The sequence below is a fragment of the Miniopterus schreibersii genome, assembly GCF_964146895.1.
Source record: "Miniopterus schreibersii genome assembly, chromosome: X".
Lineage (NCBI taxonomy): Eukaryota > Metazoa > Chordata > Mammalia > Chiroptera > Miniopteridae > Miniopterus > Miniopterus schreibersii.
The window spans coordinates 93,383,599-93,455,687 of NC_138104.1; the positions used below are offsets into that span (position 1 = coordinate 93,383,599).

Consider the following 72,089-nt stretch of genomic DNA (forward strand, 5'->3'; position numbering starts at 1 on the left):
GGGGACGGGGTGGAGCGGGTCATTGGGGAGAAAAAGGGACATCTGTAATATTTTAAACAAAAATAAAATTAAGAAAAAAGAAAAAAAGACTAGATGAGCCCTGGCCAGTGTTGCTCAGTGGTTAGAGCGTGTGGGTTGCGGGCTTGATCCCAGCCCAGGTGGGGGCATGTGCGGGAAGCAACCAATCAATGTGTGTCTCTAACATCAATGTGTCTCTGTGTGTGTCTCTCTCCCTCTCCCCCTCCCTCCCTTCCACTCCCTCTAAAAAAAAAAAAAAAAAATCAATGGAAAAAATATCCTCAAGTGAGGATTAACAACAACAAAAAGACTAAATGAGCTCTCCTCGCTCCTACCCATTGCTCCTGAAATGTGTCTGCTCTAACTCACAGGGACGCTAACATGCTGCCTGGGATGTGGGCTGGGGGTGGGGTTGAAGTAGCCTCTTTGTCACCCCCACCGCCACCCCGGGTCCCCGGAAACACCTGTGGCACCCGAAGCTCAGGCTGCAGCCTGGCCCCGTACCTGGGGAGCCTTGTGTGCACCAGGCGCATTCGAGCACAGCCATCCTGTTGGCCAGCACCCACCGCCCCTGCGCCCCCAGCCCCCAGAGGACCCGGGACTGTGAGGGGTCTTAACACAAATCCACACGCCACACACTCTCCCCCAGGGCCTCGGCTGCGTCCACCGGCAGGGCCTCAGAGGGATCCAGGCTTTTTTTAAACATATTTTAAATGTGTTTTCTTACTTCCGACACAGCTGACATTCTTTAACCTGTAAGCAGCCAACTCCACGGCAGCAGTTCTGTGGCTCCTTCTCTTAAAATCAATTAAACTCCTTAACATCTGAGTAGTCAATTGTGCTCATCACCATTCCATCTGCATCTCAAAAGAACTTGCCAAAGCCGATGAGCCGACTAAAGTGACCTCCTACACAGTCCCGGGAGGTGGGACGAAGTGTCGGGCCAGACGCAAACTGGCCTGTTGGGGGGTTCCGGGCGCAGGAAGGAGAGAGCGGTTCCTAAGGCGCCCACGGCTCCAGGGGAGTCCTGGGCCCAGAGCTTTCATCCTCAGTTTTATTGTGCTTTTCTACCTTGTCATTTCTTTTTCTTTTTCTTTTTAATTTTATTTTTGTTTAAAATATTACAGATGTCCCTTTTTCTCCCCAATGACCCCTTCCACCCCTTCCCACCCCCCTCCCCAGTCCCTCTCCCCACCGTTGTCCGTGTCCTTGGGTTGTGCATGTACGCATATCAATTCTTTTCTACCTTTTCATTTCTTTGTGCTATCCCTACACCTTCAGCAAATCTGCGTTAAATATTACGAGTTTGTGTTTGGGGAATTAAAGGAAGGGTTTGCGTCCACCGCTGGGAGCAAAGCTGTAGAGCGAAGCCCACCGCCCACCAAGCTCTGCAGGCCCAGGCCGGCCGAGGTGACAGCCCTGCCCAGGCCGGGGCTGTGCGCATTCGGTACAGAAGCCTTCAAGGGGTCCTTCAGAAATACAGGGGCGGGCAAGGAGATTTACAGTTGAGATACAAATAAATAACGCAAGAATAAACTGGTTGGCACATTCACAGCTAGAAACCTACTTTTGCCCAGCCCTGTATTGAGAAAGGGGCATCCAGGGGGACTGGAAGGATGGGCAGCGTGTCAGGCAGGTCCGTGCAGGAGAGATGGCACAGTCCAAACTGGGATTGGGGGTTGCTTAATAAAGATGTGCTACATGAGGGTGGGGCTCGAGGAAACAAAAAGGGGTGGTGAGGCACCCCAGGGCAAGCAGCAGAGGAGGCCGCCCCACACCCAGGCCTGAAGGCGGGAGGGGGCAGTCCCCAAAGCTGGTGGTGGCTGTGGCCTTTGCTAGAGGAAAACTGCTGCTGCCCAACCCCACCTGGCAGGGGGCGAGCTGGGGGATAAATACCCCACCCACCCTCTTCCTGTCCCCAATCTCCTGCCAGTGTCCCCGTGGACTGGACCCAACCAGAAGCAGCCACTCTCCACATGGGATCCCGAGGGACAAAGGGGAATCTCCAGCTGAGGAGCTCAAGCTCTTTTCCAAGCTATGATCTGGAGACTTTGGAGACCCCTGCGTTACACAAAGACATACCAGAGCATTGCCTGCCGCTTGTCTTTCTCCAGCACCTCTGCCTTCCTTCTGGCAACAGAAGCCACTTGAGCATGCAGAACTGCCTTTCTCCCACTTCGTGTGGTTCTCTTTCCCCCCGATGACAAAGGTGGCATGTCATCAAGGTCTGGCCAGTCATAATACCCCATCTCCCCAGTCACTGGAGGTGGGCCCGTGAGCCAAGTAGAGCTAAATGAGATTCTTCCCTGATCTTTTCTCTCTTCTTTCTTGCTTCCTTCCTATCATTTGTTTGTCCATCTATCCATGGCTGATAGAAGAGAGAAGCTCTCTTTTCTCTGGAGTCAACTAATCTGGGATCATGCGAGCTTTGCCCTCTCCCCCCACTACATGGAAGAATATCTAGGAGACAGAGACCAACACAGAGAAGCTCAGAGCTAAAAGGACAGAGTGACAGAGAGCCCATATGATGTCATTTGACATCTGAGAGTCCCTGCAACAAGCTCAGCCTCTGGCCATGCTAGTTCCCAGAGCCAATAAATCCCTCTTTTTGCTTAAACTGGTTTGAATCAGATTTCTAATACTGGCACTACAAATGGTGTGGCACAAAAGCCCTGACTTGCAGAAAACACACACTCAGGCACACACCACCCTACCCTACCCTCTCCAGGGCAGCCACCCCACACTCTTCCAGTCTCCATCCTTATAACCTGCACTCACAGAAGGCCGCAACCTCGTCAACCCCCATGGAAATGCTAAATCATTGTGTTCTTTTAGTATGGCATATAGGGGGAAGCAACTTTAAGTTTTAAAAAATGAATTTAGATCAGTATACTATTAAAGATTGCCTTATAATTTCCATTTTAATATATTCTTTAATAATATTCATAATATATAAAGACAAAGTTTGCCTCTTCCCCATTTAACAAGTGATGCATGCTGTTTAATTTATTTTAAATTAAGTATGCAAGAAAGAGCATGGTTTATCTACAAATTCAAATGACATATTAATATTGTGTTTGGGAACCAAATGTGTATTAATATGCAGATTGAAATTTAACTATGTGTTACAACCCTGCAAACTGCTTCCATGACCTGATATTTGGAATTCTTGAATTTTACACTTTAAAAAAAATCAATTACTTTATTATTATAATTTTCATGTTTTGTTTCAAAAAGAGGAGACAGAGCACTTTCTGGCTGCTATTTGCAAGTACTTCTCCAGAAATAACACACTGTGGGTTTGGATAATTTTATTCCCAATAAAGGAAAAGCCAAATTGGATAAAAATTTTCTCCTTTTAACTTCTGTTTGGAAGAACTAGACATATCCTGATGTATCAAGAAATGATAATATGAATATATCTTAAAGGTCTGAGGTCAGAATTCAGAATAATCATGTTTATGTCCCTCATTAGCTCATTCTATTTTAAATCTTTTTCTTGATTTTAGAGAGAGAGGATGGGAGAAAGAGAGAGAGAGAGATCGATTTGTTGTTTCGCTTATTTATGCCTTCATTGGTTGATTCTGCCCTGACCCAGGATGGAACTGGAAGCCTTGGCTTATTGGGATGATGCTCTAACCAACTGAGCTACCTGGCCAGGGCTCCTCATTAGCTCATTCCATTTTTTTTAAACATCCACTTTTAAGTGTACAGTTCAATAGCCCATTCTATTCACTAAATCAGCACTTTTAAAAAATACATATATATTTTTTGATGTTTTTATTAATTTTTTTAGAGAGAGAGAAAGGAAAAAGGAGAGAGAGAGCTAGAAACATCAGTGATGAAAGCGTCATTGACTGGCTGCCTCCCGCATGCCCCATACTGGGGATCGAACCCGAAACTCCAGTATATGCCCTGACTGGGGATCGAACCAGCGACCTCTTGATTCATAGGACTACACTGATTCCACTGAAAGCCACACCAGCCGGGCTAAACCAGTATTCTTGATGCCTGCTCTCTCTAATCAATAATCCATGTGTTCACCAAGTGAATGAAAGTAACTGAGAGCTGAAGAACGGTGAAACCCAGCACCGTAGCGGGTGGGCTGTCAGCCGGGTGACAATCAGCTCCCGGTTTGCTTTAAGCAGCACTGTCCGACGGCTTCCCTGCCCGTGGGAATGTCCTGTAGTCTGCGCTGACCTTCAGGGCCCAGTGCAGCAGCCACTAGCCACGGGGAGCATCTGACCACATGGCTAGTGCCGCCAGGGACTTGCACTTTACATTTTATTTCATTTTAATCTATTTAAATGTGAGGAGCCATATGTGGGACATAGTTATACTAAAAAGTTATTCGTTACTTACTCAAAATTCCACTTGAATTGGGTCTTCCGTAGTTTTATTTGCCAAATGTGCCAACCTTCGCTGTAGAGTCTCAGTAACGTTGACCTTGATGCCACCAACGGAAAGGTTCTCCACCCGTCACCACAGGAAGCAGGCTCGACCTTATCTTGGCCAGAAGGGGCATCTGGCTGATGTTCTTTTTTGAAGACAATTTTTCAGAAGAATAATGGCTGAGGAAATCAATGTAGCTGATGATTAAAAAGACAAACTTGTACTATCATTCATACAGCCATACTTAATTCTATGCAGTGGAACCCTTCCTAACTCCACAGACAGGCTGCAATAGGAAATGGGAGGCAATCCAGGGAGCCTGAGTTAGTCGAGGCTGATTTGGAGTTTGGGGCATGGTCCTTGGTACAGCACTAGGACTGCAGCAGGGACAAATGGAATCCGTGGGTCATGCTGCTGATTGTAAAGCAAACCTTCCCTCCATAGTTGCTTAATCCCCTAATCACCTCAATGAGTGACTACTGCACTAAAGTCATGGTGGGAACTGAAAAAATAAGACCCAGATTCTTTCCTTATGACTATACTTATGCTTTGCTTCAAAAACAAACCAAAAAAAAAAGTACAGCAACTACAATATTGGCAGTTCTCAGGAAGACTGGATAATATTTCCCAACAACCCCGTAATTTCAAGATGTGATCGAATACAGATGTCTTTCTACCTCCACCCATTCTAGCCCTCGCTCTGTGCCATAACTATCTCCTCTTTGGCTTTGATAAGAAACCGGTTGTTGATGCCTCCAAGGGCACCCTTGATATAATAAAGTGTAATTTTATAGTTACTTATTAAGTAGATATTTGATAACATCATTTTTAACGAGAGTAAGTGATTTTGAAATTGGCACTCCTTCCCCAGAAACAAAGAAAGCACACATGGTATTTTTATGAAGAAAATGGTGTTCCAGAAGACAGGTTGATTCTTACAAAACCCAGGCTCTCATGTTTCCAAGAATGTCCAGGTCAAAGTGCAATGGTTGTAGGTTTTCTCTTTCTAAAGGTTTTACTGTAGCAAACATAGCCAGCAGGCTTCAAAACAAATCCTAATAACACTGTGTCTAGACCATCACCTTTGATATTTTCTCTATTGCTTAAAATACCCACATGGATATATATTTAGCTTTGGAGATCTGGCGAACTGGGAACCAGTGGGTCTCTAGCAAGAGATTATTAGGCGATGCAATTGCTCTCCTCTCCCAGCTCCCCCACCCCCCAGGCTCCTTCTCGGTCTTTTCTACCCATTTCACTAAGAAAGGTATTGAGTCTGGGAAACAACTGGCATTCTTCCCAGAGAACCCAATTGTTTGATGGGGCTCCTCTAAAAATAGCTCAGGTTTAAATCTGGAAATAGGACACCCACCCTGGAGGGCCACCACCGGATTGGCATGTAGACTGCGGTCCTTTGTGTGGGTGGTCCCTGGCCCAGCAGCAGCTGCAGCAGCAGCTAAGGACTTTTTAGAAATGCTAATCCTCAGAGCTGACTCCTGCAGGCCAATCTGGAGGACTTCAGCTACCTGAGCTTTCTATCCCCCCCCCTTTGGTTTAACCTTTCAGGCTTCTCTTTCTTTCTGCAGAAGCAGAGCATCCTTCCCGCTGGCATATTCAGACCTTTCCCCAGAGACCAGAGCAGTGGCTCTCACAGTGTGGTCCCAGACACCAGGAGCGTGAGCCTCACCTGGGAACTTGTGAGAGCAGCACATTCTCAGCACATTCCCCCCCCCCCCCCCTTACTGTTTCAGAAACTCAGAGGCTGGGCCTCAGCCATCTGCGTTTTCATAAGGACCCCAGTGATTCCCATGCACACTAAAGTTTGAGAAACAATGAGATCAGAGAATTCCCTGCCCCTGAGCCTACTCTGTGACTTGGAGCCTGCCCCAAAAGCCCTCAAGAGAGCTCATTCCTTTGTCAGTCCGCCTTATCCTCAAAAAAGTATTAAAAATGGTAAAAGCCACTCATGGTATCCCTGGGTAGGTAGAAATCTGTGTTTCTCAAGAGGGTCATTTGAGGGAGAGTGTGGGATCTGTGTGGCTGGGAGGTGAGCAGGGAGAGCTGTGGATGGGCAATGCCTCCTTTCCCCTTCTGTAGATAGAAGAGTGAGTGGGTTTGCTTGTCTGCTTGTCTGCTTGTTTGATAGAACAGTCCACCAAGACTTGGATCTAGTGGAGCAGAAAAGCCCATCTTTACAGTCCACCCATGGTAGCCTGTCACTGGGGAGAAATTTAAACTCTCAGTCTTTAAAGGTTAATGCTAATTTAGCTTCTCAATCGATCTATTGTACATGTGAATCTAGGGGTGTATTTCAAGTGCCATGGGTATGAAAGTAAGGTTTAATCCACAGGTCTCCCTGTCCAATCCCTCCTTCACATTCCTGCCAGGTAGGTTGTGCTAAAACACAGCTTCAGTCATAGCATTTCTCCCCAACAGTGGCTCCCCAATATTTACTAAATTAACTTCAAATTTCTCAGCTGGCATTCAAGACTGAAACTGTAAATATTGAATTGAGCTATATGAGATTGCCATGTTAATTGGGCAATAAAAGTCAAATATCAGCAATTTCATATGGTTCAACTTAATATTATCTACCTCACTTTTAATTTGTTAAACTTCTCTATATTCTTTTTCCATATTATATGATATAAACTTCTTAGAATTTTAAAGCTTAAGCTTAAAACTGCCAGCCCCAACTGCTGGTGAAGAATCTCACAAAGATAACAAGAAAATGTTCCTTCTTCCCCTACAGGTTCAGAGGACAGACACTGTTGTGAGGCACAAAGCCTGTTCCGTGTCATAAGCTTAGAACTGGGGACATTTACTCAAGTATCTGTAGCACTGTCCGGGCCGGTGCGGAGGTTTGAGAGAAAGGCCATGATCCTGTTTTGCTTTCTGTTAATATAAAAGTGCCCTTGGAAATGTTATTTGTAAAGAAATGTATCTCACCCTGGCCGGTGTGGCTCAGTTGGCCAGGCATCACCCCGTGCACTGAGAGGTCCCGGGTTCGATTTCCAGTCCGGGCACATGCCCAGGTTGTGGGTTTGATCCCCTGCTGGGATGCACACGGGAGGCAACTGGTTGATGTTTCTTTCTCACATCAATGTTTCCCTCCCCCTTTTCCTTCCTCTCTCTCTAGAATCAATAAAAACATATTTTTTAAATTTTATTTAAAAAGAAGCAAACCTCTTCAGATATCAGAGTTTGTTGCTATGTCTCTGAAATGGAACCTAGAACACCTAAAGGTCTGCAACTCTGACTGATCATCTTATTTAATAATGTGTTGCTCTGGTAATAATAATACTTAACCTGTCAATTCTGTTTTCTGTAAAGCAACAAATATTTCTGTCTGATTTCTTTGTTCAGTGGAACAAGAGCTTTGGAATTTCTTTCTCCCCCTTTAGGCATGAAAGTATTATAAATCCCCTGGTGACTCTGTTGGATTTCTTATTGAAAGAGTGGAGTCTGGTTCATTTAAATTACCGAGAAGATCCATGATATGGGGCCAACCTGTCATTTCAGCTGATCCTTCACTTCGCCTCTGCACCCCCCCCACGCTCTGTAGACAGCCCCTGTCCTGTACACACCATTCCTTTGCTAGTACTGTTCCTCTGCCTAGAACACCCTCTTCCCATCCCAGCTCAGCCTGTGGAAATCCAAGCCACGACCCACCCAAAGATCACCTCCTCCATGAGGCCTTCCCCTATTCCATCCAGCAAGATTCATCTTTAATGGTATCTGCCCCAGCCTATTTGATTTACAGTCATTTGTGTATTTCCCTTCTCCCTGAGTTGACTTTATTTTTTCCAGCTTTACGAGATATAACTGACTTCTAACTGTACTCATTTTAGGCGTGTAGCATAATATATATGTATCGCTAAATGATCACCACAATAAGTTTAGTTAATGCCCATCACCTCACATGGTTACAATTTTCTTTCTGAGTAGACTTTAATGCCTCCGAGGACAGATAACGTGCCTTATTCTTCCTCCAGGGACCTAGCAAAAGGCCTTGCATGCAAGCATACTCTCAGTAATTAAAAGGTGACATTGAAGAAGTCTCCCACACCAGTGTTAAGGGACATGTTGATCTAGTTGACCCTAAACCCAAACCACTCTTCTTTCCTACTGCGGGAAGTCAACTCCCCCACATGCCTCAAGATTCTAGGGCCTGATTCGTTGTCACCTCCTCCAACACTGTCCCCTAAGAATTAGAATCTTGGTGATTTCAGTATCCACACAGATGGTCCTTCCAGTAGCCTGGCCCTTCAGTTCCCCCACCTGCCCTCCTCTCTTCCAATGATTGTGTTCGCCACCTACCTCATGCAGCAACTCACGATCAATAACCAGAGGCCCCCATAATCTCAACTTCAGACGCCCCACTCTCCCAACAATGCCAAAAAAAAATTCAAAATAACTAGTTTCTCAAAGAGTATGAAGAAGATGCATAGGCCCAAATAATACTTCTTAAAATCACCCTCTTCCCTCTCCACCTCTTCAGGCAGAAGCTCCGAAGGTTGGATACAGCAGCCGCCTAGAGCCCGAGAGTAATCCTGCTGGGTGGGGGCGGGACATGCAGTGGTTTGTTTTTTGCTTTTAATTTATCTTTATTGTTGAAAGTATTACAGATGTCCCCTTTTTCCCCCATTGACACCCTCCTCCCCGCTAGCGCCCCCCAGGGGGATTTGTTTTGAAGATACATTTGCATAACCCTACACAATTCTGAGAGTCACTTTCCATAACAAAGAATGCACCCCTAGCGATTATAGGGGTGCAATTTCCCAAACTGCCCCCCACGCTCCCCACTGACTTCCTACTCAAGTCTGACAAGAAACACTTTAGAAAATTCACCCAAAATAGTCCTTCGAAAAACTGTTCCACCAGCCAGACGCCTCTACCCATTTTTTATTATTATTTTTAATTTATCTTTATTGTCGAAAGTGTTACAGATCTCTGCCCTTTTCATTGACAAGGATGGGGGAAGGCTGGCCAGCACTGTGAATATGTGTGCTTGTGTGTGCAACCGCGTATGATAGGACTTTTCCTGTTGCCCCAGAGTTGCTGAAGCCCACAGCTGGAAATAAAAAGCATCCGGTGCTCCCACATCCTTTAGAAAGAACAACCAGCCAGCACACATGCCCTCTCAGAGGGCGTGCTAAGCAGTGGCACAGCTGGCCCTCCTGTGACTCAGACTGTTCTCCACCGCCACCCACCACCCTATGTGAATTCGACAGGACCGGGGTGTAGGAGGGGAGCCAAGGGTTCCTAGTGAGAGGTTGCTTCTCTTGGGGCAGAATGGGGAGAAGAGGGGTGCGGGGGAGTGCTGGTCCCCTGCTCCCCCAAGCCCAGAGGCGTGTAAGGAGCTGCTCGAGGAGAGTGGGAAGGTCTGAATGCAGGAAAGTTGGCTTCCAGTTTCCTTCCTGGACTCTCGCCCGAGCTGCACAGATCCGCAGGCCCACCCTGCAGCCTCGGGAGCTGTCTGCAAAGAAATTCTTGGGAGAAGGCCACGCTCACTGTGGTGTCTGAACGTGGAGTCTGGTGCCCTCTCGTGGTCTAGAAATATATGAACGTGAGAGGCTCAAAAGCACTGAGATGCCTGGAAGGAAAACAGGGATCACCCCCATCTTGATCCATGACCCCACAGCCTTCAGAGTTGGAAAAAGGACCTCAGCACTTCCGGAGGCTCCAAATGTAGGAGCACAGGGCTTATTAAGAGGTCCTCCGGGAGATAGGGGACAACCTGGAGATGGGGGTGGGAGTCAGCGGGCAGAGTGGCTCTTGTCTTAGCAAGGCCCCAGGGAAGGAGGAGCCCAGGTGAAAAACAAGGGCCCCCTGTACAAGGACACCCCCCCACCTCAGCAGATCACAGCATCAGACCTGGAAAGGGACCATATCCGCAGAAGATCTCTGTCTCCCTTCTCTCTCTGCCCCCAAGGCCAGAGGATAGAATATTGAAATTGGAATTGGAACTGATCAGGTTTAAAAATCAAGAGGGCCCCCAAAAGTTATGAGATCCGCCAAGGTATCATAGAGAATGGGAAAAGGAGCTTGGTGCCACATGGTTGAAAGCAGTGACTGGAAAAATAAAGTAGTTTCATGTAGACAGTCCACCACTCAATTAAGACCATGGACTTCAGAAGGAGAGAAAGTACCAACTGTGCCACTTGAGGGCTTCATGGCCTCAGGCAAGTCCTACCTGAGCTTCAGTTTCTTCATTTGTAAGAGGGTAACATCTAATGGGCAAGGTTATTAAAAGATTACAGGCAGCGTACAGCGGCGCCTCGGGTTTCGTCTCCCGGAACGGGTCGCGTTCGAAAACCGAGGTCCCGCTGCATATAAACCAGTAGAAGCTACTATTTATCTGTGCACGTGTTTACCCAGGCAGGGGGGCATTTGTCCCCCGTTTCCTTTAACAAAAGATGCGAAGTAGTCTATGACAAAAGACAAGCAAAAAGGACTAGTAAAATAGGAATGAAAACTAAGAAGCAAGAAATGCTGAGCCCTGGCCAGGTGGCTCAGTTGGTTGGAGCGTTGTCCTGTGCACAGGAAGGGTGAGGGTTTGATCCCCAGCTGGGGCCTGTCCAGCAGGCAACAGATCAATGTCTCCGTCTCTGTCTTTCTCAAAAAAAAAAAAAAAAAAAATCAGAAGAAAAAGAAAAAGAAATGCCGAAGTGCTACCCATAAACGCAAACTTGGTGAGTTCAGTTTCAAATTTCATTTTGAGTTTCCTGGCAGCTGAGGTGCAAAGGGAAACCTGAGGACTTGTACAACTCCAGTTATCAGAAAGGAGGAGGGATCCGATCTTCTCAGGGGAGACCAGTTTTTCTTGGCTCCAAATTTCAAAAGCAGTGTCTCAGGAGCCTTTCTGCATGGGCTTGTAACTAACCTTAAACCCTGACGGTTCTTCACCACGGAGTTCCAAAGCTTTGGGACTAGCGATGCAGGGACCGGGACTGGGACAAATGACTAAAGGTGAACACCCCAGATTTCTGCACTTCGAATCACAGTGGTATTCTGCAGCGATTACTATCCCTCAATCCTTCAGATTCTTTTAGACAGCTTTCCCTAACACACGCATTGTGAGATCACACACAAAGGACACTTAGAATCACCACTTCCGCCCCAAGGAAATGTTTTTATCTGTAATTCATGAAGAAGCTTTAGATCAGACCAAGGACAGATTTCAGCAAAAGTGTAGATGAAGTTTTAGATGCAGTAAGTTAAATTCAAAAGACTCTTTCCAGGCCTAATTCAGGCCTATGAAGACCTCGCTGCTCTCCTTGAAGGCCAAGGTTACCTTTCTGGGGTATTAGTACAGGAAGTAAACAGCCTTTGCCAAACAGTGCTACAGGTGAGCTTTCCCACCCTAACCCCAGAGGCACCGCAACTAATCTGCAAATGCTAACGGGAGTTTCCATGGCAGATGCCAAAACAAGCTCCTGTCCTCCCTCACCTTTACTTTAATCCCCACATAGGTTTTGCTTTTACCATATGGTAATTATTTCCAAATCACAAGTGCAAACACTCACTCTGATTGGAAAATTAGCAGATTTCAAACTCAGGTAATTTGTCCCTAATGAGGAACTTGTTGAACTGAATTTAACAATTAACTCGCACACCCTTTGCTGCCTGCAATGACGGGAGTGAAGCAGGGAAAGGAAGGACGAGCCAAGGGCCTGGGCCTGGGCCTGGGCCTGGCAGGACTTCGGGCACAAGATGAAAGTTGGGATGGGGCAAGGTGTACAGTGGGGCTGTAGGAACATCGGGAATTTGACTGTTCAAGCGGGTATATATACAAATATATGCCAGAGTGGGTATATAAAGTGTATGTGTGTATATATTCATCTCCAGTTACAAATATAGGGTGTCCCCCAAAAATGTGTACACACTTTAACAGCTGATAACTCACCTAATTTTCACTCCATTTCAGGTGTAACTGATTTGAAATAATGCGCGAAGCCAGGCTAAGCTTTGAACAAAGAAAATTTATCCTAAAGCGCCACTAGACTTTTCTTATGGGGATACATAAAACATAAAGTTTACGGTACAAAACTGGCAATAGTTGACGAATTGAGGGGGCACAAATACTGAAGGAAATGATTCCTGATGTTTGCGATTCCACTGCTTTGCGTTATCAGCAGGGCCTGGACCAGAACATTCATCAGTTTGAAAACAGGCATTGACCAAAAAAAGTATTCATTTCTATAGATTCTTTTAAATTTTGAAAATGAACTGTATGTTAGTAAACACTGACTTTATAATCATTCAAAGTGTGTACACATTTTGGGGGGACACCCTGTATATACCAAGGTAGACAGAATAATATAATGAGCCTCCATGTACCCATCACCCAGCTCTCATATTATCAACTCATGGCTGCTCTGCTTTTGCTGTGCTGAGGAGTTAGAGACCCAGGAAATGGGCAGGGAGGAGTGAAAGAAGACTGAAAGGGCAGGTGGCGGGTCTCCTCTCTCGCATCCCCTCGGGTCCCAAGCTCCTCAGGGTACAGGTAGGACAGCTCAGTTTTAGTTAGGATAGTTAGTGTCCTCTACTTAGGTGTTTTGAATATGGCAGGGCAGAGCCTGGCAAAGAGCTGATCCTTGTTTTCCAGTCTCCACCACCCTCCTGGCTCCATGGCTAGGGCCCCTTGCTGTCTACCTGCAGGCCCAGGCCCAGGTGACCACAAGCCATGAGGGCTTCTGGGAGCTCCAGCTTAGCACATGGAATCACTTCATCACACATCCTCACTTCCACTCCAACTATGTGCTCTGATGATCAGCCCCTGCCTCCTCTTAAGAACTGGTACCCTTGCCCAGCCATTGTGGCTCAGTGGCTGAGCATTGACTCATGAATTAAGAGGTCACTGGTTCGATTCTGTCAGGGCACGTGCCGGGGTTGTGGGCTCCATCCCCAGTGGGGGGCGTGCAGGAGGGAGCCAATCGATGTTTCTCTCTCATCGATGTTTCTATCTCTCTCTCCCTCTCCCTTCTTTTCTCTGAAATCAATTATATATATATATATATATAAACAAACTGGTACCCAGCTCAGGTCTGAGGCTCTCTCTTGGACCTGCTTTGCTCCTTTGTCCCTCTAGAAATGCACTGTCCAACACCAAAGCCACATGCAGCTACTGACCACTTGAAACATGGCTAGTAAGACTGAGGAACTAACTTTTACTTAATTGAACTCATTTAAATTTCGAAATGGGTAGTTGATTCCATTATCGGAAAACTTCTAAGAAAGTTTGTAAGGTGAATCTACATTTTCAACTGTAAATTTTACAAAAATCTAAATTCAGATCAAGTATTTCTGATGAAAATTTCCCACCTGAATTAAGACAGGCTGTAAGAGTCTGGATTTGGAAGATTTTGTAAAAATAAAAGAATGTAAAATGTCTCATTAAGAATGTTAAAATAGTAATTACGAGTGGAAATGATCATCTAGGATATACAGGCATACCTGGTTTTACTGCACTTGGACTTCTTGCACTTCCCAGATAATGTGTTTTCATCAACATCAAGATGAGACCCTCCACCAGCTGAAGGCTAGATGATGGTGAGCATTTTTTAGCAAAAAGTATTTTTAATTAAGATATGTACACTTTTTTTTAGACACAATGCTATTGCACAGTTAATAGCTTACAAATAGTGTAAACATAACTCATATTTATTTATTTATTTATTTGTTTGTTAATTCTCACCTGAGGATATTTTTCCCATTGCTTTTTCAGAGAGTAGAAGGCGGGGGGGGGGGAGAGAAACATCAATGTGAGAGAGCCACATCGACTGGTTACCTCCCGCACTCGCCCCCACCAGGGGCGGGGAGCGAACCCACAGCCCAGGTATGTGCCCTTGACCAGTAATTGAACCCACGACCCTTTGGTCCTCGGACCGATGCTCCAACCACTGAGCAAAACTGGCCAGGGCAAGTAAACATAACTTTAATATGCTCTGCGAAAACAAAAAATTTTGTGTGACTCGCTTTATTGTGATGACTGCTTTATTGCAGGGGTCTGGAACCAAACCTGCACTATCTCCTATGTATGCCTGCATTGGGTTAAATAAATTATTAAGGGTTATTTCTCGTTTCCTTTTACTTATTAAAATGAGGCTAAAGGGAGATTTTAAATAACAAATGGGGCTCACATTATATTTCTATTGGACAGTGCTGACCTAGAACCAGAATGCTCCCTTCACTTGCAAGTATCCCCAAGGAATATAATTCTGTTCCCAAACTCCCACCCTGTGACAGAGACCCCAATGCTGCCAGACATGTCCTGCTGTACTGGGCCCACCTGGATTTTTCTGGATGATAATCTCCCGGACCACCTTTTCTGATCATTGTCAGAACATTCTGGGGCCACGTGCTTTCCCACAACCACCTCACTATGAATGATGAAGCCACAGGTAGGGAAAAGCATCCAGGTTCTCATGATACTAATATGAATGAAAAGTTTATTCACAAAACACAGCCACTTAACAGCCTAAAAGAGGACTCTCCATCAAGTACCAACCTTGGTGGGATCATTAGGAAGATATAAACAAAGACCACAAAAGCTTATGTGAAACAAAGCTGAATTTATTTGCTTGCCAGGGAAGGGAGCGCCACATTACACAAGGCCAGCAAAGAGAGGAAGTACATCAAATGTGGTGAGAGCCTGAGTTCAGGTCTCTGGTTGGTTCCCAAGGCCGGGAGTAAACTCTTCTTTGCCACTGGTCACTGCACTGGTTTGCTTCTTAAAGTGAGGGTACCACGGCCAAAGATGTCCAGGATGGGCTGCAGGAGCTCGGACGGGCGCGGTGTCCCTCAGATGGTAGAGCTGAGGTGTTTGAAGTCGATCAAAAATCTTCGAGTGAGACTCACGGCTGCCTGCCCCTTCACTCATCTCCTTTGGAAATGCCAAACCAAATGTCCTTCTTTTTCGTTAGAGCGAAAGGCACAGAAACATACATGTGCACTCAGAAAAACAAATGTTATGTAGACAGGTTGCCCTTCAAAGTTGTAACGGAGCAAAACAGAAGAGACACGCAAATACATGTACACAACGTGCACTGCGACATTATACACAGCATCTCACAGGTGGAAGCAGCGCCAGTGCACATCAGTGGAGCGTGGATGGACACACGAGGCATATTCAAACAACCAGATGTTACCCAGACATTAAAAGGAATCAAGCCCAGCCGGGCATGGCTCAGCGGCTGAGCGTCAACCTAGGATCCAGGCGATCGGGGTTCGATTCCCAGTCAGGGCACATGCCCGGGTTGCAGGCTGCAGCCGATCAATGACTCTCTCATCATTGATGTTTCTCTCTCTCCCTCTCCCTTCCTCTCTCTGAAATCAATAAACATATATTTTTTAAAAAAAGAATTAAAAAAAAAAGGAATCAAGGGCTGATTGACACGTTACAACGTGGCCGAACCTCAAAACCATTATGCCAAGGAAAAGAGGCCAGACGAGAAAGGCCACACACTGTATGGTTCCCGTCACAGGAACCGTGTAGACTGGGGTGGTCCGTCCAGACAGCAGGCAACCTGCTGGTTTCTGGGGCTGGGGCGGGGTGGATGGGAACCAAGTGCTTCATGGTTACAGAGATGTCTTCGGGGTGACAAAATGTTTTTGAAATAGAGACGGTGGCATCACAACACTGTAAATTAGTAAATGCCACTGAACCGGACACCTCACACACGTTGTTTCTTCTCTCAGTTACATCTCAATACAAAGAAGGGGAAAAGCAAACAGAAAAGCTCAGGGATCTTTTGAGGCCACTGGAACGCCCCAGGAGGAGAGAAGGGCTGAGGGAGCAGGGCTGCGGGACAACGGATCACTGATCCTTGGAAGGGAAAACAAAGGAAAGAGGCCGGGTTCGGCTTCAGGCTCTAACATGGCTGCGAACATGGGAAAGGCAAACAGATACAACTCATTTCCAGATGCTTAGCTGTGTACTTTTCTGCAAATAAGCTAGGCTTCTAAAACTATAATTTTATAAAGAGAGGACACAAGACGTCCCAGAAATGCCTTTCCCAGGCCTTGGCTGCAGCCTGGAGGAGGAGAGCTGGGCTCAGTGGTGGGCACTGAGGCCACCGAGCCTTTGAAAGGGCTGGGACACCGGCCCGCCCACAGCTCTGCCTTAATCCATTTGGCACATCGGGAGGTCTCCCATGTCTCCATATAGGTGTGACGAACATCATTTTTGGTACTCTTAACACTTTTCACACACACATTTGTAAAAATTGATTCTCATACACTGTGCAAAAACCTTTTGAACTAAACAAATACCAAAGTACATTCTTCTGAAAGATGTTTCTAACATTTCATAGGTCCCTTCAGGATACATTCTGTACAGTGAAAACATTTAAAAGCTGTGACCTTCCTGTAGCCTGCTACAACACGGATGGACACCATGCTAAGTGCAAGAGGCCAGCCACAAGACAAGTACTGCATGACTGCACTCACAGGAAGTGTCTAAAGCAGTCAGGCTCAGGGAAGCAGACACTAGCCAGCCGGCTGCCAGGGAAGGGGCAGCTGGTGCTCATGGAGGCGCCAGGTTCACTTGACAAGATGGAACAATTCCAGGGACCTGTTGCACAACATGCAACTTTCAAGTGCTTAAGATGGTACATTTTATGTGATATGCTTCTTCACTCAGCAAAACTTTAAAAACCCATTCGTCTTGCTAAATTAACAGAATGTTAACTTTCTCCATATTGTAGATTTAGTTTCAGAAAAACAATAGGCTCCAGAGTCTGAGTCTAGTGTGGATTTGATATACTTTAGAACATTAAAATAGAAATCACTATGTAACAACAGCAACCAAAACAATGATACAAGCAAAACAATCCCAGGTTATTAAATCACCCAGTTTCTATGTAAAAACCACAGGTTGTGCTTCGGTATAAAATTTGCACATCTAAATTGAAAATACTGACACATTAAAATAAGCCAGACTGAAGCAAAAACTCAGAACTCACTCTAGTCGATGCCCTTGTTTTCAAAAGAGAATACAATGCAGGACTCAGGATTTGGGGGTGCCGGGCAGGCCCCCACTCTTTCTGCCTTTGGCCTGGCATGCTCCCTGCAGGCCCCCACCTGGCTGAGCTATTTGGGCTGCTGCTCTAGCCACAGCCCCTGGAAGCTGCAAGATTCTAAACTGTACCTGCTGGGGCTGCGGCTGCGGCTGGGGCTGGGGCTGCGGCTGCGGCTGCGGCTGCCGCTGGAAGGCAGAGGGGAGCTGGACCCTCTGCTGGAGAAGACTCTGCCCAGCTCTTGCTTTGGCACAGCCAGGCTGAGACAACACAGCTACCTGGGGCTGCAGAACACTTCCTACTCCCTTGAGGTTGATAACAGCAGCTTGCTGAGCAGACAAGGCTGTTTGCTGTCTGCTGGAACTCAGTGCACTTGAAGCCTGGGGCACTGGCTGTTGAAGGGGAGAAGTGGGGGGCTGCTGATCTTGTGGCTTTGGAATCACCTGACAAAGCAGCTGCTGCGGCTGCTGGACCTGCTGCTGGATGTTGGACATGTCCAAACCTTGTGGGACCCAGACTATACCTACGGGCTTGAGATCTGAAACGTTTCCTACCACATACTGAACACTTGCTTGAGAAGGAGCCTGTGGTGCAGCCCGCCCTGCATTTTGTGGCTGGTGGCCTGAGGGCACCCTGCTGGGCTTGACTCTTGCAGGAGCGCTGGCCCCATGGGAAGACACCTGCACGGGGTTGGAACTTCTCACCAAGGCCTGGACTACGTGAACAGGGCCCATCAAATGGATGAGCTTGGGGCCAGTGGAGCTGGCCTTGACCGGGTTGGCCAGGGTCGTAAGTGCTGAGCTGGCAGTGGACAGGGTGGCTGCAGGACACGTGCTGACGTGGTTCATGTCCACAGACAATTTCTGGGCAAGACTTGGTGGCTCCGAAGCTGGGGCAGGAGATGGAGACTCACGAAAGCTGCTTGCCTGCTGTGGAGTAACACTTTTGCCTAAGGAACTGTATACTGAGTTGGAGAGAAGACCGATGGGTGGACGTGCGAGCTGGATTCCCGTCCCCAGTATTAAAGACCGAACTGACACGGCCTGAGGCTTCTTGGCTGCTTTCCCTGGAGAAAGGTGGCTCAGACTGGCGAAGCCACCGGAGCCCTGTGACACCCTGACTGGACAATTGGTGTTCTTCTGCACCAATGTCTTGGACTGACTGCGTACTTTCCTAGGGCCAGTCTTTGACCCAGAAATGGAACTATAGGAATGGTCATCTGTGGCGGAGTAGCAGTGAGACATCTTCCTCCCACATGTGACCTTTTTAGGTGACCATCCATTTCCAGAGATAAATGGATCATTAAGAGGCTGCATGAAGGGCAGCTTTTTCTCGAATGGATCATCATCTTCCCATTCAAATAGAGAACTATCTTTTACCTCCTGGGCTGGCCAGACTGTTGGTTGTGAGTCACCATACTCAATAGGCATCTCTTCTTCAACACCGTTTGCCAAATCCATTTCAGAGAGGGCCTCCAAGTCACGTGCCGCTTCATTCCACAGATCTATATAATCTTCCGCTTTGGAAATTTCGAGGTCATACGGCTGGCCTGCCTGACTGTCTTTGCTTTCGTGGTCAGGGGCCCATGCCCTTAGCTCAGGAGGGGGTGGACTACAAGACAGCTCCTGCTGCCCGTTCTCGGAGGCTGCAGAATACCTCTGGAAGTTCCTTCTCATTTCGGGAGTGTTTGGGTTTTCCTTGTTATAGGGCAGCCTGTTTGCAGTGCAGGCCACGGATACAGAAGGATCGAGACACAGGGGCTCGTCTGTAGCTAAGATCATCTGGCTCTCAAGGGGAACTTTGTCTTCCTGGGTCCAAAGCTGGCCATCGCTGCTTATGGACTGCACATCGCAGGCTGGCGTCTGCACCGTGGGGCGCAAGAGAATATGCCTGCTCTGGTAACCCCGGGGTGCTGCACCGCTGCACTGCCTATAGTCCCGCACTTCTGCTATGACACAGCCACTGTGAAAAATGTTAACCTGAGACTTTTCCAGGAGATCCACCAAGTCAGGAGGCAGTTCTTCTGCATCTAAGTATTCAAGAAAGTCCCTTTCTTCATAAGGCAGTCGGATGGTCTCTGAATATGCCTTATTTTCTACCCTGAGCATCAGCGAATAGCCCTCCTCTCCCGCGTACAGGCTGACCACTAAATAGGGCAGGGACTCCCTCGTGACGAGCTTCTCTAACAGGTTCACATTGCGTGTTAATTCCTCCGCAACCTCGGGCTCTCTCCCACACTCTTCAACGTATATGTCATAGAGCTTCTCATGCAGGGATTCCCCCCCACGGGCCGCGCATTTCCTCTTAGCCCGTCTCTGCCGGATACTTTCAATAACACACTCCGCACGATCTAGGGCGCGTTCTAAAGCTTCACGCATTGCGGTGCAGAGCGGGGGCCCTAAAAGAAGAGAAAACGTCAGTGCGCTGGTGCCCGGAGCCTGTACCTCCTTGCACTCTGACGGAATCCGGCGAACTCTGCGCCTCCACAGAGCAGCGCCTGGCCTCACCTCAGAGCGCACCCCGAGGGACCCGCCGCCCCGAAAGCAATCCACAAAATACTCACGATTCGGGGGCCCGCCTGTCTGGGCAGCAGGCGTGCAGGGCCCGCGGCCCCGCAGCCCCTCGCCGTACGGCTTCGGGGACGCGCCGTCCATGCAGCGGCCGCGCAGGAGCCGCCGCCTCACCGCGCCTCGTGGTCCGCGGCCGCACCGGAAGTGGGAGCCCGCTCTCTGTGTGGGGCGCCTGAGGGGGCGTCCTCTGTGCGCATGCGTGCCGGCTCTCTGCAGGCAGGTGGCGGGCTTCAAGCCCTCGCCCCGCTGTCGCCTGTCCTCGCCACCAGGGGGCGGGGGCCCAAAGGCCGCACTTCCTGTTCTGGTGCCCACGCTGCTTGCTGGACGGCGGGGCCACGCGCGACCTTGTCTTCGCGTGTCCCCTTAAAAGCGAGCTCGCCAAAGCAGAAGCAACCGGCGACCACACGCACACTGTTTGGGTGCGGTTTGCATCCCCCCCCCCCGCAGTTTTGGGGGGGACGCTGTTGCGGGGAAAGTCGTGGCCGGTGCATTTCTTTTCTCGGCGAGCGCTTCGTCAGGGACTGTTCGCTGTCCCTGGAGTCCCTTGTCCTCAGCGGCAGGGCTGCGCCTGGTGTCCACCAGTTTAACACGCCCCAGAGGGGCCGCGTCTGTGGCTCTTGCATTCGGGGGGCCCTGCTGAGGCACCGGGATGCTGCATGGAATCTTCCCCCGACCTCCTGCCTGACGGTTTTCATACAGATGGGCGCGCAGCAGGGCATCCTTGTCCGTAAGTACTCACCCTTGCTCTCCCTATGGCTTACATAAGGGCATTTTGTAATTTTTATAACGTATGTGGCAGGTAGGTTGTATCGTCTATGAATTACAGTCCAGGAGTAAAGGATTTCTTTAGGAAGGTGCTTTGCAGCTGAGAGGGCCGAGAACTCTTGTTCCAGGTGATGGCAGCAAATTTAATTGACTGCTGTAGCCGTAGACCATAGCTCCAGTCCCAGTGGCGGATTTGGAGTGACATGGCGCCTTAGAGAATGTACGGGACATTGTTTTCCATGACCTCAGTTGCTTTGAAATCTGCCAGCCTTTTTGGACAGGCTTTGAAAAGACTCTGTTGATGTTTAGATGCAGACAGGATGAGAGAGTGATATTTGTAGTGAAGTCTCACAAATGAGAAGAATCCCAGACAATTCGGTGCAACTCCTGAATTACAGGCTATAAAATAAATGTGCTCCTTTTAATCAGTAGCAATGATGATAATCACATACATAGTGGATACAGTTTACTGAAATAGGGTGAAAAACTCCTCGAGTGAGAGTTCCTTAAAGATGGCCCTTGTTCGGGAATCCTCAAGAATAATTTTCTCCCGGCCTATCAGCTGTCGGAGAGCAGATGTACCCTTGTGGAGTACTCAAGGGGGCTTGAAATCAGTTCAGTTTAACGCTCTTAGACATCTTCCCCTGACTCTCTTTCTTCCCCTCCGCATGCCCCGATTCAGGCGAAGCCTGAGACTGGGTAGCTAGATCACACTTTGGGTCCACCAGTCTAAATATCCAACTTTAATGGAGCCCGAGTTAATGAGGTGAGCGTGAGCTCCGGCTCCCATTCAGAGCACTGCCTTCTCCCCACTGGAGCAGATGAACTTAGCTGCTGACCAGACTCCTGCAGGCTTCTCACCAGCCATGGTCCCGTTCACCTTCTGTCCCCAGGAATTTGCTGAGTGTTGGGTCCGAACAGGGGCCAGTCTGTAGGAGTATTCCACTTAGGCGGAGAAGCTGATGAGAAAGGCAAAGCTCTGCCTTCCTGTTGGTCTGAACTAGGCACATTGTTGGATGAGAAGTGGCACAGTGGACCTGTGTTTGAGTCAGGTTACCCTCCTAAAATTGAAAGAAGCCCAAGACTTCTGCTGGCTGCTCCTGGCCGGCAGACCAGACCTTCTAGCTTCTTAGCATGGCACAGGAGGAAGGCCGGGCCTAGGGCGAGGCACGAGGGGGCCTAGGGCACTAGCACGAAGGAGACTCCAGCTCTCTGGGTTGTGTGAGTCCCATCAGGGTCAGTGCCTTAGATGCCTCGCCTTGTCCCAGGCCTGCAGCTAGGCCCCTCACTGCGCGGTGCCTGGCCCCTTCCCAGCCTCAGCTCTCTCTTCTGTCTTTCACGTTCCTGTGCATTGAACGTAGCCACCGTGCCACAGGCAGGCCAACTCTTTCAGGGCTCTGTGCCCTTGCAAAAGGCTGTTTCCTCTGCTGAGAGGTCCCTCTCTGCTTAGTCACCTGCGATCCCCACCTATCACCTCAGATATCCTTCCTGACTTCCAAGAAGCAAGGAGGCCTCCTTTTCTCTGCTCTCCTGCCAAAACACACTTATCACATGCCTTACAGAGCCAGGCTGCACACTGGAAAGGCATTGAGTGTTTGCGCGGTTTCTCCACACACAGTTCTGGATTCTCTGGGGGCAGAGATGATGTCTTTTCCATGTCTGTTTGGTCACCAACTTGGTTGTTACGTGGCCCGAGGCTGGCAGTATAGAACGAAGGAGTACAGTGGTGCCTCGGTTTCTAATGTGATTCGTTCCAGGAGCCCGTTCGAGTTCGGAAATGAGGGATCCACAGTGGACAGCTGGGCCTCGGGATCTTGCCCTCAGTGGGAGCCGGGGGGCATGTTCAACCTCGGAGGCATGTTCGAAAACCAAAATATTTCCTTCCGGGCTTTCGGCGCTCGTGACCCGAAATGCTCGTCCATGGAGACTTTCGAGAACTGTGGCGCCGCTATAATTGACTCCACACTTTAATTACATCAACTCAAGGTTCATAAGCACCTTGTGAAGTAAGTATTTCCTCCTCTCCTTCGAGGTTAGTGCAGTGCCCAGAGCCAGGCCTTCTGAGGTGGTGCTGCACTGTACCAGGGGTTCAGAACCATGGCACCAGTGACATTTGCTGTGGGGCTGTCCTGAGCACTGTGGCATGCTTAGCAGCATCCTGGGTTGCCCACTAAATGCCATAGCACTCATCCCCACTTGTGATAACCAAAATGATAACTCCTGATATTGCCAAGTGTCCCCTGGGGGGCAAATGTCCCCTAGATGAGAACCACTCAACTGCCCTGCTCTATAAACCACGAGTGTGTTCCAAATTCAGCTCTTGGCTGCCGTCCCAGGGTGCATGTCCCTTGGTAGAGAGGTGTATCTGTCCACTGTTATGGGATGCACTAGATCTTCAGTTGTTGCACTGACTATGGCTGAGGTTGAGTTTCCCCAGAAGCATACCCTGACAAGACGATGTGAGCACAGATCATTTTGGGAGCCATGTGGAGCAGCTCTGCTGAGGAAAGGGGGAGCTGAGTCAGGGATGGGGGAAAAAGACAATAAAAGGCCTGTTCATGGTTAGGAGACTGCTATGCACAACTGGTCCCTGCTGGGGGCCTCTGGGAGAAAGTACAGAATGGGCCTCAGGTTGTTTCAGCCCAGAGGCAGTGAAACTCAGGCGTTTATTCATTCACTCCTCTCACTGACTGAGGAAAGTCCTGGGGACATTATTCCCCGTCATTCTATGGTGTCATATACAAGAGCCACCCATGCTGCAGTGGCCCGAGAATGCTCTCATACGGAGAGTCACAAGTGCTTGCAGTAAGATGTCCATGTGTATAGAGTGGCAGGTACACAGGGGAGATGGGCAAGGCACCGGAAGCATCTGCTACACCCATGATCGAAGGTAAGTGGGAGAAATCAGCCATTCATTCTTTAAAAAAAAATTTATTGATTGATTTTTGAGAGAGAAGGGGAAAGAGGGAGAGGGGGAAAAGGAGAAAGAGGGAGAGACAGAGAGAAAGAAAAATGGATTTTCTGTTCCACCCATGTATGCATTCATGGGTTGCTTCTTGTATGTGCCCTGACCAGAGATCGAACCTGCAACCTTGGCTATCAGGACAATGCTCTAACCAACTCAGCTACCTCGCCAGGGCCATTCATTCTTAATGATGTAGAGAAATGTGCCATGTAATATATCTGGGCATATGGAGAATTAAAATTGTACTCTACCCAAGTGAAATAGGCAACTTCATGTGATTTTTTGGTCAGCTATTAAAGCCAACACAGCCAAAAATGGAGGGTGTGACCCACTCCTTACTTCCCACCGGGAGGACTCAAGGTCACCTGGGCTATAGGCGCACTGGGTGAGGCTCTGAACCTGGCTGTGCTTGTATTCCAGGGTGCATTAGTTGGCCTGGCGGTGCTCATCATGGCTCAGCCTTTCCCTTAACTTGAGCCCCCTAAATCCACAAGATGAGGGCTTTTAAAAAATTACTGTGCCCCGCCGGTGTCGCTCAGTGGTTGAGTTTTGACCCTGGAACCAAGGGATCACCGGTTCGATTCTCAGGGCACATGCCCTGGTTGGGGTTTTGGGCTCGAACCCCAGTAGGTGGCGTACAGGAGGCAGCCGATCAATGATGTTTCTCTCTCATCTATGTTTCTTTCTATCTCTCTCTCCCTCTCCCTCTCTCTAAAAATCAATAAAAACATATTTTTTAAAAAAAAAGAAAAAAAATTACCCCCCCAAAAAATTTTAAAAATTACTCTGTGCACACCATCCTTGGAGCCTTCCAAGCACATTAATGGGCATGCCGGCTAATTATAAGGATTCCAACTCCTGCCTTTCCCTACAACATCTTGACATAGATGCACATACAGGGAAAACTCATGGCCAAATTAAGGTATGCTAGTGGAAGAAGAGAATTGAATTAATTGTAAGATAACTGACCTAATTTACAATTAGCAAACTGGTTTGTTCCCTACCTATTGACGTCTAGGTCTTTCCCACGTCTTCTTCTGCAGTTAATTAGAGGGATCAACCAGAGAACTTGGAATTACAGGGAGCAAAGACTGGGAAAGGTGAGCAGACATTCATTGCTTGTTGGTCTTATCTTGGGCTAACCCTCCATCACCCACCCTGAGACTTAATGTGTTTCTCCTATGACCAAATCCCAGAAAACGCAGTTCTCTGAGATTATGAGTGAAGGTCACTCCCACAGTGGTATGTCTTCATTTTATACTCTGATAGTCTGAGCCCTTCCCCTTTCCATGTTACATTAAAGAAGTTATTACATCTCAGTCACTTTGTCTGAAGAATGGGCACATTATCTCCCTCTCTGATTTACTGTTATGACTACATGGGTCTTCAGTGTGCAGGGAGCCATGCCCCACAAATATATATATTCCAGGTTCATTTACCACACGCAACACCAGACAAACCAATTACACCCTCCTAAAAGCATTCCATAGATAAAGACTCTCCCACTAGTTAATATTATTAGTGTGTTTGCCAGCAGGCCTGACATTAGCATGTGTACAAGGAGATTTGACTGCCTCACTTTTCTTTCCTTCCCAGGATGTCCTCCAGTAGAAGGAGAGACTGGATTGCAGTCTTCTTCTAGCCCTTTTCTTGCAGATTCCAAGGGACAGGAATGGGAGGCAGAGTGTCTTCTGTGTCCATTTATGGTGGTCCAGATTGTGGAGCATTGGGGGAAGTGTGGGTTTTGAAGTTAGACATGTGGACAAATGACTCAACCAACTGAAGCTCAAGTCTGAGCCCTTCCCCTTTCCATGTTACATTAAAGAAGTTATTACATCTCAGTCACTTTGTCTGAAGAATGGGCACATTATCTCCCTCTCTGATTTACTGTTATGACTACATGGGTCTTCAGTGTGCAAAGACTTCTTAAACTGTAACAAGTTGTGTTCAGCTACTGCATCATTGCGGTTGTTGGTGAATTGCAGCCCTTTCTATTTGGGTGCTCATTTGTGACTTGTTCCAAGGTTGGTGGCTCTGGACTCTGGCTACAAGGCCTGTTAGTGGTTAAAGGTCTGTATCAGCATCGTGGCATCGTGGATGACAGGAATCCTTTGCTTTGAAAACATAACCCAGATCCTGCATCCGCTCGTACAGCACCACAGTTTTCATTGTATTTCTTCTCACAGTCTACAATTATGTATTTGTATAAAAATAACAGTGAACGCTACTGAGATTTACTACCTGCTAAGTACTTTTGTACGCATGTTAAATGTCATATCCCATTTAATCCTCCCAATAATCCAATGAGGTCATTATTTTTTAACAGATTTTAATTGTTACAGAAATAAAGTTGTATAGATTCAAAATGCTCTGTTGTTTCAATCAATTAGTAATAGAGTGTGAGAATTTTCCACATTATAGTCACCATGGTTATCTTTTTTTAAATTTATGTTTATTGTTGAAAGTATTACAGATGTCCTCATTTTCCCCCACTGACCTCCTGCACCCCGCATCCGCCCCCCCAGGCCTTCCCCATACCAATGTCTGTGTCCCTAGGTTATGCATTTATGCGTATAAATTCTTTGATTGATCTCTCCCCACCTACTCCCCCCTTATCTTTTAAAAAGTTGTCAGACTTTGAGCCTGTCTTTAATTTTTCATAGGGATAAATAAAACTATAAAGAACATATTTGTACATAAAAATTCTATTTATCTAAATCTTTCAACTCCGTTCCTGTCGTTTTCTCCCCTAACTTTTTATGGAAATGTTACATACATATAGAAAAGTTCATGTGAATGTTCAGTTCAGTGAATTTTCCCAAAGTAAGCACACTCATGTAACCAACACCCAAATCAAGAAATAAAGTATCACCTGGCCAGCGTGGCTCAGCAGTTGAGCATCAACCTGTGATCCAGGAGATCGGGGTTCAATTCCCGGTCAGGGCACATGCCTGGATTGCGGGCTCAATCCCCAGTGGGGGGGGGGGGCAGGAAGCAGCCAATCAATGACTCTCTCATCATTGATGTTTCTATCTCTCTCCCTCTCCTTTCCTCTCTCTGAAATCAATAAAGACATATTTTTTTAAAAAGAAAGTATCACCTGCACCCCAAAGCCCCGCTCATGTCTCCTTCCAGTAATCACACTATAACCTTCCACCAAGGGTAACTACTATCCTAACTTCTGATGACGTGATTTCATTTTGCCTGTTTTTGAACTTTATGTAAATGGAGTCACACAGTGTGTACTCCTGTGTTTGGCTTTTTTTCATTCAATCTTCACCTATCTTGTATGTAGTTACAATTGGTTCATCTCAAAGAAGGTAAGTATGGTGTTGTTATTAACCCTACTTAATAGATTAGAAAACTGAGTCACAGAGAGACTAAGCAACTTTCTCAGAATTACACACTAGCAAGTGGGAGAGCTGGAATTTGAACCCAAATAGTTTGACTCCGTTCTATTAACCATTTTTGCTATTCTGCTCCTCATAGTTATTTACTTAACGTCTATCTCCTCCACTATAGTGTAAGCTCCATTTTTACCCAGCACCTAGCATCCAGCACATACCAGATGATCAATAAATATTTCCTGAGTGAATGAGAAATGAATGAACGAACGAATATCAGATAGGCCTGCTTCTACGATTCAGTGTCTTTGTCTAGCTTACTAGAAATGTATCAGAATGCTCTGTATCTTCCTTTTGCTCTTCTTGATTATGGCCATCTCCTCAGATTCATTCCCATCACTTGCGGTCACTACCCCCTGTTGTCCATTTGGCCGCAAGGCTATGTTGAAGAAAGATTTGCTTCTGTATCTAGACCTTGGAGAGTTCCTGGGCCTCATTTTGTCCTCCCACAAGAGGGAGACACAAGGGTAATGCCACTTGACCGCTGCTCTAGGAGTTGGAATGACCCCTCTAAAAGTCCCTGCCTCTACAAGTCTCAGAGCAGTTGGAAATGATTACTGCACTTTTTAAAAAAATTTATCTTTATTGTTGAAAATATTACAGATGTCCCCCTTATCCCCCATTAACCCCTTCCACCCTGCACCCACTCCCTGCTCCAGGCTTTCACCACCCTATTGTCTGTGTCCATGGGTCATGCATATATGTATCTAAATTCTTTGGTTAATCTCTCCCCGCCCACTCCCTCACCTCTGCCTTCCCTCTGAGAAGCGTCAGTCTGTTCTATGCTTCTGTGTCTCTGTATCTATTTTGTTAATTTATTTTGTTCATTAGATTCCACATATGAGTGAGATTATGTGATACTTGTCTTTCTCTGCCTGGCTTATTTCACTTAGCATAATATTCTCCAGGTCCATCCATGCTGTCCCAAAGGGTAAGGGATCCTTCTTCTTTACAGCTGCATAGTATTCCTGCAGTTTTAACCCTCAGCTTCCTGTGCAAAATTTTGATGTCTGTGGACAGTTGATCTCCTGAGACAAGAAGGAAATCCTGCAATTTGCAACAACATGGATGGACCTTGAGGGCACTATGGTAAGTGAGATTAGTCAGAAAAAGACAAATACCATGTAGTCTCACTTACATGTGGAATCTAAACCTTTCCCCCACAGAAAAAATCCAAACTCACAGAACAAGAGATCAGATTTGTGGTTACCAAAGGCAGGGAGTGGGGGAAGATGGGATTGGAGGAAGGTGGTGAAAAGGTACAAACTTCCAGTTAAAAGATAAATAAAAACTAGGGATGTAATGTACAACATGGTGACTACAGTTAACAGGGAACTGGGCTTTCACACTCCTGTACTTGTCTGTCCCTGCCTCTTTCTGATTCTTCAAAGCAGTTCCTATAACCTAAGAGTAGTTTTACAAAAAGAGTCGCAGATACAGATCATTAGAAGCAAAAGCACAAAGAAGCCAGGGGAGGAGCATGTAGAAACTGTAAATGGGATCCAAGGGGATCTGAGTGGGGCCCGTAGAGTATCTACTCAGAAGGTGATATGTGCTAGCAGAGGCTAACCCCAAAGGTAAGGGGTGGGGTTTTCCGACAGTGGAGGGAAAACTGTATACCGAAGAAACTGGAAGGGACAGAGGAAAGTGAGTCTGGAAGCAAGGCTGTGCCTTCGAAAGGACTCCCCTTTCTTCAATGAAGTGTTTAATGTCCTTAGATTTTTTTTTCCTTTGGACTATGACAGGAGTCATTTTTAGCATCCAGTTAAAAGTATTTTCTACCTTGTAATGCCACTGAATTATCCCCAACTAGGCAGTAAAGTCTTAAATATGTTCTCACCTACTATTGTCGGGGGATGGAAGGTAGGCCACTACAGGGAGTGTGGCCACCCCATGTCACCCCACACTGCTCCAAGATAGCAGCGCCACATGGAGGAAGGCATGGCTGCTGATGGTGGCCCAGAGCAGGAGCTCATGAAGCAGGAATTGTGCCGAGTGGATTACTCCAGAGCAGAGGAATGACAAACCCCCAGTTCTCCAAGTACAATAGAAAAAGTCACCTTTGATGAGAGTAGAGAGAAGCTAACTCCAGTTACACTTAAAGTGTCACACCAAATGTGAGAGGTTTTTACAAGAGATGACACCTTCGTACCTTGGCCTTGTAAGGGCCAGGTTGTTATCAAAATGACAATGGCACAAGGCATTGACTCTTTGAGACAGATGAACAGATAATAAACGATATTTCCAGAAAAATGTAGGCCAGGAGTCATATGTAGCTTTTATATCTGACAAAACTAAAATTACAATTGGGGTTATCATCTTTTCTTACTAATGCATTTCAGCTGTAATTTGGTATTAGACAGTGTTATATACTTAGTAACATTAGTCAGCCTTATTAAAACGGATCTGATGACACAATTTTTCCTTTTAAAAATATTTTAAGTTTTTACTCTTTTCAAAATGGAAGGATGACTAAATAGGAGATACTTTGTCTATGGAAACTTCTTTGGGTAAGATAAAATAGTGAGCTTGAATATGCATATAATTTAACATATAAATATATAAATATTAAATTTATATAAATATTACAATTATATATACCAAAGCTCACTCTTTTCCCTTATATCATTATATTTACAATATATACTATTTGGACAATGTTTACATATAAAATATTAGCATTTATATAAAATTATAATATTTACACCAATATATAATTTAATTTTTCTGAGCACCGAGCATACTTTTCCTTTTCTGGGATACATTTGGTCATACTTCTAAACTCATGCAATCTATGGACTGCTTTCGATATTGGAGTGTTGTGGATATGAAAAAGGTCTTTGGTTTAAGCTCTTGTCCTTGGGAACTTTCCTAAGTAGAGCATGAGTCTTCTCTCCAACCTCAGCAGGTATGGAATAGTGGATGTAACCGAGTCTTTGAATGCTGATGCGAATCTGGCTTTGCTTCCAGATCCTGACCCTCAGTGCCGTCTGCATGATAAATCTGTTGGATATGAATACATTTTGGACTTGTTCATTTTCTTGTGATTTTCCTCTTTCCAGTGTTTTGAGGGCCTGCTAATTGAGGTTGTGATGGACTATAAGCCTCATCTGAATAAGCACTTCACCTTGGGAAGAAATAGGGGGAGAGGGGCAGGGAGCAGAAGCTGTGACTCCTAAAGTCCTTGCTAGAATATCTGCCATATTTAATATAAATGTTAGGAAGCCCATAGGCTTCTAGGTAGCACATTTTAATTCTAGGAGAAAAATGAAACTCATCTTCTAGGAAGAAAAAAAAAAAGCAAGAGGCATATTTTGCTAACAGGGTTGTTTCTGTGTGCTTCTCCATTTCTGCAGGTCTACTGGCCTAGTCACTTTCCCAGCACATACACTGCCAACTCCTCTCTGCCCTCAATTCACAGCTTACACTCAACAACTCCATCTCCTTGCCCTGAATGTAACCAGAGGCAGGGACTACCCCATGACATAAATGGACATTGCCTGCTCTTCAGCTCCATTTAGCTTTATAGAATAAGTTTACTGAGTGCTCATATGTACAGAGTGTTTGCTCGCCTTCATCTCTCAAAGTGTGCTATAGGCTCCGTTGTACAGATGAGTAAAGGACTCAGAAAGGCTTTAGGAGTTGCCAATGCTCACATAACTGGAGCAAACCCAGGAATATGAAGCAGCCCTGCCTGGCTTCAGAGCCTGAGTTCTACCCACTGTACTGTCCTTGTTGGGTTTGTTTTGCATTTCCCAAAGACCCAAAGCTTCTTACTTATTTATTTCTGAGATTTGAGATCTTGGAAACAAAGCATTTTATTAAATTAAATTAAAGAATTAGGGCTTTAGATGTTCTAGGAAAGGCTGCATGCATCTTCTGCATGCATCTTTCCCCCCCCCGCCTTAAATCAATCAGATATTAGACAACCATGACATAAATAGACATCGCCTGCTCCATCAAACATTCTTTTGTTACAGAGGGATGGGGTACTGCAACCTTGTCCTGCAGGCAGCAGAATACAGGTCTTCCCTAATTCTCAGCACCGGATATGACATAAAACATGTATTCACTTTCTAAAGCTGCTATAACAAATTACCGCTAATGTAGTGGCTTAAAACAACACAAATTTATAATCTTAAAGTTCTGGAAGTCAGAAGTCTGAAATGGATCTCGCTACACAAAAATTAAGGTCTTGACAAGGCTGCATTCCTTTTTGGAGACTTTAGGGAGGATCTGTTTCCTTGCCTTTTCCAGATTCAAAAGGCTGTCTGCATTTCTTGGCTCATAGCCCTTTCCTCCATCTTCAAGGCCAGCAGCATAGCCTCTTCCAATCTCTCTCTGCCTCTCCTGCCTCTCAGTGATTATATTGGACCCACCCAGAAAATCAAGGATAAGAGCCTCATCTCAAGCTCCACATACCGAGAACAGACCCACTAGATCAGCTGGATTTAATTGATATCCTCAGGGCCTTTCACTCTGAAGCAGCAGAACACACATTCTTTCCAAGTGTGCATGGAACATTTTCTAGGATAAACCACGTTAGGAAAAAAAACAATTCTCAATAAATTTAAGAAAACTGAAATCATGTCAAGCATCTTCTGTGAACCATAATGGTATGAAACTAGAAATCAATCACACACACAAAAAACTGAAAAACACACAAAGACATTGAGGCTAAATAACATGTTACTAAACAATGAATGGGTTAGCAATGAGATCAAGGAAGAAATAAAAATATACCTTGAAACAAATGAAAATGAGAACACAACAACCCAAAATCTATGGGACACAGGGATAGCAGTCTTAAGAGGAAAATTCATAGCATTACAGGCCTATCTCAAGAAACAAGAAAAATCTCAAATAAACAATCTAACTTTACATTTAGAGGAACTTGAAAAAGAACAACAAACACATCCCAAAGTGAGTAGAAGAAAGGAAATAATAAAGATCAGAGGAGAAAGAAATGAAATAGAGTCTGAAAAAAAAAAAAAATACAAAGGACCAATGAAACCAAGAGCTGGTTCTTTGAAAAGATAAACAAAATTGAAAAACATTTAACCAGACTCATCAAGAAAAAAAAGAGAGAAGACCCAAATAAATAAAATGAAAAATGAAAGAGGAGAAGTAACAACTGGAACCAAAGAAATACAAAGGACTGTAAGAAAATATTACAAACAACTATATGCCAATAAATTGGACAATCTGGAAGAAATGGATAAATTCCTAGAAACATACAGCTTCTAATACTGAATCAGAAAGAATCAGAGTCTGAACTGACAGATTACAACTAGTGAAATTGAAGCAGTAATAAAAAATTCCCAACAAACAAAAGTCCTGAACCAAGTGGCTTCACAGGTGAATTTTACCAAACATTCAAAGAACTAACACCTCTCTTTCTCCAGCTATTGCAAAAAATTCAAGAGGAGGAAAGATTCCTAAGCTCACTTCACGAGGTCAGCATTATCTTAATTCCAAAACCAGATAAAAACACTACAAATTATAGGCCAAGAAAGAAAATTATAAGCCAATATACATGATGAACATAGATGTTAAAATCCTCAACAAAATATTAGCAAACTGGGTCCAGCAATACATTAAAAAGTTCATACACCATGATCAAGTGGGATTTATTCCAGGGTTGGTACGATATCAGCAAATCAATAAACGTGATACACCACATACATAAAATGAGGGGGGAAAATCACATGATCCTATCAATAGATGCAGAAAAAGCATTCAATAAAATCCAGCACCCATTTATGATAAAAACTCTCAACAAAGTGGGAATAGAGGGAACATTACTCAACGTAATAAAGGCCATATATGGCAAACCCACAGCCAGCATCATACTCAATGGGCAAAACCTAAAAGCATTTCCTTTAAAATCAGGAACAAGACAGGGATGTCCGCTTTCACCACTTATTCAGCATAGTACTGGAAGCCCTAGCCACAGCGATCAGACAAGAAAAACAAATAAAAGGCATCCAAACTGGAAAAGAGGAAGGAACACTGTCATTATTTGCAGATGACATCATACTGTATATAGAGAACCCTAAAGATTCCACCAAAAAACTACTAGAACTGATCGGTTCAGTAAAGTAGCAGGATACAAAATAAATATCCAGAAATCAGTTGCATTTTCATACAGCAATAATGAACTATCAGAAAGAGAAATCAAGGGAACAATCCCATCTATTATTATAACAAAAAATAAGGTACCTAAGAATAAATTCAACCAAGGAGTTAAAAGACCTGTACTCAGAAAATTATAAGACACTGAAAAAAGAAATTGAGGAAGATACAAATAAGTGGAAGTGTATACTGTGTTCATGGATTGGAAGAATTAACATCATTAAAATGTCCATACTACCCAAAGCAATTTATGGATTCAATGCAATTCCTATTAAAATACCAATGGCATATTTCACAGATCTAGAACAAATATTCCAAAAATTTACATGAAACCAAAGAAGACCCTGAGTTGTCTCAGCAATCTTGAAAAAGAAGAGCAAAGTTGGAGGTATCACAATACTGGATATCAAACTATACTACAAGGCCACTGTAATCAAAACAGCCTGGTACTGGCATAAGAACAAGCATATAGACCAATGGAACAGAACAGAGACCCCAGAAATAAACCCACACCTTTATGGTCAATTAATATTTGATAAAGGAAGCAAGAGAATACAATGGAGTAAAGAAAGTCTCTTCAATAAATGGTGTTAGGAAAATTGGACAGATACATGCTAAAAAATGAAACTAGACCGCCACCTTATACCATAACAAGGATAAACTCAAAATGGATAAAATACTTAGATGTAAGTCACGAAACCATAAAAATCCTAGAAGAAAACATAGGCAGTAAAATCTCAGGCATCTCTCGTAGCAATATTTTTGCAGATATGTCTCCTCAGGCAAGGGAAACAGGAAAAAAATAAACAAATGGAACTACATCACACTAAAAAGCTTCTGCACAGCAAAAGAAACCATCGACAAAATGAAAAGGAAACCCACTGAATGGGAGAACACATTCACCAATGATACATCTGATCAGAGGTTAATTTCCAAAATATATAAAAAACTTATACAACTCAACACCAATTTTTAAAATGGAAATTTCTACAAAGAGGACATACAGATGGCCAACAGACATGAAAAAAATGCTCAACGTCACTAGTCATCAGAAAGATGCAAATTACAACCACACCTAAGGATCACAGGCTTGATTCCCAGTCAAGGGCACGTACATGGGACTCAGGTTCGATCCCCGGCCCTGGTCCAGGCATGTGCAGGAGTCAACCAATCAATGTGTCTCTCTCACATAGATGTTTCTCCCCTCCCCCCTTCTCCTCCCTTCCTTCCTTCCACTCTTTCTAAAAAGCAATGGAAAAAATATCCTCAGGTGAGGACTAATAAATAAATAAATAAGAACTCTTACCCTTTGGGACAGTACGAATGGACCTGGAGATTATCATGCTAAGCAAAATAAGGCCGTTGGAGAAAGACAAATACCATATGACCTCACTTATATGTGGCATCTAACGAACAAAATAAACTAATGAATAAAACAGAAACAGAGACATGGATACATGGAACAGACAGACAGCAGTCAGAGGGTAGGAGGTTGGGGGACTGGATGAAAAAAGGTGAAAGGATTAAGCAAAAAACATATATACATAACACACAGACACAGGCAACAGTGTGGTGACAGCCAGAGGGGAAGAGGGTAGGGTTAGGCGGAGGTAGGCAAAGTGGGGGGAAATGGGGACAGAAAGAAACTTTGCTTTGGGCGATGGGCGCATGATGCAGTGTGCAGATGATGTTTTATTGAGTTGTATACTTGAAACCTGTATGGTTTTGCAAACAACTGTCACCCCAATAAATTCAATAAAAAATAAACAAATAAAAGAAGTTACTCTTTCTTTTCAAACCCTTCATTAGTTCCCTACTATCCCTGAGAAATCAAATATAAGGGTTTTAAAGCAATCAGGAGGGAGGTGGCGAAGGAAAAAATGGTTAACCTTCAGTGAGTTCCTACTATGTGCCAGACATTGTTCTATGGACATGGTTTATATGGAATATGTCACTTAAACTTCAAAACAACTAAATAAAGTAGGCATCATCATCATCACCAGCATTTATAAATAAAGAACTGGGAACAAAAGAGTCTAGTAATTTGCTCTAGGGTGCACAGATAATTAGTGGAACCAGGGTTTAGGCGAAGAAATCTGTAGAAATTGACACAGTGATTCTAAAATGTATATGGAAAGACTAAAGAACTCGGCTAGGCAACATTACTTTGCAAATACAGAGTGGCACTGGCACAAAGATAGATGAGTAGATCAGTGGACCAAAATTCAGAGTACAGAAGTAGGGCTTCACATCTATGGTCATTTGATTTTTCACAAAGCCAATTCAATGGAGAAAGGACAGTCTTCAACAAATGTTGCTGGAACACTTGGATATCCACGGACAAAAAATGAATCTTGACTTATACCTCACACCTTATACAAAAATGAACTCAAAATGGACAATCTTAAAACTACAAAACTTCCAGAAGAAAACATGGCAGAATATCTTTGTGACCATGAGTTAGGTAACAGTTTCTTAGATATGACACCAAAAGCCCAATCCAGAAAAGAAAAAAATGATAAATTGGACTTCATCAATACTACGAAATTCTACTCTTTGAAAAGGCACTGTTAGGACAATGAAAAGATAAGCTAAAGATGAGGGGGAAATATTTGCCAAACATGTATTACTGAATGACATATACAGACCATATCAATGAATCTCAAACCTCACTAATAAGAAAACAGTCCAATAAAAATAGGCAAAATATTCAAAGAGATATGTCAACAAACATATGTGGATGGAAAATGAGCTCATAAAAAGATACTCAGCATTACTAGTAATTAGGGAAATATAAATGAAAACCACAATCAGGTATACTAGATACCTGTTAAAATGCTTCAAAACAAACTTGACAATACTAACTGCTGACAAGAATATGGAGCAACTGGGACTCTATATGTTGTTGTTGGAAATACAAAGGGGTACAGCCACTTTCAAAATAGTTTGCAGTTTCTTATAAAGTTAAACATATACTTACTACATGATTCAACATTGCACAACATAGGTATATACTCAAGTGAAATGAAAACTTAGTGTGGACTCAATTACTCCTTCATTCTATACTGCCAGCCTCGGGCCACGTAACAACCAAGTTGGTGACCAAACAGACATGGAAAAGACATCATCTCTGCCCCCAGAGAATCCAGAACTGTGTGTGGAGAAACCGCGCAAACACTCAATGCCTTTCCAGTGTGCAGCCTGGCTCTGTAAGGCATGTGATAAGTGTGTTTTGGCAGGAGAGCAGAGAAAAGGAGGCCTCCTTGCTTCTTGGAAGTCAGGAAGGATATCTGAGGTGATAGGTGGGGATCGCAGGTGACTAAGCAGAGAGGGACCTCTCAGCAGAGGAAACAGCCTTTTGCAAGGGCACAGAGCCCTGAAAGAGTTGGCCTGCCTGTGGCACGGTGGCTACGTTCAATGCACAGGAACGTGAAAGACAGAAGAGAGAGCTGAGGCTGGGAAGGGGCCAGGCACCGCGCAGTGAGGGGCCTAGCTGCAGGCCTGGGACAAGGCGAGGCATCTAAGGCACTGACCCTGATGGGACTCACACAACCCAGAGAGCTGGAGTCTCCTTCGTGCTAGTGCCCTAGGCCCCCTCGTGCCTCGCCCTAGGCCCGGCCTTCCTCCTGTGCCATGCTAAGAAGCTAGAAGGTCTGGTCTGCCGGCCAGGAGCAGCCAGCAGAAGTCTTGGGCTTCTTTCAATTTTAGGAGGGTAACCTGACTCAAACACAGGTCCACTGTGCCACTTCTCATCCAACAATGTGCCTAGTTCAGACCAACAGGAAGGCAGAGCTTTGCCTTTCTCATCAGCTTCTCCGCCTAAGTGGAATACTCCTACAGACTGGCCCCTGTTCGGACCCAACACTCAGCAAATTCCTGGGGACAGAAGGTGAACGGGACCATGGCTGGTGAGAAGCCTGCAGGAGTCTGGTCAGCAGCTAAGTTCATCTGCTCCAGTGGGGAGAAGGCAGTGCTCTGAATGGGAGCCGGAGCTCACGCTCACCTCATTAACTCGGGCTCCATTAAAGTTGGATATTTAGACTGGTGGACCCAAAGTGTGATCTAGCTACCCAGTCTCAGGCTTCGCCTGAATCGGGGCATGCGGAGGGGAAGAAAGAGAGTCAGGGGAAGATGTCTAAGAGCGTTAAACTGAACTGATTTCAAGCCCCCTTGAGTACTCCACAAGGGTACATCTGCTCTCCGACAGCTGATAGGCCGGGAGAAAATTATTCTTGAGGATTCCCGAACAAGGGCCATCTTTAAGGAACTCTCACTCGAGGAGTTTTTCACCCTATTTCAGTAAACTGTATCCACTATGTATGTGATTATCATCATTGCTACTGATTAAAAGGAGCACATTTATTTTATAGCCTGTAATTCAGGAGTTGCACCGAATTGTCTGGGATTCTTCTCATTTGTGAGACTTCACTACAAATATCACTCTCTCATCCTGTCTGCATCTAAACATCAACAGAGTCTTTTCAAAGCCTGTCCAAAAAGGCTGGCAGATTTCAAAGCAACTGAGGTCATGGAAAACAATGTCCCGTACATTCTCTAAGGCGCCATGTCACTCCAAATCCGCCACTGGGACTGGAGCTATGGTCTACGGCTACAGCAGTCAATTAAATTTGCTGCCATCACCTGGAACAAGAGTTCTCGGCCCTCTCAGCTGCAAAGCACCTTCCTAAAGAAATCCTTTACTCCTGGACTGTAATTCATAGACGATACAACCTACCTGCCACATACGTTATAAAAATTACAAAATGCCCTTATGTAAGCCATAGGGAGAGCAAGGGTGAGTACTTACGGACAAGGATGCCCTGCTGCGCGCCCATCTGTATGAAAACCGTCAGGCAGGAGGTCGGGGGAAGATTCCATGCAGCATCCCGGTGCCTCAGCAGGGCCCCCCGAATGCAAGAGCCACAGACGCGGCCCCTCTGGGGCGTGTTAAACTGGTGGACACCAGGCGCAGCCCTGCCGCTGAGGACAAGGGACTCCAGGGACAGCGAACAGTCCCTGACGAAGCGCTCGCCGAGAAAAGAAATGCACCGGCCACGACTTTCCCCGCAACAGCGTCCCCCCCAAAACTGCGGGGGGGGGGGGATGCAAACCGCACCCAAACAGTGTGCGTGTGGTCGCCGGTTGCTTCTGCTTTGGCGAGCTCGCTTTTAAGGGGACACGCGAAGACAAGGTCGCGCGTGGCCCCGCCGTCCAGCAAGCAGCGTGGGCACCAGAACAGGAAGTGCGGCCTTTGGGCCCCCGCCCCCTGGTGGCGAGGACAGGCGACAGCGGGGCGAGGGCTTGAAGCCCGCCACCTGCCTGCAGAGAGCCGGCACGCATGCGCACAGAGGACGCCCCCTCAGGCGCCCCACACAGAGAGCGGGCTCCCACTTCCGGTGCGGCCGCGGACCACGAGGCGCGGTGAGGCGGCGGCTCCTGCGCGGCCGCTGCATGGACGGCGCGTCCCCGAAGCCGTACGGCGAGGGGCTGCGGGGCCGCGGGCCCTGCACGCCTGCTGCCCAGACAGGCGGGCCCCCGAATCGTGAGTATTTTGTGGATTGCTTTCGGGGCGGCGGGTCCCTCGGGGTGCGCTCTGAGGTGAGGCCAGGCGCTGCTCTGTGGAGGCGCGGAGTTCGCCGGATTCCGTCAGAGTGCAAGGAGGTACAGGCTCCGGGCACCAGCGCACTGACGTTTTCTCTTCTTTTAGGGCCCCCGCTCTGCACCGCAATGCGTGAAGCTTTAGAACGCGCCCTAGATCGTGCGGAGTGTGTTATTGAAAGTATCCGGCAGAGACGGGCTAAGAGGAAATGCGCGGCCCGTGGGGGGGAATCCCTGCATGAGAAGCTCTATGACATATACGTTGAAGAGTGTGGGAGAGAGCCCGAGGTTGCGGAGGAATTAACACGCAATGTGAACCTGTTAGAGAAGCTCGTCACGAGGGAGTCCCTGCCCTATTTAGTGGTCAGCCTGTACGCGGGAGAGGAGGGCTATTCGCTGATGCTCAGGGTAGAAAATAAGGCATATTCAGAGACCATCCGACTGCCTTATGAAGAAAGGGACTTTCTTGAATACTTAGATGCAGAAGAACTGCCTCCTGACTTGGTGGATCTCCTGGAAAAGTCTCAGGTTAACATTTTTCACAGTGGCTGTGTCATAGCAGAAGTGCGGGACTATAGGCAGTGCAGCGGTGCAGCACCCCGGGGTTACCAGAGCAGGCATATTCTCTTGCGCCCCACAGTGCAGACGCTAGCCTGCGATGTGCAGTCCATAAGCAGCGATGGCCAGCTTTGGACCCAGGAAGACAAAGTTCCCCTTGAGAGCCAGATGATCTTAGCTACAGACGAGCCCCTGTGTCTCGATCCTTCTGTATCCGTGGCCTGCACTGCAAACAGGCTGCCCTATAACAAGGAAAACCCAAACACTCCCGAAATGAGAAGGAACTTCCAGAGGTATTCTGCAGCCTCCGAGAACGGGCAGCAGGAGCTGTCTTGTAGTCCACCCCCTCCTGAGCTAAGGGCATGGGCCCCTGACCACGAAAGCAAAGACAGGCAGGCAGGCCAGCCGTATGACCTCGAAATTTCCAAAGCGGAAGATTATATAGATCTGTGGAATGAAGCGGCACGTGACTTGGAGGCCCTCTCTGAAATGGATTTGGCAAACGGTGTTGAAGAAGAGATGCCTATTGAGTATGGTGACTCACAACCAACAGTCTGGCCAGCCCAGGAGGTAAAAGATAGTTCTCTATTTGAATGGGAAGATGATGATCCATTCGAGAAAAAGCTGCCCTTCATGCAGCCTCTTAATGATCCATTTATCTCTGGAAATGGATGGTCACCTAAAAAGGTCACATGTGGGAGGAAGATGTCTCACTGCTACTCCGCCACAGATGACCATTCCTATAGTTCCATTTCTGGGTCAAAGACTGGCCCTAGGAAAGTACGCAGTCAGTCCAAGACATTGGTGCAGAAGAACACCAATTGTCCAGTCAGGGTGTCACAGGGCTCCGGTGGCTTCGCCAGTCTGAGCCACCTTTCTCCAGGGAAAGCAGCCAAGAAGCCTCAGGCCGTGTCAGTTCGGTCTTTAATACTGGGGACGGGAATCCAGCTCGCACGTCCACCCATCGGTCTTCTCTCCAACTCAGTATACAGTTCCTTAGGCAAAAGTGTTACTCCACAGCAGGCAAGCAGCTTTCGTGAGTCTCCATCTCCTGCCCCAGCTTCGGAGCCACCAAGTCTTGCCCAGAAATTGTCTGTGGACATGAACCACGTCAGCACGTGTCCTGCAGCCACCCTGTCCACTGCCAGCTCAGCACTTACGACCCTGGCCAACCCGGTCAAGGCCAGCTCCACTGGCCCCAAGCTCATCCATTTGATGGGCCCTGTTCACGTAGTCCAGGCCTTGGTGAGAAGTTCCAACCCCGTGCAGGTGTCTTCCCATGGGGCCAGCGCTCCTGCAAGAGTCAAGCCCAGCAGGGTGCCCTCAGGCCACCAGCCACAAAATGCAGGGCGGGCTGCACCACAGGCTCCTTCTCAAGCAAGTGTTCAGTATGTGGTAGGAAATGTTTCAGATCTCAAGCCCGTAGGTATAGTCTGGGTCCCACAAGGTTTGGACATGTCCAACATCCAGCAGCAGGTCCAGCAGCCGCAGCAGCTGCTTTGTCAGGTGATTCCAAAGCCACAAGATCAGCAGCCCCCCACTTCTCCCCTTCAACAGCCAGTGCCCCAGGCTTCAAGTGCACTGAGTTCCAGCAGACAGCAAACAGCCTTGTCTGCTCAGCAAGCTGCTGTTATCAACCTCAAGGGAGTAGGAAGTGTTCTGCAGCCCCAGGTAGCTGTGTTGTCTCAGCCTGGCTGTGCCAAAGCAAGAGCTGGGCAGAGTCTTCTCCAGCAGAGGGTCCAGCTCCCCTCTGCCTTCCAGCGGCAGCCGCAGCCGCAGCCGCAGCCCCAGCCCCAGCCGCAGCCGCAGCCCCAGCAGGTACAGTTTAGAATCTTGCAGCTTCCAGGGGCTGTGGCTAGAGCAGCAGCCCAAATAGCTCAGCCAGGTGGGGGCCTGCAGGGAGCATGCCAGGCCAAAGGCAGAAAGAGTGGGGGCCTGCCCGGCACCCCCAAATCCTGAGTCCTGCATTGTATTCTCTTTTGAAAACAAGGGCATCGACTAGAGTGAGTTCTGAGTTTTTGCTTCAGTCTGGCTTATTTTAATGTGTCAGTATTTTCAATTTAGATGTGCAAATTTTATACCGAAGCACAACCTGTGGTTTTTACATAGAAACTGGGTGATTTAATAACCTGGGATTGTTTTGCTTGTATCATTGTTTTGGTTGCTGTTGTTACATAGTGATTTCTATTTTAATGTTCTAAAGTATATCAAATCCACACTAGACTCAGACTCTGGAGCCTATTGTTTTTCTGAAACTAAATCTACAATATGGAGAAAGTTAACATTCTGTTAATTTAGCAAGACGAATGGGTTTTTAAAGTTTTGCTGAGTGAAGAAGCATATCACATAAAATGTACCATCTTAAGCACTTGAAAGTTGCATGTTGTGCAACAGGTCCCTGGAATTGTTCCATCTTGTCAAGTGAACCTGGCGCCTCCATGAGCACCAGCTGCCCCTTCCCTGGCAGCCGGCTGGCTAGTGTCTGCTTCCCTGAGCCTGACTGCTTTAGACACTTCCTGTGAGTGCAGTCATGCAGTACTTGTCTTGTGGCTGGCCTCTTGCACTTAGCATGGTGTCCATCCGTGTTGTAGCAGGCTACAGGAAGGTCACAGCTTTTAAATGTTTTCACTGTACAGAATGTATCCTGAAGGGACCTATGAAATGTTAGAAACATCTTTCAGAAGAATGTACTTTGGTATTTGTTTAGTTCAAAAGGTTTTTGCACAGTGTATGAGAATCAATTTTTACAAATGTGTGTGTGAAAAGTGTTAAGAGTACCAAAAATGATGTTCGTCACACCTATATGGAGACATGGGAGACCTCCCGATGTGCCAAATGGATTAAGGCAGAGCTGTGGGCGGGCCGGTGTCCCAGCCCTTTCAAAGGCTCGGTGGCCTCAGTGCCCACCACTGAGCCCAGCTCTCCTCCTCCAGGCTGCAGCCAAGGCCTGGGAAAGGCAATTCTGGGACGTCTTGTGTCCTCTCTTTATAAAATTATAGTTTTAGAAGCCTAGCTTATTTGCAGAAAAGTACACAGCTAAGCATCTGGAAATGAGTTGTATCTGTTTGCCTTTCCCATGTTCGCAGCCATGTTAGAGCCTGAAGCCGAACCCGGCCTCTTTCCTTTGTTTTCCCTTCCAAGGATCAGTGATCCGTTGTCCCGCAGCCCTGCTCCCTCAGCCCTTCTCTCCTCCTGGGGCGTTCCAGTGGCCTCAAAAGATCCCTGAGCTTTTCTGTTTGCTTTTCCCCTTCTTTGTATTGAGATGTAACTGAGAGAAGAAACAACGTGTGTGAGGTGTCCGGTTCAGTGGCATTTACTAATTTACAGTGTTGTGATGCCACCGTCTCTATTTCAAAAACATTTTGTCACCCCGAAGACATCTCTGTAACCATGAAGCACTTGGTTCCCATCCACCCCGCCCCAGCCCCAGAAACCAGCAGGTTGCCTGCTGTCTGGACGGACCACCCCAGTCTACACGGTTCCTGTGACGGGAACCATACAGTGTGTGGCCTTTCTCGTCTGGCCTCTTTTCCTTGGCATAATGGTTTTGAGGTTCGGCCACGTTGTAACGTGTCAATCAGCCCTTGATTCCTTTTTTTTTTAATTCTTTTTTTAAAAAATATATGTTTATTGATTTCAGAGAGAGGAAGGGAGAGGGAGAGAGAGAAACATCAATGATGAGAGAGTCATTGATCGGCTGCAGCCTGCAACCCGGGCATGTGCCCTGACTGGGAATCGAACCCCGATCGCCTGGATCCTAGGTTGACGCTCAGCCGCTGAGCCATGCCCGGCTGGGCTTGATTCCTTTTAATGTCTGGGTAACATCTGGTTGTTTGAATATGCCTCGTGTGTCCATCCACGCTCCACTGATGTGCACTGGCGCTGCTTCCACCTGTGAGATGCTGTGTATAATGTCGCAGTGCACGTTGTGTACATGTATTTGCGTGTCTCTTCTGTTTTGCTCCGTTACAACTTTGAAGGGCAACCTGTCTACATAACATTTGTTTTTCTGAGTGCACATGTATGTTTCTGTGCCTTTCGCTCTAACGAAAAAGAAGGACATTTGGTTTGGCATTTCCAAAGGAGATGAGTGAAGGGGCAGGCAGCCGTGAGTCTCACTCGAAGATTTTTGATCGACTTCAAACACCTCAGCTCTACCATCTGAGGGACACCGCGCCCGTCCGAGCTCCTGCAGCCCATCCTGGACATCTTTGGCCGTGGTACCCTCACTTTAAGAAGCAAACCAGTGCAGTGACCAGTGGCAAAGAAGAGTTTACTCCCGGCCTTGGGAACCAACCAGAGACCTGAACTCAGGCTCTCACCACATTTGATGTACTTCCTCTCTTTGCTGGCCTTGTGTAATGTGGCGCTCCCTTCCCTGGCAAGCAAATAAATTCAGCTTTGTTTCACATAAGCTTTTGTGGTCTTTGTATTCTTCACACGATCCCACCAAGGTTGGTACTATGATGCAACTGCCATGCTAATGAAGACAAAAGAGTATTTACCCTTGAAGTAAAATCCCAGAGAATGTGCCGATTCTGACAACTATGTAGGGAGGTGACCCACGTCCCTGGTACTGTGTTAGGCCCTAGGTAGCCCTAGGACAATAAAGATACCAAGGGAAAATATAGGGCTTCTTTAGAACATAGATCTTATCAAAACTCATGTAATTTTATACTTCAGCAATTTTAGCTGGATTCCCGCTATGATGAAGTCTCACTGGGGTAATGAAGGTTACGCATATAAAGATGAGTACACAATAGAGAGAAATAGGAAATAGCAGAAGGTTCAAGATTTTAGTGGCTATCACCCTGTCCCAGGTTAGAGGCAGAACGCAGACCAAGGAGGTAATGGAAAGAAGATTCCACACAGAAAAGCATTGCCCACCCCATGAAATCCAGGTATGTGCATGTGCATGGAGAATTTGTACTCATTTAGAAATAAGTTTTAAAAATCTATTATTTCATTCTAGATTTCTGCCTTGAGAAAATTTGAGGGAAACTTTTGCTACTAAGAAACTTTTATTTCTTAAAAGTAACAGAAATATGTTAGGTTCCTTGATGGACAGACTGCCTCCAGGTTCCCATTCCCAGTTCGCCCACCTTCTAACTGATTCCAGTATTGTTTTTGGTTTTAGTTGTGTGCTGCCTCCTGAAAGCACCATAAGCATCTATTCATTAGAGAAAGCTGAGTTTATTCTTACTGGTAAGGGAGAGGACAACCCTGACAGGGGCTTAGTAGCATTTCAGTTAGTTAAATATCTTTTTCTTTTTTAAAAAAATATATCTTTATTGATTTCAGAGAGAGAAGGGAGAGGGAGAGAGAGAAAAACATCAATGATGAGAGAGTCATTGATCAGCTGCCTCCTGCACGCCCCCTGCTGGGGATGGAGCCCACAACCCGGGCATGTGCCCTGACCGGGAATGGAACCACAGTCTTCTGGATCCTAGGTCAATGCTCAACTGCTGAGCCATGCCTGGCCAAGCTCAGATTTTTTTTTTTAATCCTCACCTGAGGATATTTTTTCCATTGATTTTTAGAGAGTAGAAGGGAGGGAGAGAGAGAGAGAAACATCAACCTGAAAGAGAGAGACATTGATTGGTTACCTCCTGCAAGAGTCCCGACTAGGGCCGGGGATCAAACCTGCAACCAAGGTATGTGCCCTTGACTGGGAATCAAATCGCAACCCCTCAGTCCGCAGGCCGATGCTCTAACCACTGAGAAAACCGGCCAGGGCTGAATTCATATTTTTGACAGGAGGGGACATCACCTCTAACGGGCTCTATTGAGAAACTGTGAAGGGTGTAAGACTCTCCCTGCTTGCAAGCTAACAAGTTTGTCTGCCTCAGTTTCATGGATGCTAGCAGAAGATACAAGAATATTGGGTCAGAGATATAAATGATTTCATTACAGCACAACAGGCAGCATGAACTTAATGTTTGCATTGGTTCCCTTGTGCCCCAAGTCCCATAGGGACAACACAGAGGTGGGCACAAGTGGATGTGTGCCACAGGGGAGGAACACACACTTAGGAAATCCCAGTATTTAAAAGGGTGCTGCAAGTAAACCTGGCCAAGTTTTGCTCCAGAGGCAGACACTATCTTTATTATACTGAGTAACCTAGAGCAAGCCTATCTACCGGAACATGGGCCCACGCTGGGTATCCAGGAGGGCGAGGTGGCCCTGGCACTCCTGTAACGGATGACGGGAGGAAGGGGACCTGTGCCTTCCCTTCTCTTGCTACCCTGGCCTTGTAAGTTTTCCTTACCCCCAATCAAGTTGATGACTAAATCCATTCCCAGTCCTCGTGCATGACAGGCAAGACCCAGATGTTCTCAGGATAGCAGATAAAGAAAAATAACAAGACATCTAAGAGATCCCAGCAGCCAGAAGGAAGAGGGTCAAACAGGACAGGCACCCAGCAAAACCGGGTTAATAGAGGACACAGATAACAACTTAAAAAATTAAACTAGGATTTGAAGGGATTCAGACACAGCATCAGGGTGACGTTTTGCCTGGGGCTGAGGGAGTTCCAGGAACGCGGAGCTTTCATCACTAAAGCCAGGACATCCTGGGTAAGCCAGGATAAGCTGGTCATCCTCCACAGGCACACCTCTTCCCGCACGTACAAACTTCCTGTGACTAGATGCTGTGATTCCAAACTTAAACATACATTCGGTGAATTAAAGGGGAGTTAGTAATCTGGGTGAAGGGGAAGAAATACCTCAAAGCATGCTATCTCAAAAATATAAGAGTATGGAGCTCATAGAAAGAAAAGATAAGAAACTTGGAAGACAGATGTAGCCATTAAATTCTCTTGAAATGAGGAAGTTAACGCTGGCTTAGCTGGTAGTTAAAGGAATTGCAAAATCTGCATGTTAAATCATCTGGTCCCATGCTTTCATTAGTGAAGACACATAAACTTCTGTGTTTCAGTGGGAAAAAGCAAAAGAAAGGAAAAAATGCACCAAGTCCCAGAGGTTCCATGAGAATCTATACATTATAATAGATTGATTCCCTCCCCTTTATCTAACATGAATGAGCAGGTTGGACTTCCCGATATCTGGACTTCATTCACATTGGCCATGTGATTTCACGTTGGCCTGTGGACTGTTAGTGGATATGATACAAGCAGAAGCTTGAATTACACCTGCATAGTGGGTTTACCATCCTGTGCTGCTGCTTTCTGAGGCTCCTGATCTGAGTAAGATGAGAAATATACCAAGCAGACCTAAACCCAACCTGAATCTCAAGAGTCAAGCCCAGCCTAGATTTCTAGACATGCGAGTGACCAATAAGTGCTTACTGTTTAATGCCAACAAGATTTTTGTGGTAGTTAGTTACATAGCATTATTGTGCCAATAGCAGATACACACACTTAGGTATACCTTGGTCAAATTCTAAATCTCAAGAATAGAACTCTTGTTTCCAATCAGGAAGAATCAGTTATCTACAAATAAAAAGTAAGATGAATATTGGATTTCTCTTATACAACACTGGAAGTCCTAGAAGCTAGAAGATATTGAAATAACATCTAGAGATACTGAAAGTAAAGGACTGCAATCCAAGAATCTCATACCCAGTTAGTATTTCATTCATCAGGGTAAAAAAAAAAAAACTTTAATTTTTTTTATGAATCAAAAATTTTAACAACCACATGACCTATTTGAGAAAAATACTCAAGAAATCATTCTCACCAAACAACAAATGAATAAAAACAGAGGCCTCAAGTACTAACGTTTAAATTAAATGGATAATGATTATATTTCTAAAAATAAGTAACATGTAGTTTAATCTAAATCAATCGTAAGTGGATATCTTGGAATATGTAATATGAGCACTAGATAAAGATTCTTAAAATAAAAGAGGTTACTGCAAGGCAATTTTAATAATAATTTAGAACTAAACTATTTCAGAAAAACCTAGGTGTTGGGTAGAGGTAGAGTAGGGAAAGGGCACTTGAAATTTCTCAACTAGGGCAAGAAGGTGGAAGGGAAGTTAAAATAGTCTTGTTGCAGTAGGGGATGCAAAGAGAAATATGCTGTCTTGGTAAGAAAATAGTTGAGGCTTGTTTTCAAATAATGGTAACAAAATATGCAATTGATAAAGAATACCAGAGAAGCCCTGGCTGGGTGGTTCAGTAGGTTGGAGCATCGTCCTCAACCCCAAAAGGTTGCAGGTTCAATTCCTGGTCAGGGCACTTACCTAAGTTGTGGTTCGAGTAAGGGAGGCAACCGATTAATGTTTCTCTCTCACATCAATATCTCCCTTTCTCTCCTCCTCCCCCTCCCCCTCTTACCTCCTTCTTCTCTCTCCCTAAAAAAATCTATTAACATCCTCAGGTGATGATTAAAAAACAATTAAGAATATCAGAGGAAAATAAGTTGCCATTAAAAGAATGGGAAAGTACAAGGGAATGTCCAAATTAGCAAGGGCAAAAAATAGAATGGATAGCAACTTAATAAAACCAGCAAAAATAAGGAAAAGATAAAAGAACCATCAAAGTAAAATGATATAGCATAAATGCAATATGGAAGGAATAAAATCAAGTATAGTCACACACTATACAATGACATTTCTGTCAACGACAGACCACATATACGACGATGGTTCCATAAGATCATACTGGCTAGCCTAGGTGTGTAGGCTATACCAGCTAGGCTTGTATAAGTGCACTCCATAATGTTCACACAATGACGAAATCACATAGCAACGCATTTCTCAGAATGTATCCCATTCATGAAGTGATGCATAACTGTACAGCAGTCATTTCAGGAAATGTGAACGGACTTAACTCTATCAAAAAATCAAAAAAGTCAAAATGAGTTTAAAAACCAAACAAAACCCGCTATATGGTAATGTATAAGAAATAGATAGCAGGTCAATTCCATAAAAAACAGAAACGGCGATATTATTATCAGGGAAGGAGGAACTGACAGTGAAAGAACCTGTAAGAGACCACAGAGGGACGCTGTGGGACAACAGAAGGCACAGTTTAAGAAGTAAGTGTCAAAAATGTGTATGTCTTGAGCAACACCGTAGCTAAATATAAAAAGAAGGAAGCCTAGGATTGAGTCTTGAAAGATGCCAACTTTTACAGGTTGGGAAGAGAACAAGCTTGAATGGGCAGCTGAGGAGTGGCCAAGGAAGTAGAGAAAGAGCAGGAAAGTGGATGATGGTCATTTCTGGAAGTCTCAACCAATATACAAGTAAAGATGACTCCAGTAACAGTGGTCAGACTCTCCACCCAGGGCCCAAGAAGACAGGACCTGAGTGACAACACTCCCTTCCCCGCAGCAGGCTGCGGGATGCCCGCCTTTCCACACAGCCTTCCTTTCTCCTGCATCTGCAATTTGTAACAGACTGAAACTGAGATGCACAGTGCAGAATTAGGTTCTTTTATCTAAATACGAGTTTTGTAGGCTTGGAGTGTTGTTAAGAAACAAGCAGCTACCCGATGTATGGGTGACATGGAGCACCCCAGTGTGGGGGGAGGGGAGCCCATTACTATCCATTTAACTTCCTGAGACTTAATTCAGTCCATGTTAAGACAATTTAATCTTTCTGACCCACTAAAAATCCCCTTTTCTCTTCCATTTACTAACCGGGAATCTTCACTTATTATCAAATGTTAGCAATAATTTTAGGAAATTTTTCTAATAGCTATAGGAAATACGACTGTTTAACATTGACAAATACATATCAAACCCCATTTCCGTGCCATAAGCTGTGCAGAGCCTGCATTTTCCAGTCATGGCGATCTGTGGCAACTAGCAAATTTTTGAAACAACACTTTTGCTATGCATATTGACTATCATTCTCAACACACACACACACACATACACACGCAGGCTCTCTTTTTTTCCAGAACAGGCAGTAAATTGTGAAAGAAAAATAATGCACTGTACAAAATACAATATGATCAGGATGCCTCTTACCTTGGATTTCTAGTCTTTAAGGTGTCGCTGGCATTTCCAGTGTGTAGGGAATTGGAGCATGAGGATAAAAAGTAGCTGACCAGATTTGAATAAGAGGAGGGAAATGAAAGGTCCGTTGATGTCCCAGACACCTCTTGCCCTGGTGGGGGAATTGAGGAGACGTTATCAAAGGTTATCGCAGGTAGAGATGAGTAAGTCTTGAAGATCTCATGCACAGCATAGTGATTCAAGTCAACAATGCTGTATTATAGATTTCAAAACTGCTAAGAGACTAGATCTTAAATGTTCTCACCACACACACAAAAATAATTATGTGACATGCTAGAGGTGTTAGCTAACACTATGGTGGGAATCATATTGCCATATATAAATGCATCAAATCAATGCATACTCATTAAATTTCCACGTTATATGTCAATTTTACCGCAATTAAAAAAATAAATTTTGAAAAAATTTCACTGAATAGAACATTTGAAAATGGTTAACATTTGAGTAAATCCACTCTAAATTTACTTTAAAAACACACAAAAGTCCAACCAAAATCTATAGCCATGCTGCCCAAAGCATGGTCCCCCGACCAGCAGCATCGGCAGACCTTAGACACCTATTAGAAATGTGGACTCTTAGACCCCATCCCAGACCTACTGAATCAGAATCTGGATTTTGCCAATGTCCCCAATAAGTTTGCCAAATGTTGCTCTGGAAAATCTCCTGGTGAGCTCATAAAGAGCAGAGTCCCAAGCTATTTACATTTAAATTTAAATTACTTAAAATTAAATGAAATTTAAAATTCCACCACATTAGTCACATTTCAGTGCTCAAGAGCCACATGTGGCTAGTGGCCAGTCTATTGGACAGTGCAGGTATAACCTTTGCATCACTGCAGAAAGTTCTGTTGGACAGCACTAGTCTCATTGGTTCTCAATCTTGGCTACACATCAGAATCACTAGCCATAGGTTTTTTTTTAATAGGAAAAAAATCAGAGCTTAATACATGCACATGGGGAATTCATGTAGGCATGAAAATTCCCAAGACAGTGAGGCATATAAGACATTTTGGACAAAGGAGAAAGGGGAAAACAGGGTATTAGATTTCAGAAGTGAGAATAGACGATTTATAGGTAGTTGAGAAAGAGCAGAAGACACCTGGCAGGAAAATCCTTGCTGGGAGACTTAGAAACGATGGGACACGGGAAGATCTAGCTAACAGGCCCCTCCCTGCCTGGAGCCCTCTTATTTAGTTTTAAATTTTAATACAGAATGTTTATTTTAGCAATGCCTGCTCATCCTACAGGCACTGTATCTTCATAGGAACTTGACCTAGCATTTTCTAATAAGATGACCAATGGGAAAACTAAGATCTTGATCTCGATAAAACCTTTCACACCTTTCGTGCTCAGATAATCACGTGAGATATTATCATTTAAGTTTGCTGAACTCCAGACTATGGTGCCATGTTCCACGTAGGTAACTTTGTGGCCGTGAGACTTTCTTCATGCTTCCTTTTATTAATTGCAAACATTACATTAAAACACTAAGAAAAACTTTAAAAGATTTTTTAAAACTTTAATCCTCACCAGAGGACATGCTTAGAGAGAGGAAGGGAGAAAAGAGAGAGAGAGAAACATCAATCAGTTGCAGTGCCCAGACCTGCAACCCAGGTATGTGCCCTGATCGGGAATCAAACTGACAACTTTTCAGTGTACAGGACAACACTCAACCAAATGAGCCACTCTGGCTGGGCAAATTTTAAAAGATTTTCTATAACCATTATGCTATTTCTCTGATATAGTCATTTTTGTTCAGGGTCTTTACCCTCTAGTCCTTGCATATTTGCATATTTCCACAGGTCACCCTTCATCTGGCAGTTTACAACAATTACAAAACTGGATCTCTCTACCTCAGCCCCCAATCTACAGAATATACAGAAATATCATCTCCAACTGCCTGCCTTCTGGCTCCTGGGGAGGGAGGGATTCTGGTTTGTCCCACATATATTATTTATAGACATAATGCACCTCCTTGAACTTTTGCTCCTACAAGGATAGTGGTGCCCAAGGGCCCCAGGTTGCTATAATGATGTGTTTTGTTGTTTCTGACTGATAGGCATGACTCTAAGAATCTCCAAGTCCGGCCGGGCGTGGCTCAGCGGTTGAGCGTCGACCTAGGATCCAGGTGATCGGGGTTCGATTCCCGGTCAGTGCACATGACCGGGTTGTGGGCTCGATCCCCAGCAGGGGGCATGCAGGAGGCAGCCGATCAATGACTCTCTCATCATTGATGTTTTTCTCTCTCTCTCTCTCCTTTCCTCTCTCTGAAATCAATAAAGGTATATTTTAAAAAAAAATCTCCAAGAGTCACCTAATTAGGTTGCATTCTTAGAGTGGCTCTTTATGGAGAATTGCATGGTGATCACTTTTATTTGCTATAGCTCCTTATTCCAACTAGAGCCCCTGGAAGATCTATCTGACATTGGACTACAGTAGTCCCCCCTTATCTGCAGGAAGTATTTTCCATGATCTCCAGCGGATGCCTGAAACCGCTGATAGTACCGAACCCTATATAGACTATGTTTTTTCTTATACATACACTTTTTTTTTAACTTAAAGGGCGCACTTTGCGGCTTCTCATTGGCATGTCCAAATTGCCAGCATCACTGCTCCTGTGCTTTGGGACCAATATTCCGTAAAATAGGGGTGAGTTGAACGCAAGCACTAAGATACAGCAATAGTCGATCTTATACCTGAGAAGCTACTGACAGACGAGCATCTACCTTGTGGAGATTTGAGGCCAAAGGAATGATTCACATCCTGAGCAAGACGGTGTGAGATTTCATCATGCTACTCAGAACAGGGCACAATTTAAAACACGAACTTTTTGTTTCTGGAATTTTGCATTTCATTTTTTTGGACTGTGGTTGACTGTGGGTAACTGAAACCTCAGAAAGCCAAACCACAGCCAAGAGGGGACTGACTGCTGTATGTACGTGGAAATATCTTCCCTCTGTCAACCATTCCCTAACCCAGTGTGTGCATTCAGACTCTCCCTCTTTGGGGGGTTAGTAAGGAGTGGCTTGTATCTCAGTGGGGCCCAGTCCCAGAGGTGGGAGAGAGCCAGCGGCCCTGCATGGCTGGTCACTGTCCTTACCAGGGCCAGGACTAGGGCGAGGCAAGTGCGGTGCTCACTCTCAGAGTTATGCAATTGCAGGGTCGAATCTTTGCTTCAACCTTTGATACTGTGTTCATCATGGATTTTGGAGGGGCCTTAATTCTGATTTTTAAAATATTTTATTAAAATATTTTAAATCTTGATTACTGAAGCTTTTTTGTTTGTTTGGCACTCGTTAAATTTTGTGCAAGCGCCTCACTCACTTCACTGTATTCCCAAACCCTGGTCCTTTCCATCAGGTTCCTTTATTTCTCATTCAAATAGAGCCTACCGCTCATGCCATCAAAGTCATAACCTGGAAAGGATTGTGCTAAATGAAATAAGTCCATCAGAGAAAGACAAGTACTATATGATATTACTCACATGTCGAATCTAATGAATAAAATAAACTGAGGAACAAAACAGAAACAGAGGCATGGAAGCATGGAACAGACTGACAGCTATCAGCGGGAGGAGGGTGGGGCTGGATAAAAAAAGATGAAGGGATTAAAAAACATTATATATATAACACAGAAACACAGATGACAGTGTGGTGATAGCTAGAGGGAAATGGGGTGGGGTAGATGGAGGCAGGCAAAGGGGGTGGGGGAAATGGGGATGGAAAGAGACTCGGGGTGATGGGTGCACGATGCACTGTGTAGATGATGTTTTGTTGAGTTGTATGCTTGAAACCTGTATGGTTTTGTGAACCAATATCACCCCAATAAATTCAATTTTTTAAAAAGTCATACCTAGTATAAATTCCTCCTAGTACCCAGTTTAGGCCCCAAGCTACACATAGATGATTGTTACCTAGTTGTAGTCAAGCTGTTCACCTTATCTTGTAGTATGTTTAATTTTTATAAACAATTGTTTCATACACAATTTTCCTTGTTTCTAGGTTGCCTTAATTGCCTCTTCTAGGTTGCAAGGTAGTCCACTCATTCTTAACTCTTCTCCTATTATTGGACATTCGGATTAGTTTCCATTTCTCATTCACAATGAGCCTTTAGATCTGCAAATGAGCTGAGTGTTGAGATAGAGGCTTGAGCGAGGCAAATTGCTCTGCCTAATAAACTGGGGAAAGCTTTTTTTTACTGCCCCTCTTCTCCTACATGCATGAGGAAAAGAAAAGCTGGGGGTTAGCTGAAGTTCCTTTTTATTTTAATCTTTATTGTTGAAAATATTACAGATGTCCCTTTTCCCCCCCACTGATCCCCTCCACCCTGCACCTGGCCCCTACCCCAGGCCTTCCCCACACTATCGTCTGTGTCCATGAGTTATGCACATATGCATATAAGTTCTTAGATTAATCTCTCCCTGCCCACTCCCCTACCCCTGCCTTCCCTCTGAGATCCCTCAGTCTGTTCCATGCTTCTGTGTCTCTGAATCTATTTTGTTCATTGGTTTATTTTGTTCATTAGATTCCACATATGAGTGAGATCATGTGGTACTTGTCTTTCTCTGCCTGGCTTATTTTGCTTAGCATAATGCTCTCCAGGTCTCTCCATGCTGTCTCAAAAGGTAAGGGATCCTTCTTTTTTGCAGCTGCATAGTACTCCATGGAGTAAATGTCTGAGAAGATGCTTGATATTATTTCAGTCTTCTTGAACTTGTAGAGACTTGTTTTGTGTCCTAACATGTGGTCTATCTTTGAGGATGTCAAATGGGGAAGCTTTTCTGATGTTATTTTGGAGTTTGAGGGTTTGGGGGTTTTTTGTTTATGTTCTGGTGGACTGCAGAGGAGAGTTAAGCAACTTGTTGGAAACCTGAAGCCCAAGTTGGAAGAAATAGCTGAGGGGAATTTTAAAAAGAGAGATGCATGATTTTGAATTTAAGGCATCAACTATATGGAGCCATAATGGGGACCTCTGCTATTACTGCCACATCTTCAGTAACCATCTACCACAGTGCAGACTGACTCAGAGACATAAATAAGGATCTATTAACACGCTATTTTGCATGTATACAAAAGAAGCCACTAGTAGATCAATTCCATCTTACAGAGGCAAAAACAGGATTTATGTAGGACAAAGAGAAGAGAGGAAAGAAGAAGAAATGGCAGACATTTGAAAATGGTGACGTTTGGTGTCTTTTCCTTAGCACACCTGTAATCAAATCAAATTAGCTCTGTTAGCTTGCTGCAGCTAGCAGGAACTCACTCCAGGGACCGTGTGGCATTTTAGTAAGAGGGACCAGGGAAGGGGTAATTACAGGATTTAGGCAGGTGTTGAGGGATTCTTTTTTTTTAAAATTGATTTTAGAGGGGGGAGGAAGGAAGAAGGGGGAGAGAGAGAGAGAGAGAGAGAGACACTGATTTGTTGTTCCACTTATTTCTGCATCCATTGGTTGGTTCTTTTATGTGCCCCAACCAGGATTGACCCTGCAACCTTGGCATATCGGGACGACACTCTAACCAACTGAGCTACCTGGCCAGGGCAAGTGTTGAGGGATTCTTAAGGAAGCGGGGGCATGTTCTGCATTCCATGCTGTCAAGAGGCAGAGAGAATATAATAATTTGGCATTTTCTCTTCTTTGAGAGATGGGAAAATTAAGGGGCTAGAATTGTGATTGGTAAAGGAGCAGGAGTGAATCTTGTTAGTCAAAGGAGGGGGACTGTTCATCAGTTTCCTTATTGAGAAGCGGCCTTGTTTCTGTCTAGTTCCAAACGTGGTCATGGACTGGTCTTCTCTGGACAGTATTTATTTTTCGTGAGTGCTGTTTATCTTCAGTTGGAGGCATCAAGACCCAGCTACCAGCAAGGCTGTTTTCACGTCTTCAATCTCTCCTGACCAGGTCAACCCCCAGGACATTAACCTGTGGGGTCCAGGTCCACAGCAGTCAGGGCATTCCATCCTTGAACTCTGGATCGGTCATCAAGGGAGTGATTTTGGTTGCTCACAGATGCACCAGGAGGTCATAGGAGTCTACTGTCATATGTTTCACACAGGCTGTTTCTGCGGTGTGTCTGCCAGTGTCCTTTGCCGGTGCCTTCCTGTCGGTTATACTCTCAGCCAGTTCTTCTGAACAGATGCAAATACTGGGACTTAGCTTCAGTTCTCTCCAAATGCAGGTGCCTAGGCAACATCGTGAGTTCAGGTAGCTGACTGTGGGCAGTTCTCCTTTTCACCAAGAGTAGCTCAACTGTCCGAGGGCCTGCACAAAATCTACCTCAAAATGGTCCACCAGAGACCAGGAGACGGGGAGTCTTCACGCACCGGCCCATCCTCATGGGGACTTGCCAGAATGACTGAGCAGCCCCCATAGGTGTCTCCTGCCTGGCAGATGTTAAACAATTCTTCAGTATGCGAGAGATTAATGGATAAATGAAAAAGATGTTTTTTGTTTTTCTAGGTTTTTTTATCCTCACCTAAGGATATGTTTTTATTGATTTTCAGAGAGGAAGGAGGGGAAAGAGAGAGAGAGGGAGAAACACCAATCGGTTGTCTCTCGCATGCACCCAGGACCGGGGATTGAACCTGCATCCTAGGTATGTGCCCTGACCGGAAATCAAACCCGCAACCTTTTGGGATGATGCTCCAACCAACTGAGCCACCCGGCCAGAGCAAAAAATGTTTTGCCCCTGAAAGTTTCCATTGATCTCTATGACCACCACACTAGCAGGATCAAGTCCCGGAGAAGTTGAAAAACCTTACACCTGACCTGCCTGGCCTGCGTTTATCTGGGTGACGTGCCTGGCCTCTTAGAGCTTCTATGAGCAATCAGCCAGAGCTGTTCCTGGCTTTCCCAGGCCACAGAGAGGAAGTCCTATCTTTGCGGGTGAAGGTCCTCAGCAAATGCATCTCTCCATGGACCCACCCCACTCTGGGCCCAGGAACGAGAAGAGAAATAAAAGAGAGAAGGGAGAGAGACTAGCTCTATCCGGCTCCTAAGCCATCGGATTGGCAGCACACCTTCCCAGGGAGCTCCAGGTGGACAACGTACCTGTATTTTTAGCAGTATAACTCCAGCAGTATAACTGAAGCATTCAGCAGGTTAAGAAACACTTGCCGGAACTGAAAAGGAGCCCATGTAATGATTGAAACTGGTAATGTATATAAATAGCTGGGCCAGTCTGTCTCTTGTTCAAAACCCTGTTCTATTTGCGAGCAATTTTCTTCCACTTCAAACTCTCTCATTATATACCCTTTCATTCAAAATGTTCATTGTCTCTCCTCTTGCAATTTAACCATCCACTAATCATTTCTGAGATGGAAGCACATATTCCGAAGTGAAACTGTTCTGAAGAGCTGAATTAAGCAGGCAGTGGGTTGCTTGCTCTAATTTCTTGTCTAATGGTTAATAGAATTGCCAGAGAAGAACTTTCTCAAAGTCTTAAAAACGACCCATGATAATGTTTTTGTGCAAACTAAACTTTTTGGGGCCAGATGGAGGTATATATCTCAGTAAAGTAAAAAAAGACCAAACAATAAAAATATGTTGCTCTAAAGTGATACTTACAAAAATGATTTAATAGCCTATAAACATACAGTGCAACTCTCATTCTAAATAAAAGGAAAACCTGAAGATATGCGTTCTAGTCTTGGGTCTTCTGGTTACTAGCTAAGTGACCTTGGGCACGTGTCTGAATTTTCCACCAAATTTGTAAGTTCATTTATAATAAAAATAATAGAAAGCTGATCAAAGAATGCAAAGAAGATAACAGCAAAGACGTTTTACGTAAAGAAGAGAAAATCAGTGTGGTGGGACAGGGCAGGAGTAGGATATTTTCCGGCTGGGACTGTCTACTATGGCTTCTATCTAGCTTCCCCCAGGGCCTACGGGACTATCTAATCAGAGTAATTTATGGTCTCCTTAGCAAAACTACTCTTCCAAGGATGTCAGAAGTGAGCAAGACCAGCTAAGACTTTCCTGTGTTTGAACTTGAGAGATAAACTAGCAATTGGCTCCAAATTATCTCATTTATAAACTTTAAACAGAATCTACATATGGTCAATGGTTCCTACTAAATCCAGTGTCATCCTTTATCACTCTTGAGATGCAATTTCAAAGATATGAGTGTTTTGAGAGACTCCACTCCCTCTGTCCCCACAAAATAAAAAATTTCCCAGGCTATAGAATGCAGGGTGTGGTGAATTGCACAGAGAGCCCAATTCTTTACCCCTCCCCAGACTCACAGCCTTTGCCATGTAATTTTTTTTTTAATTTATTGATTTTTTAGAGAGAGAAAAGGAGAGAAAGAGAGAGAAACACTGATTTGTTGCTCCACTTATTTATGCATTCATTGGTTGACTCTTGTGTGTGCCCTGACCGGGGATCGAAACTACAACTTTGGTGTATCAGGATGACTCTAACCCACTGACCTACCCGGCAATATTGTAGTGCCCTCTGCTGTGATGCTCAGCCAGGTGCAGAGCCGGGACTTGTGGGGCCCAGTGCAAAAGGAAAACGAAGGACTCCTTGTTCGAAAAGCAGCAAACGAGTGTCACGCCACCTACTAAAATATAGAGTTTTCTTTTTTCTTCCATAGTCTTTCTCTCTCTCTCTCTCAACTTGTCATGGCAGTTTGATTTGCTATTTAATGTCATTCTAAGTAAACACAAATTTATTATTAGCATACATTTTACATGTAGGAAGTGCCATCCGAAGCTGGAACACTCGTGCAAAGCACAGGAGGCAAGGACCCCTACGCAAAGACAAATATGTTCTGTCTCCCCTGGACCGAGGACTCCTAGACTACCGAGGCACTGGCATATTTATCTTTGAATCCCCGGTGCTGGGCATGGTGCCTGGTACATAGTAAGCAATAAATGTATGTTTAAGGAAGAAAGGGAGGGAGGGAGAAAATGAGTTTGAAAATCAGTTTTGCTTGTGAGCATGTGGAGAAATTGGCACACTCACCCATCGCTGGTGGGAATGTAAAATGATGCAGCTGCTTTGGAAAACAGTCTGGCAGTTCCTCAAAACATTAAACATAGAGTTCCCGTAGGATTCAGCAATCCCACTGCTAGGTATACACCCAACAGAACTGAAAGCCTACATTCGCACAAAAATGTGTACATGAGTGTTCATAGCAGCATTATTTATAATAGGCGAAAAGTAAAAACAACTGAAATGTACTTCGACTGATGAATGGATACACAGAATGTGGTCTATCCATACAATGAAATGTTATTCTGCCAAAAAAAAGGCCGAGGTATTGATCCATGCTACAATGTGGATGACCCCTGAAAACACTGCTAAGTGAAAGAAGCCAGTCACAAAAGACCACATACTGTATGATTTCATTTGCATGAAATGTCCAGAACAGGCAAATCTATAGAGACAGAAAGCACATTGGTGGGTGCCAGAGTCTGGGCAGAGAGTGAAATAAGGAGTGACTGGGTACAGACTTCCTCGTTAGAGTGATGGAAGTGTTTTAGAATTAGATAGTGACGGTGTTTGCACAACTTTGTGAGTATACTAAAACCACTGAATTTTATGGTTTGTGAATTACATCTCAATTGCAAAAAAACAGGCCTGCTTAGGTCCATTTCTTACTAATGGCATGACTGTTGAAAAGTATGTAACCTCTGAACTTCAGCTTTTCCTCAACTATAAAGTAGAGAGAAATAGTACTTAACTCGTAGAATGGTTTGTGAGAATTGAGTTAGGTATTAAATGTAAAGCAATTTGCACCGAGCAGTCTTCAAGCCCTCTGCTGGTCCCCACTGCCCTCAGGTTCAGGGAGGGTCCTTGGCTGGATTCAGGGGAAACTGATACAATGGGGGAGTGGAATGTGGAGGAACATTCAGTGTGAGAGTGGAAGGATCAAAGTTCTCTTCCTCCTCCCCTAAGTGCATGCTCTCCCTCTCTCCCCTCAGGGTGGTCAGATGGAGCTGGCTGAGGCTGCTTCTTGGGAGGGGCCCTCTTCCTTGGAGGGACCTGGGGGAAAGGAGCGATAAAACACTGCCTGCCCAATCTTGGCTGTGCTCTAGGCTATAAAGGGAGAGTAACTGGGTTTCTCAGGATTTCTGCGTGGTCCAGCCACCCTCAGCACCTTAGTGTGGAGTAGCGTGAACAGTGTGCATGATTTCTTGCTGGATCCAGACACTCAGCAGGAATACAGTTTCAGGGAGGAGAGGAGAGCACCAGTGTCTAGCACAACCAGGGCTAAACAAAGATTTATGTGGCACTCCAGGCAGCAAGGATCGGGTACCTGTTCAAACAGAATGTTCTTGAATTGTATTTGCTCAAAATTATTCAGTGAGGGTGAGTGGTATAGATAAGGAGTGCTTTCAGACTTCCACCGGAGGGAGCTGTCTGCCTCCTTGGTCACTATATCAATGTTTTGTAAGAAGTACATGTGGAATTAATTGGTACCATGTGACCAATTTATTATAGGAAAGTTTTAACACCATGAATGTGACTCCCCCAATGTACACTTTTAATCCTAAACTTCCTCCAAACACTGGCTCCACATTATCAGAATTCTGTTCCCTATTTCTGCCTGGATGTTCTGCTCACACATGGAACTCACTATAGCCCAAACTAAAATCATCTTTCCCCTCCAAACTGAGCTTCTTATCTCGGTATGCAGATCTAGGACAGCCAATTCTATTCTGCAGAATGTGAGCTGCCAAAGGGTAATCAGCTGAAACTCAGTCACACTCCGATCCCCAAGTCACGCACCCAGGAGAAAGCAACATCTTTTTCTATTCTGCACAGAGGTACCGTAATGGCTAGCAGCAGTCCTGGGCGCCACACTCATCTCAGGTACTCGGTCATTTGCATCTGGGTGCTTTTCACTGTTCAATGTCCACCACCATCCGTGAGTATCACTATTATATTTTTTCCCCCTGAAGGTCCATCACAAATGCTGCCACACTCAACAACTGGTGTTTTTTTAAATCCTTACCCAAGGATATTTTTCCCATTGCTTCTCAGAGAGAGTGGAAGGGGAGGGGGAGAGAGAGAGAAACATCAATATGAGAGAAACACATCGACTGGTTGCCTCCTGCATGTGCCCCGACCTCTGCTGGGGATCAAACCTGCAACCAAGGTACGTGCCCTTGACCGGAATGGAACCTGGGGACCCTTCAGTCCACAGACCAATGCTCTAACCACTGAGCCAAACCAGCTAGGGTGCCTTACTATACTTTTACTGTGGCATTTATCCCCTTCTGCCTGGTACTCAGCCATGTGTGTGTGCATGTGTGCGTGTGTGTGATTAAAAGAAAAAATACAGCATTAAATTTGCCATCACAACCATTGTAAGTGTACAGTTCAGTAGTGTTGAGTATATTCACACTGTTGTGCAACAAATCTTGCAATATTAAAACTGTACATCCATTAAACACCAATTCCTCCAGCTCTTGGTAATCACCTTTCAACTTTTTGTTTCTATGATTTTGACTACTCTAGATACTTCGTATAAGTGGAATCACACCACATTTGCCTTCTTATGACTGGCATCTTTCGCTTAGTACAACGCCCTCGAGGTTCACCCATATTGTAGCATGTGTCAGAATTTCCTTCTTTTTAAGGCTGCATAATACTCTATTATTATGTATATTCTCCATTTTCTTTATCCATTCACCTGTTCATGGACATTTGGGTGGATTGCTTTCACTTCTTGGCTATTGTAGACAGTGCTGTGATGAACGTAGGTGTGCAACTATCTCTTCAAGGTCCTGCTTTGAATTCTTTTGGATATATACCCAGAGGTGGGATTGCTACATCATATGGGAGTTCTGTTTTTAATTTTTTGAGAACTCGCCATACTGTTTTCCGTAGTGACTGCACCGTTTTACATTCTCACCAACGGCGCGCAAAGCTTCTGACTTCGCTGCGTCCTCACAGCACTTGCTACCTTCCTTTCTTTTGATAACTGTCCCTAGCTTTTTCAGAACAAGTTGCAGCATTCGTTCCCTAGAGCTGCTGTAACAAACAACTACAAACTAAGTGGCTTAAAACAATAGAAATGTATTCTCTTATAGCTCAGGAGGCCAGAAGTCCAAAATCAAGGGCTGGGTCCCCCTAAAGCCTCTGGTGGCTGCTGACCACCCTTGGCATTCCTTGGCTTGTAGCAGCACCAGTCTAATCCCGCTCTGTCTCCACCTTCGCATGGCCACCTTTTCTCTGTGTCTTCTCCTTCTCTGTCTCTGATAAGGACACTGTCATTGGACCCAAGGCCTATCCTAATGGAGCGGGGGACACAATTCAACCCACTACAGTTGTCTTTGCTGGACTAAGCTTCTTGAGATCAGGATCTATGTCATGTCATATTTGTTTGCCCCCAAGTGCCTAGTACAGTGCTTTAAATATAGAGAGTGCTCAATATGTGTATTGATTTAGTAGGTGAATGGACTGATGGTTGGTCGGATGATGGATATTGTCTACCCTACTGGACTGACACCTACTGCAGTCAGAATTGGGAAGTGTGCATTAGGGATTCACAGAGCCCATAGAAGCTTGATCATTCCAGGTATGACTTTAAAAATACAATGCACAGCCCAGTCAGCGTGGCTCAGCAGTTGAGCGTCGACCTAGGATCCAGGAGATTGAGGTTCGATTCCCGGTCAGGGCACATGCCCGGATTTCGGGCTCGATCCCCAGCAGGAGGCGTGCGGGAGGCAGCCGATCAATGACTCTCTCTCACCATTGATGTTTCTATCTCTCTCTCTCCCTCTCCTTTCCTCTCTCTGAAATCAATAAAGATATATTTTTTAAAAATACAGTGCACAGAAGGGTCAGAATCCGAGAGATTTGAAAATGGTGTGTGCTGGCTCTGAAGATGGAGAAGGAGCCACAGCCAAGGGATGTAGGTGGCCTCTAGAAGCCGGAAAAGGCAAGGAAACACTTATTTCAGACTTCTGACCTCCAGAACTATAAGGAAACATCTGTATGGATTGTTTCAATACATCCCCCAATGCTTGGATTTGAATCGCTTCCAGGCCCCACGGATACCTGGAAAATTATAGACACCACAGGTAAAGGCGCCCTAGGTCTACAAGGTAACTAACAAGAGAGATTGGAGCCTGGTCACAGTAAAAATTCTGGATTCAATCATTGATGTGGATGAAGAGACTGAGACAGAATACAACATTTTGCAGTTTCTTCCTAATCATCCCAATGTTTTAAAGTTTTATGGGATGTTTTACAAAGCGGATCACTGTGTGCGAGGACAGCTGTGGCTGGTCCTGGAGGTAAGAGGCTCTCGTTGGGCAACCATCCATTCAAACAGGGCTCCAGGGGCACGCAGATGTGTTTTAGCCTAAATACTGTACCATACACATGTGAGAAGTCAGTCCCGCCTGTGTGTCACAGGTACCTCACCAGATGCGGCATTCTCCTCCACAGTTCTTACAGGTAGGCTGTGTACTAAAAATGTTCATATCTCTCTGCTTCAGACTTTTAGTTATCTTTCCTTTTAATACTGAGTGACTACAGGAATTCAGTTGGAAAAGATTATTTTCTTCCCTATACTGGGAACATTTTGTTGAAACCACGATTGCAACTCATTTTCAAAAATTGTTAGCCCAAGATTTACTTGGCTCACCAAGTTTGGATTAGCCCATTTATGTTCATTAATCCTCATCTTAGATTGGTTTTTCTCAAAACTGATTCTCACTTTAGATGAGTGAATTGTATGTTATATGAATTATATCTCAATAAAGCTGCTACCAAGAAATACAGTGCACAGGACTCGATGGAAAAACAGCACTCAGGGCCTCATAGCCACATAGCTTAAATGAAAAACTTCTCCCAGTTCTTGCAAATATATCCCAGATGAAGCCTGTCTGGCCTTGGGAGATTAAGGTAAACTTGGCCGAAACCCCAAGTTTCACAATGAGAGTCCACAGCCCTCCTCACAATTTCTGCAGATTCTCAATCTCTACTTCATGGTCTTAATTTGTCGTTCTCGTGTGTGTTCTGATTCCTTTCCTTGCCAAAGGTCAGACCCTTTACCAGATGCTGCACAAGATCGCCAACCGCCCCCCCCCCCCCCCCCCCGCAGCATTCTGTACGTTTACAACTTCACTAAAGATTTGGGGCTTACGCAGCACATGCCCCAGCCTTCAGCTGTCTTGCCCACTCACTCCACTTTCTCTGAGTTTTACTTGTCTCTTCCCCCGCCCCCTCTGGTTCAAAACATAAATTCCTTTCCTGTCTCATGCCAGGCAGTTCTGCTAACACTTATACCCCTTGACATCTCAGCTTCTACTCTAAACAGGCTTCTTTTAAAAATGCAAAGAAGTCAGGCAGATAAGGGGGAGGAAGGGAGGGGGAGAGGGGGAGAGGGGGAGAAGGAGGAGACAGAACAGGGAGGGTGGGAGGAAGGAAGGAAGCAAGGGGGGGAAGAGAGAGAGAGAGAGAGAGAGAGAGAGAGAGAGAGAGAGAGAGAGAGAGAGAGAGAGAGAGAGAGAGAGAGAGAAGAAAGGAGAAAAAAGGAAAAGAAAAGAAAAGAAAAAAGAAAAGAGAAGAGAAGAGAAGAGAAGAGAAGAGAAGAGAAGAGAAGAGAAGAGAAGAGAAGAGAAGAGAAGAGAAGAGAAGAGAAGAGAAGAGAAAAGAAGAAAAGAAAAGAAAAGAAAAGAAAAGAAAAGAAAAGAAAAGAAAAGAAAAGAAAAGAAAAGAAAAGAAAAGAAAAGAAAAGAAAAGAAAAGAAAAGAAAAGGAGCCAAAGAAGGAACTGGGACCGTCTAAGAGGAATTCTAATACTAGCTATTAAAATAATATTTTCTTTTCTCGTATTTATAAATATTAATAAGTTAAAGTTGGAAATTCTTTAAGTAGGGAGAGAAATTTAACAACAGCCTTTGGTCCACTCGCTTAGACTTCCCCCAAACCTTGGCTTTCTTACCAGAATGAAGCAATCCCCTTCTCAAGTTTACATTTAATTATAATTGCAACTGTCATGATGATTAAGCCTCTCCCTTTGTCATTGTCTTTTCTTGGCATGGTTTCTTTGGCTCAGCTTGTATGCTATAGACCGCATATGAATCACAGAGAATCTGTGCTTTTTAACTGTGGCGAAACCATAGGCAGCTTTTTGTTTATTTCAAGAATCAGTTCCAAAACAGCTGTTAAATGTTCATCCTTGGTTTTGTCATCTTATTTTGGGGAATTGTAACAGCAGCATCTTCTGTTTTTAATTCTCCCAAAGAAATCAAAAAAACTCCCCGAGATGGTGTGCTGTGCGTAGGTGCTGGTTAATGACTTGTTTCCTTCATCAGGAAATTTCATAGTTCAGCAGTGGCAAGGTTCCCGTGAACGTGGACCTGACCTAAGCCGAGCCATGTGAGACACCCAACCATGAAAACAGCTTGCTCTGCAAGCCCCTGAGCGTTCCACAGTGAGGCCAACCAGAAGCTTCCATTTGACACAGTGGTGAGGAAAGCTTGTAAATGTTTCATGGTTAGTGATGGTTCCATCTCAAGTAAAACCAATCATCTGAAAAGTACTACATGAAGTCATCAGTCATCTGGTAGATTGGACACAAATCGGCTGGCGGGTTTTACTTTAGGGAGATTTCCTTCTTAAAAACTGCTATTGAGCCCTGGCTGGCGTGGCTCAGTGGTTAGAGCCTCGCCCTGTACACTGGAGGGTAATGGGCTCCATTCCTGGTCAAGGGCATGTATCGGGGTTGCAGAGAATCTGTGCTTTTTAACTGTGGGGAAACCATAGGCAGCTTTTTGTTTATTTTCAGAATCAGTTCCAAAACAGCTCCCAGTCAGGGTGCATGTGGGAGGCAACTAATCGGTATGTCTCTGTCCCATCAATGTTTCTCTCTCCCCTCTCTCTCTCCTCCTCCCCCTCTCCCTTCCACTCTCTCTAAAAATCAATGGAAAAAATATCCTCACTCCTAGGGTGAGGGTTAAAACCAAAAAAAAGAAAAACCTAACAAAACTGCTATTGAATGATGGATACATTTAATACCCTTGCGGTATGAAAAAGCAGGAAAATCAAGACAAATCGTGCCCTCTAGGTACAAGATATTGCTTAGTTTAGAATCACTGCTTGAAGGTTAACAGCTTACCTAAATGGCTGTTTTTAAATGTCATGAGCCAGGTTTAAATTGCTTTTTACCAAAGGTTTTTACACCAGAGCTGTACATTGGATTAACCTGAGGAGAGCTTTGGGGAAAAATACTGGTAACTGGACTGTTTCCCAAAGATTCTGATTCAGTGGTCTCGAGTGAAACCAGACAGTGGTCTTTTTATTTTATTATTATTATTATTATTATTATTTAAATATATCTTTATTGATTTCAGAGAGAGGATGGGGGAGAGTTGAAACATCAGTGATGAGAGAGTCATTGATCGGCTACCTCCTGCACACCCCCTGCTGGGGATCGAGCCCGCAACCTGGGCCTGGGCCTGGGCCTGTGCCCTGACTGGGAATTGAATCCCGATCTCCTGGATCCTAGGTCGATGCTCAACTGCTGAGCCACGGCCGGCCAGGCAACAGTGGTTTTTTTAAAGTGCTCTCCAGGAAATGCTAATGTACAGCCGGGATTAGAGTCACTGCTTTCTGAAAGTCACAACTGTGAACAGCCTTTGAAACCTGTATGCTGTGTATGGGTACACATGTTGCAGTGTGCACACTATAGTAAGTCAACCCATTTTACATTTGCCTGTCTTTTCAGTAGAATTTGTTCTATTAGAGATAAATTAGTCCATGACAAATAATCTTTGGCAAGCCTCATACTCACTTACGTGTTTTCTCCCTCTCCCCCCGCCACCCCCCCTCCTGCTTTTCTGTGCACAATTTTCCTTTTTTCTTTCTCTGCAGATCAGCTTTCTCCTTCATTCCTGCCACTCACGGTTTCTGAGCTTTTACATCTCTGCTGTCCTAGATCCCAGATGGAGCTGGAGTCTCACAGAATTGAACCTCCAATTTTCCTCTAGAAAGAGATTCTGATTCCCTAGCTTGGGTAGGTGCTCAACCTCAGACAATTATCTGTAACCACTGGAATAGGAATACATGTATGAACACTCCTCCCACAGGGTATCACCTTGAACAGTGGGGACAAGGGTGAGGGAGTCGAGCAGGACAATTCCTGGTGACAAGGGAAATCACCGGCTTTTTGGCTAAGTAGACACCGCAAAATATATCCGCTAGAGAATTCCAGTTATCTACTGGGGCACGCTTATACCCTCTCCTGGATGTCTTTTCTACTTCTCCTTCTGACTAGTTTACCTCTGGAGGATCTAAGCTTTGGGCTGATATATTTTTTTTTTAAATCATCACCAGAGGATATTTTTTCCATTGCTTTTCAGAGAGAGTGGAAGGGAGGGAGGGAGAGAGAGAGGGAGGGAGGGAGGGAGGGAGGGAGGGAGGGAGGGAGGGAGGGAGGGAGGGAGGGAGGGAGGGAGGGAGGGAGGGAGGGGAGGAACATTGATGTGGATTGGTTGTCTCCCACATGCACCCCGACCAGGGCCAGGGATGGAGCCTGTCACTGAGGTACATGCCTTTGATCAGAATTGAACCCAGGGACCCTTCAGTCCACAGGTCAATGCTGTAACCACTGAGCCAAACAGGCTAGGGCTGGGCTGTTTTTTTAATTCCCAGAGGCTCCCAGGCATTGAACCAGCACCATATGGAAGAGAAAGAAGGGGATAAGAGAAGTACTTTTATGCCACATAAAGAAAAGAATTAGATCAAGGAAACAATAAGTATATTTTAAGTATCAAAGCATGACAAATTATTTCCAAGAGGAGAACTGGATTAAGAAAAGAATAGTACATATTAAGCATGAAAGCTTGATGGATTATTTTCAGCTGATGCCTTGAGTCATTTTTTTTTTCAAAGCAAATGACTCAGGCACGAAGAGATTCTTTTGTTACATGATCAATCTCACTGTATTGCTAATATGGCAAGTTCAAATGGTGATGTAGTTCTGATTAAATGTTGTATTGATGAAGCAGCCTGTTTCTGTGTTCTTATGCTCACTTATGAAGCATTATCTTCCAACAGTGATGCTTCAATCTATAAAAACAGACCCAGCAGTGTATTTGAATACTAAGTAAGTGGTTGGATTTGGGTGTAGGATTTAAGTTCCTATGGAACAATGTTGTGTAAGATAGGGCAATAGATATATTTAGCAAAACGGCTTCCTTAAGGGCCATCTGCGTATTGGCTAATATTCTGGCTTTGTGGCTTAGTGATTCAAACCCTGGGTTCTGCCTCTTTACTAGCTGTGTGATCTTCAACAAAATAATTTCTTTTCACAAAATAGGGATAGGAATAGCACTGCCTCTGAAGAGCTGGGAAAGGTTTGCTCGAAATAATGGATTGTGTTAGTTAGGGATTGTACTGGACTGCAAATAACAGAATCCCTGAGTAAATAGTAGCTTCAGAGGACCAAGGGATTTGTTTTTCTCACTCACCAAGAAGCCCAGAAGTAGGTAGTCCCTGGCCTTCCTTAAGGCCGTTTCTTCTATTTCTAACGGCCCTGGGGCTCAATACACATGTCTGTTGTGTTAACAGGGAGAAAGTGGGACTGAAGGAAAATGGAACTGAAAGAAAGTTTGCCTGATTTGTAAAATAAAAATGAGTTTCGATCCCAGCAGCTTATGCATTATTCTCCTAAGGACTGGGTTTACATCGATCACCTTTTCCATGTCAGTCAAGTGTGGAATGTGGTGAAGTTAGAAATGTAATTGTGTAGACATAAAAAATTGCATCTCTACAACCATCATTGGGACACTTTTCTCAAGATGCTATCTCGGTGTCCTTCAGAGCAATAGCTGTATCAATTGAGAATGTAACAGAAGCAACTTAAATGCTACGCCTCGTTTACTTCTGGTAAAGCTAATGTGCTTCAGAACAAGACTATTGCTCATGACATAGGGACTGTCAGAGAGGCTGGGAACGCTTCAAGACCATTAAAAGAAAATGCCAGCTGTGCTCGCTGTTCAAATATTCTTCAACTTCTAATTTAAGGCACCCACACCTAATAATGTAATTGTGTTATTCCATCTGAGAGCTGGAATCTGTCTAAGCCAAATGCCTGGGAATTATGGACTGTTGAGGCTACGGGAGCCCAGAAGACAGATGAAGTAGATAAAATGTGTTATTTTGTACCGGCACATTCAACATTTGTGCTCAGTTATCATTTATGTGTTAAAATGTATTAAAAAACAAAGGTACCTGAAGTGTCTTCGCTCGGCTGAATTGAGGAAGAGGTTAGGGAAATGCATAAGCCACCTGGAGATCTAAACTCAGAAACCTAAGAGAGAGAAAGAGACACAGAGAGAGACAGAGACAGAGATAAAGAGACAGAGAGACAGATAGAGACTGACTCACACACCTGTCCTCCCAATTATTTTCCACATTAAATTTTCTCTAGAGTTGACTGTCCATTTTTGAGGCTGGAAGTTGTCATCTTGATAAAGCAGTCCTCCCCGTCCCTCCCCCCACACCCCGTGATGCACAATTCTCTCCCTGATGAGCAAGTAGACCACAGTTTGAAAAAGGCATCAGAAAAGGGCAATTTTAAAAGCCAATGCTGTGAAAGGTGATGCTTCCCCATCACACGGGGAAATTATTTCTGTTTAATGCCTGCCTTGGGGAGGGGTACACTCTAGGTTCAGGGACCTCATTGGCACATCGAGGCTTTGACTAGGACATGGTGCCCATTCAAACTATCGCACAGTACAGGGAGGAGGGGGGGAAAACCTAAATCAGTTTCTATTCTTTAATAGAAAGCAATACTGTAGTTTAAATTAGCAAGGCGCTGCTGAACCACTATTTAAAATGCGTTTGCACTGACATCCCAAGAAAGGGTGTTTTTTTTTCTTGTTTAATTGCACTGTCAGTGTGGAACGCTTTCACTTAAAACCATTCTGAGGTAGACCTTTTAATAGAAAGTGACAATTTCAATTGCCACGATAACAGCGTAAATGGTGCTTAAAGTCATTACTGAACTGATGTCACAGTTGGCTCCAGACCAGTTTGTTAAAGCCAAAGAAAAGGTGTTGGGGGAAGGGAGGAAAGTAACTAAATGGTGAATCATTAATTCCTTTTATATTCATTGTAATAACATTAGCTGTGATGAAGTCATCTGGCTCCCAATGGATGTAATGTACATTTCTATTGAATTCCACATTATTCCCCTGATGAATGCCTAGTACTGAGCAACTGCTCCAGTCACAGGCACTTACTGCTCTGCAGTTACTTTGTTTTCTTGTCTTCACTCCCATAGTCCAGAGAGAAGAGCTGTGGCTTCCATTTGTTGGTTGGAGTTGCAGAAGCATTGAGCGCTAGATTTATCTATTGCCTTTCTTTCCTCTGCCTTAAATACGTCAGATTCTCCTGGAAGCTCTTGGAAATGTCTCACTAGCTTTCAAGGAGCTCTGCCCCCAGAGCTCAAGGTGTCAGGTCAAGTGAGTTGAGGTCAAGGCAGCCTGAGTAGTGCCATTGGTCAAACTTGATTGGTTTAAACAAACCAACTGGTTTGCTGAACCAGTAAGGTCACATCTGCGGGCCCAGTGGGTGGGGGCACCTTAAGATCTCCAGCAGTATGGCTCTGTGAATCTGGAAAGGTGCTCAGACATGGACTGAGGTGGAGTTTGGAGCACTGGGGACAATGGGAGGGATGGTGACGGGTTGGGAGAAATTGAAGAGGAACAGAGAAGCCTGTGGGATTGAGGGCCACTCAGTCACCTTCACAGTGTCTCACTCAGATGTCTCAGTTCTGAAACATCCCCCCTTAAAAGTAAATGAATCATTTAGGGATTTTAGGCACAATATGTAAACTAGTTTATTATAAAATTATCGTTTTAAAATATAGGGTGTGGCAAAAGCAGGTTTACAGTTGTGAGTACACAAAACACAGAGTTGATTCGGTATTATTTATTAACTATTGTATTATTTTCCACATGAACAACTGTAAACATGTTTTTGTCCCCACCCTGTATGCTGCACATTCCTTTTCATTATATAAAAATTACCCAAAGGAATCAACAATTGTAACTGGGTTCACAGTAGAAAAACATACTTCACATTTTAAACTTAAAACACTATATTTAAGACGGGGTTTCTGAAGTTTCCTGAGCTCATACAATTTAAGGGCTCTGGGAATGACTCTATACCTTTCAAATTCTCCCTAAATCAGACATTGTCATTTCTGGAATTTCCATCACTCAAAATTGGAAGTGATCCTGGTGAGCATCTGGGGCATGATATTAGAGTCTTAATTTGGGATCTGGGGATGGGTTACAGACAGACCATGAAAACCATACCCAGATTTTTGTGTACTAAGGAGAGGAGTTCATTTCCTTCATCTGAATTTGAAAGGAGCTTGCAAAAAAATAATTAAGAACCATTAATCCAATATTACTTAACTAAAAACAAACAAACAAACAAACAACAGAAAAGAGGCCCGGAGAGGTGGCTGACTTCCCAAGGTCCCTGATAGCTCTTGCCGATCTACAGAATCCTGGTCTCTGATTCCCTGTCCCAAATGCCTTTTGTAATTTTGTACAATTCTTCCGTTCGCAAAACAATGCATTCTGTGATGCTGTGCTTTTCTGAAAAGTGCTCTCTTGACAACCTCAACTCCCTGGAACACAGCGGTCCCCAGCAGAGACAAAAGAGGCCTCGATGTTACAACTATTGTCATGACCTTCATGCACGTTGGTCCGCGAAAGAGGCACCCCAGAGGTCACCTTCCACACCATTCATTTTCTTAACAACAATTTATTGAGCTAAATAGTTATCAATGCTTTCTTTTTTCTTAGAATTATAAGAGAAAGTTTATTTAGAAAGTTACAGAGGTAGTAGAAGTAAGCCAGCTGGGCTGCACAGGCTCAGGATACAAGTTACAGAAGCAAAAGACTGGGCCCTTGGAGCTTAGGAGAGGGAAAGGCAATGTGCTTGGGGGTAAAGGGGGAAGGGGAAGGCAGAAAGTGCCTATCCATGCTTTCTTTACATATAATTCTGACAAATTTTGTTATCCGGTTTACAGAAATAACAGGAAGTTAGCTGAAAGGGAAGTGCAAAAGGCAGGGACATCAATCCTGAATTGTGAGAGGTTTGCCCACAGCCTGCCAGCAAAGGGAGAGCAACAACATCCAGTCATACAGTGAAGACTCTGAGCCTTGAAGTGAACAGCACACGACTTCTCACAGTCTGTCTGGGAGCACAGGGTTGGGCAGAGTGCATTTTAGAAAGCTCTATACTTAAGGGGTGAAAACGCCTGGCATGTGATGAAAACACATGTCCACTCAAAAACTTGCACAAGAATGTTCACAGCACAAGTATTCAGATGAGCCAGAGGGCAGAAACAATCTAAATGTCCATCAGCAAATGAATGGAGATATATATATATACACACACACGCACACACACACGCATACACACACACACACATATATATTCATCAACAGATGCCTGTAGCATAGCCATATAATAGAATATTATTTGGCCTTATAAAGGAATGAAGTAATGATATATGCTACAATGTGGATGAACCTTCAATACATTGTACTAAGTAAAAGAAACCAGTCACAAGAACCATATATTGTATAATTTCATTTCTATGAAGTGTCCAGAAGAGGCAAACCTATAGGCAGAAAGTAAATTAGTTGTTGATTGGAGCTGGAAAGAAGGGGGGGAAAGGGAACGATAACT

The 72,089-nt window shown here is 44.9% G+C and overlaps 2 pseudogenes across 2 annotated transcripts; one reads left to right on the top strand and one right to left on the bottom strand.

The window, feature by feature from the left end:
- Positions 1–15,073: 15,073 nt before the first annotated feature.
- LOC308551077 (transcription factor SPT20 homolog pseudogene) lies at positions 15,074–21,635 on the bottom strand (annotated as a pseudogene). The gene is made up of 3 exons: positions 21,629–21,635; positions 17,711–20,364; positions 15,074–15,229 (listed from the first exon to the last, which is right to left on the bottom strand). The product of its transcript is annotated as a transcription factor SPT20 homolog pseudogene (transcript).
- A 1,979-nt stretch (positions 21,636–23,614) lies between these two features.
- On the top strand, positions 23,615–43,735 carry LOC308551078 (transcription factor SPT20 homolog pseudogene; annotated as a pseudogene). Its single transcript has 3 exons — positions 23,615–23,657; positions 38,445–41,098; positions 43,580–43,735. The product of its transcript is annotated as a transcription factor SPT20 homolog pseudogene (transcript).
- The last annotated feature ends 28,354 nt before the right edge of the window (positions 43,736–72,089 follow it).